The sequence below is a fragment of the Marmota monax genome, unplaced genomic scaffold, assembly GCF_021218885.2.
Source record: "Marmota monax isolate L192 unplaced genomic scaffold, Marmota_monax_Labrador192_F-V1.1 WCK01_AAM20220418_F8-fsc00273, whole genome shotgun sequence".
NCBI lineage: Eukaryota > Metazoa > Chordata > Mammalia > Rodentia > Sciuridae > Marmota > Marmota monax.
In genome coordinates, this window is record NW_026692357.1 from 874,211 (window position 1) to 946,299 (window position 72,089).

Genomic DNA, 72,089 nt, shown 5'->3' on the forward strand with positions numbered 1-72,089 from the left:
GTAATTTTTTAATTGTTTTTTTTTGTTTTGATTTCATTGATTTAAGCTCTAGTTTTAATTATTTCTTGCCTTCTACTCTTTTTGCTATTGATTTGTTCCTCTTTTTCTAGGGCTTTGAGATGTAAAGTGAGGTCATTTATTTGTTGACTTTTCTTCTTTTAAGGAATGAACTCCATGCAATGAACTTTCCTCTTTGAACTGCTTTTATAGTGTCCCAGAGATTTTGATATGTTTTGTTTATGTTCTCATTTAGCTCTAAGAATTTTTAATCTCCTCTTTGATGTCTTCTGCAACCCATTGTTCATTCAGTAGCATATGGTTTAATCTCCAGGTGTTGCAGTAATTTTTATTTTTTATTTTGGCATTAATTTCCAATTTCATTCCATTATGATCTGATAAAATACATGGTAGTATCTCTACATTTTTGTATTGCTAAGAGTTGCTTTGTGGCATGTTATATGGTCTATTTTAGAGAAGGATCCATGTGCTGCTGAGAAGAAAGTGTATCTGCTTGATGCAGGTTGAAATATTCTATATATGTCAGTTAAGTCTAAGTTATTGATTGTATATTGAGGTCTATGGATTCTTTATTCAACTTTTGTTTCAAAGATCTATCAAGTGGTCAGAGAGGTGTGTTAAAGTCACCCAAGATTAGTGTGTTGTGATCAATTTGACTCTTTGAACTTGAGAAGAATTTGTTTGATGAACATAGCTGCACCATTGTTTGGAGCATATATATTTATGATTGTTATGTCTTGTTAGTGTATGGTTCCCTTGAGCAGATTGTAATGTCCATCTTTATCCCTTTTGATTAACTTTGGCTTGAAATCTACTCCATTTGATATGAGGATGGAAACCCCTGATTGCTTCCGCAGTCAGTGTGACTGGTATGATTTGTCCCAACCTTTCACCTTCAGTCTGTGTATGTCTTCACCTATCAGATGAGTCTCCTGGAGGCAGCATATTGTTGGTTCTTTTTTAAATCCAATCTGCTAGCCTAAGCCTTTTGATTGGTGAGTTTAAGCCATTAACCTTCAGGGTTACTATTGAGACATGGTTTGTATTCCCACATACATTTGTTTATTTTTGTTATCTAACTTGACTTTATTTTCTTCCTTGATTAGTTTTCCTTTAGGGTACTACCTCCCTCTGCTAATTTTCATTGCTGTTTTTTGTTTCCCCCTCATGGAATATTTTTCCAAGGATGTTTTGTAGTGTCGGTTTTCTAGCTATAAATTGTTTTAACTTTTGATTATCGTGGAAGTTTTATATTTTATCTTCAAATCTAAAGCTTAATTTTGCTGGATACAAGATTCTTGGTTGGCACCCATTTTTTTCAGAGCTTAATGTATGTTGTTCCAGGATCTTCTAGCTTTCAGAGTCTATGTTGAAAAATCTGCCATTATCCTAATTGGTTTTCCCCTATATGTAATCTGATTTCTTACTCTTGTGGCTTTTAAAATTATCTCCTTATTGTGTATGTTGGGCATTTTCATTATAATGTGCATTTGTGTGGGTCTGTTGTGATTTTGTACACTTGGCATCCTGTAGGCTTCTTGAATTTAGTCCAATTCATTCTTCATGTTTGGAAAATTTTTTGATATTATGTTTTATGTTATTGAATAGATTGTCCATTCCTTTGGTTTGGACCTCTATGCCTTCCTCAATCCCAGTAACTCTTAAATTTGATCTTTTTATGCTATCCCATATTTCTTGAGTATTCTGCTTGTGGTTTCTTACCATTATCACTGGGAGGTCTATATTCTTTTCAAGATTATATATTTTGTCTTCATTGTCTAATGTCATATCTTGCATGTGGTCTATCTGATGGTGATGCTTTCATTTGAGCTTTTAATTTGGTTTATTATTTCTTTCATTTCAAGGATTTCTGTTTTTTTTTAAGCACCTCTTTCACCCTGTTCAGGTGATCTTTTGCTTCCTGTATTTGTTTATATAGCTCATTGTCAAGGTGATCTTTTACTGCCTGTATTTGTTCTCTTATGTCTTCCTTGAGTTCACAGAACATTTTAACCATGTATACCCTAAATTCCTTCTCTGTCATTCCTCCTGCTGTGGCTGCCAATGATTCTAATGATGTGGTGTCTTCATTTGTTTGGGGCACTTTCTTCCCTCGTCTTTTCATGTTGCTCCTGTGTCTTCCTTTCCAGCTCTGTGGGTCTAGATTGTTATTGTTTTTACCCTGTAGGTTTGTAGCACTATTGCAGGGTTCCAAAACCTGTCCTTTGTGGGGATGGACAATGTTAACAGATCCCAGTATTAACAATGTACCACCAATGAACAATTTGTTGTTATTAAGACGTTTACATTTTAGTCTTGACGTACAGAAATGTTGGATTCAATTATTTTCTAAAATACAATCAGTAGTTTTGTAAAAATGTTTACAGTTTCTGACAGTGGACAATAAACTGGGGGTGAAGCATAGAATGATATGCTGAGGAGGTAGGATGTGAGGATACAGAGTTAATATATGTTAGGAAGTATGAAGGAGAAATCTAGTAAAGAGGGTTAGTAGCAGGAGAATAGGCAGGAAGTAATTTAGGATAGGCAAGTATGTGGGATGACACTAGAGTACATAAAACAACCACACATATGTAATTAGAAAAATACAGATGTTAAAATTGTAAAATTTGGAGGGGGAAAGAAAAATGAAAGAATAAAAGGGAAAAGAAAAAAAAGAGCATATACAACACCTCTATATTATATTATTGAGATGACTCAGTCCTCAAAGTCCTATTTCATGCAAAGTTTTTGGTTTCATTTATGTTGGGGATGTGAGGGCCAGAGGATGGAGGGGTAGAAGAGAAAAAAACCAACCAACCAACCAACCAACCAACCAACAAAAAACTCCATGGAAGAAGCCAGGGTTGTAGCTAGCTTTGGAGATCCATATCTTTCCTGCTTCTCTTCTCATCCAGTAGGGGGCGTTGTCTGTTGTAAGCTGGTGTCTCTACCCTCCGGATGGTGGAGGTAACCAGGGTGGGAAGACTGGTCCTGGCGCAGGGCACCTGGATGCAGCGATTGGCACCCACCAGTCCTTGCAGAAAGATTGCACCTCATGGGTCTATTTTTGGTACCCCTCACTTGTATGATTTAAGTGCCCGGTACTATCTCCCTCTCTTGCCTGGAGATTTCCCAGTTCCTGGTCTCTCCCTCTCCCCTAGCAGTCAGTTCCCAATTGAGGAAACTCTAACCTGGGGCCTCCGGTAGGCAGGTCCCTGGTCGCACTGCACACCTGTGTTGGGCAACTACTGTGTTGAGTTATGCCACTGGGGAGGGGGGAAGGTTGGAAATCTGGTACCTGGTGGCTGGAGATCAGATCTGGGAACTGCCATCAGCTAAATGGTGAGAAAGTTGAGTCAAGATGGTGGCAGTCTGCTTTCAGTGCAGGACTGTCTGGTGAGGTGAAGGGAGCCTGGTGAGGTGGGGGGAGCCTGGTGAGGTGGGGGGAGCTGCTGAGGTGGGGGAAACCAGGTGATGGCAGTTGTACTGTTGGTAGGTAGCAGCTGAGTGACTTGCGTGGGAGCGGAGTGAAGTCTTGGTGATCTGCAGATGTGTTGATAGGTGATTCTGTTAAAGCATTCACCAAGTCTTGCGTGGACTGGAACTTGGGGCTTTGGGTCCTGCTCCAATGCCTGGCATCCTACTCAAACACTGAGGCCCAGAGCTCCGCATGGGGTCACAGCGCTGGTCATTTCTGTGGAGAGAAACTGGATAGGGGTCCTCTAACAATCTCGGAGATGTAGTATTCCAACTAGGCAAGTTCTGTGGGTCTGGTGGTATGGGGACAGGGGCGGCTCACTCCCTTCCCACCACCATGTTTCTGCCTGCAATTCATTTTAAAATGAGGAAATGATGATGCAATTAGCAACCAATTGAGTCAGGTATTATTTTGAACAAGAAACATGTGGTGCACTTTGGAGATTTGATATCCCTGGCAAGGGAGTCCGGACATTCTCCACCCTCCTGGAATATGAAATTGGGAATTGCGGTGCCAATGAGATTTGCCAGTTGTTGCACTGTCTTAGGTTCATTTCTTAATCATGTATTACAAGATTTCATTTTGTTCCTTCCATGGCTGTTATAAACATTGACATTAAAAGGCCTTATTGTAATATTAAAATGAGCTCTAATGTGAAAGGCTGACCATGAGCTCTAACGGGGTCATGACTTTATAGTATTTACCAGCCACTGTATACCTAAGTCGTTAATTTGCTAAGCACTTTGAAAAATATCAACTATGAAAAGTACTAGATGAGCCAAAATCCTATTCTCTTCTCTATTAATCATATTTGATTAATATGATGTGTAATATCATTAAATAATTTTATGCAGGTGTGTGGATTAAAGCGACTCTAGAGCTTTCATGACATAAACATTGACAAATGATGTGCAAGTGCAAGTTTGTACAAGTGATTAATCTGCTATTCTGAAGTTAACATTAATTATTACACTCATATTTACATGACTGGTTCAAAATATGTCCAACCATTAGCACAACTACATTCGCACAAAATGATTTTTAAGGTAATATTATACATTTAATGTATAACAAGTACAAATAGAAAGAAGCAGACCAGAATATTAATTGTAACTTCAAGTTTAGCTGCGTGTATATATATTTTTTTTAATAATTGAGGTTAAGCTGGGTGTGTTTTAGTGGTAGAGCACTTGGGTTGCACAGATGCCTAGTACACACAAGGCCCTGGGTTCAATCTCCAGCACAACAAAATTAATTAATTAAAATTTAAATAAATACCCGAAAGTATTAAAATATTTTATTTATTCAGTTTTCACAAGTATTTAGTAGGATATCTTCATTCTTACAGTTGAGTGGATTGGTATATATTTTTTTAAATTGTAGATGTTATTATTACCATGGTTTTTGTATGAACAACAGTCCAGGTATTTTATTCTCTCTCACAATCTCATGGAAGCAGTGAATGGGCACCACCCATTTACTAGGAAGATTCCAAAATCAGTGGATTGATAGCCACCCTGGAGATAATTTCTTCTGTCTGCTTGTTGGAAGTCTCCCCTGGAACTACTGCAGAGGGGGATATTTGTTCTTCTCTCCAAAAGCATTTTATGACTTGTATATGGTTTATGATCCTTACTCACCTTTGTTGTTTGAGAACATGAGTGTATAGTTTAAATAGCTTCAAAAATACAGCAAAATAACTTGACTAAGTACCGATTTGCTTCTAGACATTGTTTTCAGTTCTTTTTACATATTCTCTCTCTCTCTCTCTCTCTCTCTCTCTCTCTCTCTCTCTCTCTCTCCAAGGATTGAACCCAGGGGGCACTTAATCACTGAGTCACAACTCCAGGCTTTTTTTATTTATTACTTTTCACTGTAGTTTTTAACATATTAACCATTTTTATTGAAAAAGCTCTACCTCCCAGTCACAATATTTGGGTCATTTTCAAATGGTCTGGTTCTACTGATCATTTTATCTCTTGAAAATATATTTTTTCTTCTTTGCTTTTTTTTCCAAATTGCTTTTAATTGAATTTCAACTATGTGTACAAGAGTAAAACATTATTAATGCCTAGACATTGGTACTGGGAAGAAATATAATTTCTCCTCAAGCTTCAATAAGCACAGAGTTCTGTAAAATAAAAGTGAGATTAACAAGATAAAAACAAGTAAAAACAAGTAAGTTTATTAATATGCAATGCATATCACACAGGAGAACCTCAACAATGGGAACTTTAAAAGTAGTGACTTTGAACTCTGGCTTACACAGCACCTTCCAAAAGGAAAAATTCCTTTTTTTGAGAAATGACAGGGTAAAAGGAGTTAACTTTAGGCTTCCAAGGGCAAGAAAGTGTGAGCAGGGAAGGATATGGAAAGAAACAAATGGACTCATTTTTTTCTCTTCTCAGATTCACTTTTCCAGCCATCCTTGTTTAAATGAGCCACAGGTGAGCCCCTCTGCTGGCTCTGGCCTCCAGTGGCCCACCCTGAGCTCAGGGTTCAGCATTTGCTAGTCTAGAAGTGGGCATGTGACTGCTGAATGGGTGTAGCAAGTTCCCATTGCTGTAGCTTCCAGGAAGCTTTAACTTACATCATCAAAGCTAGATTATTGGTCAACCACCAAAAATAGGGAGTTAAACTTTCAGGGCCATCTATATTTTTCTTTCTTCATTGAGTATTTCTTCCAAATTCATGTTATTTTATCTTTTAATTCTAGTGGAAATTATTTTTACAGGAAGTGAAATAGTGTTCCAATTGTATCTTTTTCCAGATGTGTAGATATTTTATTCTAATTCCATTAATTAGTGTCTATCCTTTTCTTATTTAATAGAATGCTATTTTAATATATACTAGCCTCTATCTCCTATTGTATATATTTATGCTAAATGTGATATCAATTTTATTTTATGGCTTTATCCTTTTTTTTGTGATATCTGGTAAGTCAAATCACATCTTTCTTAGTCTTAATATTCAAAATTTTATTTGCTATTCTTTGACATTTATTTGCACATATAAATTATATGCTTATATAATTCAAATGGAATTTGCTATAATAATGCATTAACATTATGAATTAATTTCAAATATTTAGCATTTTATATATCAATATTATGTCTTCCCATTTGTCTATGTAGCATGTTATATTCCTCAAGAAAATATTATTTTTCTCTTAAGAATGATTGGTTTCCTTGCATGAATTTAATACTTAAAAATCTCATGCTCTTTTCATTATTACAATATCTTTTTCCTTTGTTCTGATTTTTAAACATACAAAAATCAACAATTTTTATATATTTACCTTATATCCATCTATCTTGGAGCTCTTTGTGTTTTCTACTTATAAAATTATGTTATGTGGAGGAATTTTTATCTTTTGCAAACCTTGCCTCGCTTATTAAATTCTACATCTAATTAAAATGACTGTATCCTTGAAGACAATATTAAATTATAATTGTAGAAATGGGTATCTAATTTCTGATTTTAATTAAAATAGAGTTTCTATTTTACCAGATAAAATAATTTTACATGTTTTATATAAATAGTCATTATTTCACCAAAGCAGTTCAGATCGACTTCTTTTTTGTATTAACTTAAAGTTTTAAAAAAGGAAGGCTAACAAATATTTCATTACACATTTTAAAATAGCATATTACATTGATTTTCTTTTTATGTGTGTATAATGGAACTTACCTGAGGAAGTAATGATTAATCTTTCTGCCTATTGGCCCATTTTCTTCCTTTCTTGTAGGAAAACTCCTCAGAATCATTTGCATTTGCTTTCTCCATTTCAGGTCTTCTTATCCTCTATTGAGCTCCCTCAAATTAGGTGTTTGATCTCGAGCACTCCATCAAAAAGCCTTTTAAATTTAGAATGTCTTCTTCTACTTCTTCCTTTTCTATTTAAACTCATTTGAAAACCTTGCTTAATTTTACACATTTAGGTATCAGCTATATACTTAAGACTCTCAGACTTTTATTTCTAGACAGGAACTCACCCTACCAATTCCAGTCTCATATATCCAACCCTCTATCTGATGCCCTTTGGATGTCTAATAGATATTCTAAACTTAATATCTTTTAAAAAGCTTGTGATCACTCTTTAACCTCACCCAGTCCCCCAATATCACTTCATGATTATATCTTTATGTATGCTTCTTGAGTCATAGATCTGGGAGTAGTTCCGATCACTTCTTCCCCCCGCCCTCTTACTTCACAAATTCAATCCACCAAAATATCCATTTGAGTCTCTCTCATCACTTTTCTTCACCGCTAGTACTCTCACCTAAAGCACTGTGAACCCTTGGAGTATTGCAAAATCCTGAAATTGGTTCCCCATTCATTCAATTTCAATACAGCTCCTTAAAGTGCCTGGCATAACCGGGACCCATTACTGTTCTGACTACATCTCTTGCACATTGTACTATGTTTTGATACAGGTACATTGTCCTCTGAGTGGCTCTTTAGGATTTTGCAGCTACTTTCCCTCTTCCTGAAATGGTCTCCCACTGAATACCCAGTCCTAGGTACCTGATGTTCTCTCATCTTGTAATCTGTACTAATCACTTGAGTGATGCCTTCTCTTACAAACATAACTGAATCATTCAAAATGGCAAATGTCCTCCCCCCCAAAGAATTATTTTATATGTTTTTTTTCTCGATTTCACTTATTATCATCTATCATATTAGTTATATATTAATACTTATTTTGTTCGTTATCATTTACTTCATGTTAGAGAGAAAGCCCCATGAGGGTGTGGTAGAATATATTATTTTATTTTATTTTACTTTGTACTCTATTTCTGAATTTTTGACTGAGAACTGTGTACGGAACATGTTAGGTGAGCAACAAAAACAAAAAGAAATCAAATAAATAAAGGAAAATGTGGTTATAATTCCTCAGATTCTAACAGTTTTTTAATCTTTATTCATAAACTAAATCTTTCTACAATCTTCTTTTATTGTTCTATCTTTATCATATTTTTAAAAAAGAGTTATATTGCCTTTGTAAAATGATTTGGGAAAGTCTTTTATCTTTTTTTCTAAGGCCTGAAATATTTTAACTTTGAAAAGCTCTGTTTCTTAAAGGTTACATAAAATCCATGTTACATAAACCTCAGCTGGGAATCCATCTGTTCTCAGTGCCTTTTTCAATGGTAGATCTTTAAGTGTCTTTTTCTAAACTCTCTTATGGTAACTGATGTATTTAAGTTTCCCTTTCTTTTTGGGTGAATTTTGGCAATACATATTTTGCTGGGAAATCATCCATTTCCTCTAAACTTTCAAATGTCTCGTCAGAAAGTTTTGTATGTATTTTTATGACTGCCTTAAACACTTCAAAATGCATGCTTATTCCTATCTTTTCTCTCTTCATTTGTTATATTTTTGTCTTTTTTGTTTTGAATACACTCATGAGGTATTAATATAATGAAATTGACATTCATTAGAATAAATACCATAAAAATAAAAAAAAATACAGTGTAAATGAGATGTGAACAAATTGGAGTACTTGTGCACTGTGGGTGGAAATCTCAAATGTTTTTGCTTCCATGGTAAACAGTACGATGATTCCTCAGAAATTTAAAATTAGAACTTCCATATGATCCAGCAATTCTACTTTTTAGCATATGCCCCAAATAGTTAAATCAGGGTCTTGGAAAGATATTTGTACATCCATGTTGATAGCAGCATTATTTACAATAGCTAAAACAGAAGCAACCCAAATTTCCATTTAACAATAAAAGAATAAGCAAACCATGGCATACACACTGAATTGAATATTACTTAATGTTAAGAAGAAGGGAATTCTGATATATGCTATAACATGGTTTAACATTATGCTATGTGAAATAAGCCCTCATAAAAGACTGTGTGATTCTAATTATATAAAGTACATCTGGCAGTGAAAATCATAGAGATAGAAGGTAGAATGGGGTTGCTGGAGTCTGGAGATGAAAGGAATGAGGAGTTGTTTAGCAGGATATAGGTTTTCAGTTTTACAAGATGCATGGAATATGGAAACATTATGGTGAGGATTGTTCAACAACGTGAATAATTAGTGTCACTGAACTGTACACCTTAAAATAGTTAAGATGGAAAGTTTTATGGTATTTGTGTTTTAAAACAAGCATTGGAAACTGATTTGATATAACATTGTTTGAATTTTTGTTACCTTTCATTTCTTATTAATTTTTATTATCAATTCATTTTCCCTATTTGCTTTTGGGGGATTATTTTATATTCTTAAAAAGAATACAAGCTATCTTTATTGTATTTTCTTTGTAAATAAAGATGATATTTCATACCCTTTTTTCTTTTTCATGGAATCTGCTTCCACATTGTTCAATAGTTTCAGCTATGAAGAATATTCTTATTTATGACATTTTATATAATTCTAAGTTTCCTTGTAATTTTCTTGTTGAATTTAGAGTTACTTATTCAGGAATATGCTTTTAAATTCCCAAGGAATTCTGCTTTTGGCCCTCTTATAATTATTTCTGATTTAATTAGTTCCAGTTCGCAGAATAAACTCAATAAATTTTTTATTCAAAATGTGTTTAGGTATTCTTTTTTATTGTACATACCTCAGGTATATAATATGGTACTTTGATAGAGATTTCTTGTGAATTGATTACTATAGTAAAGCAAATCATTCTCCTTATCACCTGGACTAGTTGCCCTTTGTGTGTATGTATGTGGTAAGAATAGTTAAGCCTACTCTTAGCAAAGAATCAGTGCACAAAATTAACTACAGTCTTCATGCTTCTGTGCAGGCAAGGTCTAGATTTATTCATTTTTGTTGGCCAAGAAATTATTGATTTTTCTAAATGTTCCATGAACACATGGATAAAATTATTTCCTGTTCAAGGAACATAAAATTCTGTGACTAGCACTGATAATTATTTATTCTACTATTCATTTTTTAATTTCAGTTATTTTCATGGAATACATTTTTTTGTCTTTAAATTGTTTCAGTTCTCAAGCATCAATTTAAAATACCCCACCAAGATCATAATACTAATAGTTATGATTTTGTTTTTTATAAACTTATGCTTAGATAGTGTGGTACATATAAGCATAAGTTTATAAAAATATAAACAAGGGAATGTTCTTCTTCATTATTATTTTGTGCTTTTAATTTTAAGTTAGCATTCTTTCAGGTTGCCTTTCTAGCTTTCATTTTGTTTGTAGAATAATGTTCGTCCATACTGAATTCTTTATTAAGGTCTATCTACTATTTGATTTTCAAGAGTCTATTCAGTTGGAGAATAAGGTTGATGTCATTTCCAAAAGATTACTTATCCATGTATCAAAATGTATTGTATATTTTCTTGAAATATTATTCTAGCATTTTATAAAGGACTTTCTACAATCTGTATACTTAGAAAGTTTTAATGTCTCATATTATTTCTATATCTGCTTCTTTATTTTTCAAAACTGTTGTTTCTTTACGTGAAGGTTATATGGAAAATTTCTCAGAAGTACATTTAGTTCTTCTCTTCCTTCTAGAATCCCTTTATTCTCTTATTTATGTCTTGGGCTTACTTTTCTAGTCTATTATATTTCACCCAACAATTCCAATTCTATAATTTTGCTCTGAACTTTGGGGTGTTTCTTAGACTTAGTTTTCTAGATTTTTAATTTAGTACTTAATGTTAACCACCTTCTTTTTAAACTCACATGTGAAATATTTTAGTTGTAAAATTATAGATTTGAGTGTGTGTGCAAGCTACACTTGGGACTTTCTCAAATGATCACTGATGGCTCCATTTAACTAAAAAGGCAGTATCTTTCCTGTGACTGCTATTCTTCTCTCAGGCTGAAGAGATGTGTAGGCTGCCATTGTCTCAGAATACTCCCCTCAGTGTCTGCCCTGCCTCCAGCAAATGCATTATGGATGCTATGCAATACTACTGCTCTCGTTTGTCCTCAATGGAAATGATTTTTCATTTTATTTTTGTAATTCTAAGATATTAAAATACTGAGGTGGGCTAACCTTCAGTACTGTAACAAAATCTGTTTTATATTTTAATCATATTCCACAAATATTATTAGATGAAACTAATCAGACAAAACAAAAAAATGTATTCTAGACTCAATTCCTCCTCTGAACCAATTTGCAACTAGCTTTAATCATTATCCCATTTAGTATTTACTTCATTAGGATGTTCTTGTGGACAGATAATTCAATACAAACCATTTACCTGCTTGCAGTGAAACAGCCTCCCTAGCCCAAAAGACAATTCCTGATGACCTTGAGAATACAACAAGTGCTTCGACTGAGCATCCCTTCATTTTCTAAGATGTTTCAATATGATCGTAAGGCAGAGAGCTTGCATGAGATGAGAAGAACCCTCAAGGACTCCCAGTTGCTGAAATAGTATGTGGAGGGCCATGTGGGGCTCCTGGTAGGTAATTAATCAGAACTGGTTTTCTTTATAAATGCTGAGAACACAAAGTTAGTTGATTTAGTCCCAGCTTGTACATGGGTTTCTGAGCTCTAGAGTCCAACAGGGAAATTCCTTTTGTACCAGATGAGCCCTGACCCCTGAGATTTCCCCTCTGGATGCCCTGAGCTGTCATCTGTAAACTTCAAGCAAGAGGATTAATTGTGCTGTTAGAGCTGACTCAGGATAGTCTGTTTGAAGTTGTAATCCTTATTGTTTCTTTTTCATCAGTTTAACTTTCTCCTCCTATGAAATATGTATGCTCATTGTTGAAAACGTGAATGCAAAAAAAAAAAACAATAAATCTACAATTTTAGGATAAAGTATTGTCATCATTAGATAAAAAAACTTGAGCATGCTATGTGATTTTCTCACATAGCTTTAATTTAATTTAAACTTTATATTTAAACTAAACATATTTAAGTGCCTATGTTTCTACTTTTTTTAAGTTTTATATTTATTATTTTAAGATTGCAAATGCGTCACTTACTTGTATAAATGAGACATACTTTTCCATTTCTAGATAAGAGGGAGCGTAATATACAATTGCTGCATATAGTAGCCCTGTTGTTCTCATGATTTGTTGATCTAATTGTTTTACTTTTTTAAGCTTTAGCAGGGTTCTAAAAAGTGAAAATCAAGACTCTCAAACATCATTCTCTGAGTATGTTATTTCTATATTGTAAACAGCTTCCTTAGGCCTTTATCTAAGAGCTCAGTAAGTTGAGAACCACATAGATGAGGGGACCATTAAAGGGAGCAAGCAAGGAAAACTAGGAAAACTAGAACTTTTTCTTATACCTTCCTTTGCTTCACTTTGCTTTCCTTTATCTTTATTTTGTCTATGTCTCTTTACCCCATGCTTTCCAGGTTTCAGGTAATTATAGGAAGAACACTGTATTGAGACAGTCCCTTTAGAATGATTAACTTTGAGCAACACTAAATAAGTGTTTTAATAGTCATAATTTAATAAAAATTAATTTATCTTGACAAAAGTCTATGTTGTTTCATGTTGACTAGTCCCTGAAACAGCAGGTGAAAGATCCTTGTTACATTAAAGACAGAGGAAGCTCCATCCATACTTCCTATGGAAACTGGCTTTAGCATAGAGAATTATAGTTGCCACAGTACTGAGATAGGATTCAGTAAACTAGGTTCAGTGAAGACTGATGCATTTAATGTCCCTTAGGGTCAGGAGCAAGTGGGGCTCACATTGAGCTCATTGTCATTTCCTTGTGCAGGTGAGTGGCATGGGGTGGGCTCATGCAGCATGGCTAGAGATGCACTTGCCAGTGCATTTCCTCCTGGGAGGAGCTCTCTGGCTTCCTGACACCTCAACTTCTTTCCTCCAAATTTTTACTATCAGTCCTGTTCCTTGTGGCTACTTGTCAATGTGAAGAAATGTCTTCTTGTCAGCACTAGTGGTACACCTGCTGTCTTTTGTCTCTCAGAAACATTTGTTATATAGGAAAACTCTGGGTGGGTATCAGCCTCACCTAGGAAGAGATTAAACCCCACCCCCTTACCCAACCACTGCAGTGTGTGGGACAAGAACCAATTCAGGAAAATATCTCTGTAGCAAAAAGAACGTTCTAATAAGCTTATTTTCTAATGAGGCTTGTTTCAGTTCTACTATATAAATGTTTTCATTGTCTGTAAATTTCATTTAATGGCAATAGCACATTTTATGGCCACACTGGTCAGCTCAGACTTCATTTGCTTGCGATTAGTTTCTATCCTCCTGACCAAAGCCAGCAGGAAGGACTGACTGAGAACAGGCAATCTGGGATGATGTTGGGGTTGCTGGGGTGGGGGCAGGCTCGATGCTGATAGAAAAAGAAAGAGTAAAAAAGAGGGGTGTATTATCTGGGAAAAAGAACACTCATCTTTTAATGAAATATATCAGAGGACAAATCCTATGGAAAAACTCTGAAATATGGGTTTAAAATTATCTGCTGGGAAAGCCATGAGCTTATGAGGAGCCAGGAAGATAAAAGGTAGAGAGATGATTTGTTTCTAAAGCCTTCCTATGGATCATGTGCATACTTTGATGTGGGTAGGACTGAAGTGAAATAGTGGTGATAAACCTTATATGAGTTCACCATTGCCAGGAAAAAGATTATGTTCCAAGGATGAGAAGCTGCACTATGAACAGCAGGTCAGAAGATGAAAAGGGGCACCGGGGAGGCCCAGGGAGAGCAAAAACTGCAAGTTCAGCATCCAAGTGTGAAATAAGGAACAGGAAACAGATGCTAGCCCAAAGCTCTGATGTTTTGCTTTATTTTTATTTTGCATATCATTCTTCTACAAAATATCAATGCAATTCATTTTCATGTTGATGTAAACATTTTTAAAGCAAAATAATTTATTTGGAATAGACACCCATGTAGAAATACTAACCAATAAGGACAATTAAGGTGAAATATAGCCATTCCCAACTCTATGATGATGTCCATCATGACCAAGTTTTACTACAACTTATCAGATACCTTGCTATACGTTACGCACTTGCACTTGCAGAAGATGAAAGCAAATTACTAGCGAACAGCTTTTATTTTGTATACCATAAGTATTCCACATTACATTCATGCTGTACAGTGGTTTCATGTTATCTGAGTAGAAAAATATTTACAAGAAAGTTTTTTTTTGTATGTAATCAAAACTAACTCAAACCCAAATGCCCTGGATCAAATTGTGGACCCACCACTCCTCTCAGATTTGTGAGGTCTCAGGCACTCCTGTGGATGCTATAATATGGCACCAATCTCATTGGAATTGTATAATATTGAGGAAAAGATAAGAGCTGAACAACTCTTTCATGTAAGTTCTGGCACTGCACCAGTTCACTGGGGCTGTTATAAAAAAAGTACCACAGACTGGGGACCTAATGGAGATTCACCTTCTGCAGTTCAGGAGGATGCAAGTCCAGGATCAAGGTGTGGGCTGCCATAGTTTCTCCTAAGTCCTCTCCCTTGGCTTATAAAGAGCTGTCTTCTTTGTGTCCTCATCTGGACTTTTCTTTGTGTACATCCTTGGTCTTTCCTCCTCTTCTTATAAAGATGTTGTTCAGATTCTATGAGGGCCCACACTTAGGACCTCACTTAACCTTAATTACACCTTACCTGGAGGTGTTTTATGTAAGGCTGAGGAGCTCCCAATCTATTCCTCCTTGACTGAGGTTGTTTTGTTTTTAAATCACGAAAGAGTGTGGTATTTCTGCATAGAATTTCTGTTCTTCCCTCCGCTGCTGATGTGCTGGAATACATGGCTCACAGTTGGCTGTTGAACCAGACTTGCATACCCAATATGAATCTTACTTGCTCATTTGAAGTAATGGTGACTGAGAATCTCCCAAAATTAATGACAAATGCTAAACCACATGTCTTAGCAGTGCTGACTTCAGTGGGTGGGCAGCCTTTCCTGGGCTTCTGTCTACACTAAGGATTGATTCCTACAGATCACCCTTCTCCTCACTTTCTGAGGTTGATTTTCAGATTATTAAAATTTTGTTGTTGTTGTTGTTCTGAGGATGATTGTAATGACTTCCAGGTTCTTCATATGTCAAACCATAAACCACGTGATTTTATGTTTCTAAAGAAAAATGGAAATATTTTTTAGGAGTCAAACATGTATCACATATAAAGTGAAGTATCATCATTTTTACCTATTTGCTTTTTCTGTTAAAATCATCTGCAATCAAACCCTACAAGCAAGATTTTTTCAGAATTTGGTTAAGTCAGAATTTGGTTAAGTCAGACTATACCATTATGTGTGAAAAGACCAAAATAAAATAAATGGCTTATTAAGTATATTCTTTAACTTTAGATTTTTTGAAAAGCTTTCCTAGAAGTAATGTCTTTATTTTGAAGTTTTTGAGCAGTTGCTGAGCAAAGAACTATAAGAAAATGATGCTTTTTACTTTACCTTTTATATTTCACAGATTTCATAAACTTGAGAAGAGCTTTAGCTTATGAATAATGAAAATACAGCTGAATTCTTTATTATGACATCAATTGTCACCTCCTCAACTTCTATGCATCATAGATCAATAGTATGCCAAGAGCTTATTCCTTGATCCATACAATTATAAATTTTGAATTATAACTGTATAGAAATTCTTTTACACTAAATTCTCAGTTATTGGCTATATTTTTTTCTTTTCTTCGGGGTATTTTTTCCTATGATTAGGAAAAAATAGTTCCTTTTACTTAATTCTTGAAAAAAATATGTAAATCACATCATTTGATCTAGATACTTTTGCAATTAAACTCATTTTATTTTTCTGGGAAAAGAGTGGCATTCATACTTGTAGTGGGCAGTCAGATTGTTTGTTTGTAACTGATGTTGTAGTTTGTGAGAACTTAGAAAATTTGCATATTAATTGTTCAAAGATTTAACAACTTAGATATTCCAAATGACAAACTATGCCTATACATGCAGCTTTACCCATGTTGACAATGAAATAAGGTCAGCTACCATTTAGTAACCCTCTACCACATATGAGGACTGTGCATACCCAATGATATTCTTGCAGCAAGAGTTTATTCTTGCAACTTGTTGAGTAAATAAGAAAAAGTATTCAGAGCGAAGTAAGTAAGTTATTAAGTAAACAAAATTAAATTAAACCTGGCCTATATTATTTTTTTAATTTTTTTTAAATTTGAGGTGAGATTCACATATCATAAAATTAAGCATTTCAAAGTATACTAGTGATTGTATTTAGTCAATCCACAGTGTATCACATTCTATCAACTTCTAAAACATTTGCATAAATTAAGCAGTCATTTCCTGTTTCCCTTTCCCATCAGTCCCTGGTAACTACCAACCTGCTTTTCATCTATGTGGATTTATCTGTTCTAGTATTTGATATAATGGAATCATACATATGACCTTCATGAATGACCCTTTTCTGGTTAATCTCAGATTCCATGCTATTTCTTCAACAACAAATTTCCCAGGACATTTCCTTGCTCACAAATCTTTTAGAAAAAAATATTGTTTTTTAATGTAATGGGTAACTTCCAAGATATATATGTTGAGAAGTAATAAGAGTGGTACAAGAAATACCTAAGTACTTTAATCTAAGAACATTCCTGCATACTTGCACATGTACACATACATTACTGTTGGCAAATCTGCAAACCTCTCCTCTAACCTGCCCTGCCTCAGTGCAGTCATTGCATGCAAATCACAATTCCCTTGATTTTATCCAAATTTGAACACATATTTTTAGTATATTATTTAGTTCTGAATATTTTGAAATTTTAGAAAATAGAATTCTCAGTGAGAGTCCTCCTTATTATTGTATGTCTTTTCACTTTACTTCTTTGGACTGCTGACCAATACCCTATTAAAGATAGTGCTAAAATATCTGTGGTGATGGGTATGTGGGTTATCTCCACCTCTATTGTTATTATGAATGTTGCTTATGGATATGCATATGTCTAAACATATATTTCCTGACCAATGAGGTAAAAAGTTAGATCTGTTAGATCACAGAAAATGCACAATTTTATTATTGCTAAATAGTACTGATTCTTGAAAATTTACATTTTTACTGGTTTCAGAAAAATGTTTCAATTACTACGTATCTTCACCAGTACTACATATATTCAATTTTTTTTATGTTGATAAATCCATTGGGTTAGAACTTGAATCTCAATTCTATTTTAATTTTCCTTTCTCTAGTTGCTACTGATGGTAAGAATTTTTTCATAAATTATTTGGTGATTTGCATTTCCTCTTCTATGAAATTCCTCTTTATTGCTTTTGACCAATATTTTACTGGATTACTTGAATTTCTCTTGCTCACTTGTAGGTACTCCAGGGGTAACACAGATGATATTTTGTGAATTGAAAATAACCATCTCTTTCTTTGTACTTATAGTTCCAATGTCTTTATGACATCTTAATCAACCTTGTTTTAAAATGTATTGTGACCTAAATTATTTTAGCATAATGGATTTTAGTTTCATTTGTCCTCTTTCTGATTCATGATTTTTATGTGCTATTAAAGAAATCCTTTCCTATTCTGAAAGCATAAAGCTATTTGTATATTATTTTATAAAAATTTTAAATTCATCTTTAATATTTGTCTTTGGGAGTATGATATAGTATTCTAATTTCAGTTACTGAAAACCTAGTCCTTTTTTTATCAACCTACAAAACAAGCTCTATTGTAATTTCATATTTTCCTCATATTTCATATTTTCCTCATATTTCATATTTTCCTCAGTTCTCCACTTACATATTTATATTTATATATAAGTGCAATTATTTCTCAGCTCTCTACTTTTCCTCAGTTATTAATTTATCTCTCTATATCTTTTAACATCTTTCTTTATTCATTTTTTCTTTCTTTTATCTTTTCTCTTCATTGCTTCCATTTTTTAAAACTTCTCCTTTGATTTTTTTCTTTTTCTTCTGGAGAAGATATTCTAATGTATTTAATGCACGCAATGTTGCTAGTATTTGCTTTCACGTAATATATATCTTTATGCAAATGCATTTTTTATTTAAGTGAATGGTATTATATATTATACCTCTGTTCTGTTTTTTATTATTTTTCTTCACTAGGTACTATGTTTTTTAAGACTTGTCTATACAGTTCTGTGTACAGATGATCTTTTGGTTTTGGTTGGAATAATACTCTACAAGGTGTTGCCCCTCATCTCACCTACCTACTCTCTTAGAAATGGGTGAGCACCTTCAACTCCTTACATATAGATTATGTTGCAAATGACATTCATGTATATGTTTTCCTTATGGACTCTGGTCCAGTACCCTATAGGATAAATATTCAGGAGGGGAACTGCACATACTTAGGCAGAGTTGGCACATACTTAGGGTGACCTGAGAGTGCCAGCTGGTTATCTGATCTAACTGCCACCATTTACAATGCCATCAATAGTGAATGGGACTTCCACCTCCCCCACATCCCTGACGTGTGACATTGCTCAGGTCTTTAAGTTTAGCCAGTCTGTTGGAAGAATAGACATCATATTATTTTAATTAGCATAGCCCTGTACACTGAAGCTGTGAATATCTCTTCCTTTTCTATCAGTTTTCATTTCCAGAAAGAGCCTCTTTACACCTTTTACTCATTTGTTTATTTATAAAATTAGGTATAATCTTCCTATCTTGCTATTTTGTGTGTGTGTGTGTGTTCATTTAAAGAAATACCTTTCAAGCATTAGACTCTTTATATTAATTGGTTTGGTCAATAGAAATATATTCTTTTCTTGGTGCCCACTAAGTTTCTTCACAGTGCTCTTCACTTTGAGGAACAAATATATTAACATTTTGCCTTTTCAAGTGATTTTGTTTGATACTGTTTTGTTTTGAAAGCAATCTTTTCTCGAATGTAAGGTACATGATGTTCTCCTATGTTTCTCTATTTTTATGACATTGTGGGTAATTTCTTCTGATCCATCTTCTAGTTTACTAGTCTCTCCTCAATTCAGTTCAAATATGATGATAAACCTCTTCGTTGCATTTTTAATTTCAATTAGCATTGGTTTATATCTAGAAGTTCAATTTAGGCTTTAAAAAATCGGCTTGGCTATTTTTAAGACCTTATGTGTCTCTATTAATTAAACATAGTAAATATGCCTATTTTCATTCTGTACCTATTTGCATATCAAAAAAATCTTTGCTGATCAGTTTCTGTGGTTTCTTGTTTTTTTTCCTTGCCTGCACCTGTTTGTATTTCTAGAGCTTATTTCCTTGTATGATTAAGAGACCTTTCTAACTTTACATATAGGCATCCCTTGAGTGCCTGGAGAAGTGACATTTCTGCCAAGTGCCTGAGTTCTCTCCTAGCCCAGCACAGCTTCTACCAAATGACCAACCTTGTGCTTTCTGGAGCTACCAAGAAGCACACTCAGTCAGTCTGCAGGTCCTAAAGAGGAACATTCTGTAGCTTGAAGTTCTCAGGAAACATATTTTTTTTTCCTGGCTCAGAACCAAAGTCCCTTAGACACCTTTGGTTTTGGGGGAACAAAATCCACAGTTGGTCTTTATTCTGAGAGTTCTGATTTCAGTGTGAAGCTTGTCTTAACAGGCTCTTCTTCTTGGGGTGGGGAAATGAGTATTGTTGCTAGTCTAGTGGAGGCCTGAGGTCAGGATCACAGTGTTCAAGTGTCTCAGGGTGGTGTCCTAATGTGCTTGCCTCTCCATTTTAGGTCTTGCTCACACTCACTGTTTGACTTCAAGTGTGTCTTTCTAACTTATAATTTATGAATTTTAGAAGATATCTCATACATATTATTGAAATATCTATTCTAATCTGTCTTCATTTATATAATCTACTAACCTATGAAAAAGGTAAAAGAAAGCTTTGCTTTTTAATCTGAACTCTGAGTTTCAGTGGCATGGCAGTACCTAACTGCTCTCAATTTGAATTCTTGTGAGTATTCCACACCCACCATGATGTGGAGCCACTTGACCTCACCTTTGTCTCTTCCTTCCTCTCTAGGTCTCCCTCTTCCCATGTTGCTTGCTTCCTCGTATTGTCATTCTGATTGTGATTTCACTCAGTTGATCAAATATGGATGTATGTCGGGAAGCTGACCTCCTTTTCTTTGTGTGCTTCCTTTTCTTGACTCCCTGGGTGCCAAATCAAGCCATCCTTATTATCCCACAACGCCTTCCCTGAATACTGTGAGTCTCAGTGGACCCAGGCTCTAACATCCACGTGTCTGGATGGAGTTGATGATATCGGATTCATGTAATTAAATTACTTCTCCAGTTTTCTCACTAGACTGCAACCTGTCTGAGGGCATAGATAATAATCTGTTTAGTGTGTCAACTCTCTGCAGCTTCCTGTATTCTGTTGATTCAATAAGTAACTGGTGTATTCTACATTGTTTGACTGAACACGTACCTAAATGTTAAATGATCTTGTCTTTGACATGAGTTATCATCTTTTTATTTTTATTTTTTTTTCATTTTACTTCATGACAAGATCACATATTTCCTTAAGGGTTCCAAGTGGAGGATATCTCATTCATCTTTGATTATACCTCCCTTTCAGAAATTTCCACCCGTTTCCTTGGCTTATGGATTCATTCAGTGAGTAGAAAAGATTAAGTCTCTTAACTCTCAGGAGGGTTCACTAGGAAATTAACCCACAACTTGAAGTTTCATTATATCCACAAAGCCAATGTACCCTCCAAATTAGGCACTTTAGTCAGCTAAAGCTAGCCTTCAATTTAATGATTTTATTAACATTCTAAAATTTTGCAAGAAAGAGTGTGTTAATAATTAGAAAATTGAGTATTACATTTTATTTTTTCCCCAAAAAAGTCCCCTTCATACTATTAAGTCTATTTCACTTCAGTTTAGCAAAAGTGTGTGTGCAAACTGAAAATACTTCATTTAGTTGTGGTCTAACCTGTGAATTTTCAAAAACAAATCCACACTGACATCATTGTTTTATTATTCAACTTCAAAATAATACTAGAGTGACAGAAAACTGAAGCATTTTCTGTAAGAGCCACCAATCCCCAACTTTTCTTTCAGCCAATATAAAACAGATAAAGTCACCAAAATTGAAGAAAAGCAATTGCAGGTACAGGGACAATGTCTTTCCACTGAGAGTTCCTCTGCCCACTGTCTATGTCCTATAAATGTTTCTATGTTGCCTTTTTCTACCTTTCCCTATTTTTCCCCACCTTACCAGCCCCAGCAGCTGAGTAGCCATTTTTTTTTTCTGAGTTGGTTCATAGATAGATTTTATGGTAGGAGCTCCATCTTCCCTCCAGAGACCTTGACCATAGCATGACTCCTTCCTCATGGTGTTTTCAGAATTTATTTGCTGATTTTCTTTGCTTGAATAAGCAATGAGGAGGAGGTCATCTAAATGCTGAAATATCTTGAAGGTTGGATTCAGTGTGCAATTCCTTAGTGGATTTGATCTTACCCAGTTTATGTGGTCAATATGAGTCAACACTTCAGTTGAAGGGAACCTGAACTCTAGGTTAAGTTGTATATTGCCTATGCATTATCATGTAGGACTTTTTCATAAGGTGACTCACCCAGAGAGGCAGGGTAAGCAAAGAACAAGGAACAAGTCCCAAGGTCAGTTTAAATGTCAACAAACAGGACCCATGAGTAGAATGGAAATAGAGCTGTTGTCAGATGGTATCAGGAATCCTGTGTCTATGATTGAATCCGTCACTCTGCAGGAAAGAGGTAAAACTAGCGTCTGAGAGGACACAGGAGTAAAGAAAAAGCAGGGTACTGAGTGGATAATGTAAAGAAAGTTGTGAGGATTCTCCTGCTGAGTGAGCAAGTGGAAGTTCTCTGCTGTCACTGCTAAGCACTCTGCTGCAAAAGCACTTCCCTCCTGAATTCTAAAACCATTTCCATGGAAGTGTCTATATTTGGGATCCTGAAAAGCCAGAATCCAAGTTGAATTTTTGTATGTTTTATTGGAAATATGGCAATATTACATTCACACTTAATTAGCCCATTTGGAAAATATTGATCAGAACAGCCCATTTTCTAAAGAGTACTTTTCAATTACTTAGTCCTCCAATCACTGTATTATTAGCATCATCTCCATAAAATTAGTCAGTCCCCTTTAGGCTTTACATTATGAGAGATGTCAGTTTGATTACTTAAAAAAAAACAATTAAAATGAGTTGCAATTTTATATCAGACTCGAAGCCATATATGGATTGATGAATGTTCTCAAGTCATCATACTTTAAAATGCAAACAAACAGGTAATTATCATATACCATCAAATATAATTATACATGCTAATCTCCATAAAAATCCTACAAGTTAATACCATATATTAGCAGTTAATCATATAGTTTAAATGGGTCTGTGATGCATTTTTATGAACTCGCTAATCTGCATCAGTCCAGGATATGTAGAGCTTGGGGAGGGAGGGATGGAAATGAGAGCTCACGTGCAGGAGATGTATTTAAAACATTTACCACGCCTAAAAGGAAGACTGGATTCAGAGTCTAGCCTTTTTCTTTCTCTCTTATTATTATTCTTGGGAGGTTTCCAAGTAGCCAAGCCAAGAAACTATCTTACCTGCAAGTTCTTATCCTCCTCCACTTCCTCCCCACCAAGGAACAACACAATTAACATTAAATACACTTGAAAGATTTATTGAGTTAGTTTCCTTCGTCTTGACCCTGCCGATGCACTAATACAAGCTACACAACAATTTAGAAATCACTTCATCTGCAAATTCTCTGTAAAAATCTTTACTTACCTACTGTAGCAGTGATTGTTGTGTGTCACCTCTGTGGAACTGTGACAGCTTTTGAAGTGAATACAGTTCTCTACCTATTCTTAAATTCAGCGTGGAGGCGACTACGGCTTTAAAGTTTTTAATTGTTCAAAAGAAGCGTTGCTACTTGAAAACAAGAAAAAAGGTAGGGTAAGTTTTGACAGATACGGAACGGAGGCTGAAGCTCTACGTTACAAATGATGCAGCTTCTATTCTCAAAATAGGAGGAAGGTCAGAGCTAGTAGTAAAAACAGCTGTTCCTTGAAGGAAATTAAAAAAAAAAGAAAGAAATGCCTGTACTCACTGTACGACAACAGCCAGGAGGGTGGGGAGGCATCTGCAGCAGAGCAGAGAGCAGCCGGGGGCCCTCCTCTGTTTCTGTTTACGTGATGGGAAACATACCGCAAATTACTGGGAGACAGTAGCATGTGGAGCTTGGGTCTAACTGTGGAATAAGCAGCTTATGAAAGCACATTTGCAGAAGAAGCAGACCAGGATGTCTACTGAGTTTTCCAGGAATCAGAATCAAAAGGCTTCAAGGTCATCTCCTGCAAGGTCATCTGCACAGCTGCAGGTGGCTGAAGAGCAATGAATCCTGGAGAAGGACGTCACCCAAGTTCAGCTTTGGGTGTGGGACAGCTTCCCATTCCATGGGTTTCTGTTCCAGAAGAATTGGAAATCTGGTACAAGGACAGTTGGGGTCTAGCTAGAAAATGACTGTGTTGGTATTGCCAGCAAAGGCTTTTTTGGGGGTGTGGGGTGGTATCTCTTTGGGTGAAATATCCAATTCTGGTATCTATTAAAATTAGTTGTGCTTACCCATGGTTATTATATAATCACATTTTTAAAATAAAGGACTTCATTTGCTTTTCCTTCTTGGAGTTGCAGATCTTGCTTAGTTCTCCAAATGACAAATGGTGGTTGCTATGCTGTTTCTAATAGTCAGCCTGCCATCTAGAAGCAACTCAAAGAAGCCTGTGCAGCTCAAATGACTATATTGTTAGCTTTACAATAATGATTAACAAATGGAAATTACAGAAGAGAGGGAACAGGGAAGGAGGGGAAGAAGCCAGGCAGCTTGCAAGTGATCTAACACCTAGGAAACTCCCAGCATATCCAGAAAGAATGCTGAGGATTTACCCAAATGATGCTTCACTGGATTTTCACCAGGAAGGAGAGCAGGAGATCTTCTGATGATTTACAGATGAGACTCTCATCTGAATATGCTAATCAGCTCTCCTAAATTTAATGGTTTCAATTATGAGAAGTTATAATTTAGAATCATGGCTGTAAGATTTCAAAGTCCACTTTTATTTCTTAAAATAGAAAAGAGGTAGAGTCTGATTGCTCAGTGTGTTTGAGTGCTTCAATTTCATTGTGCTGATTAAATTTTCTAAGTTTAAGTTTCAATAGGTATGTAAGACCTCCTGCTTTGGCCTTGAAGAAAGAATGGAATTTTAATAGATGGTGATGGGAAGCCTTGTTATTCCAGAAGGGAAGAAGCCTGTGTGAATAGCTAGGCACTTAGGGCTCCATGGGAAGGCAAGGGTTATTGTTTCCTAGGATCATGATTGAATTTGCAAAATATAGAAGTCAATCATCAAATACATTTGGATGGTTCTGCAAGCCCCATTTTTGGAGTTGCAACATTTGAGATCACAAAAGAGATCCAGAGAAGCACAGCAAAGAACCTGTTGAGGTTGCCTGCTTACTCAGACTCTGTGTTTCTGTGTGGCAGCTCTGAGAATTCTACCCACTCTGCTCCCCCCAGAACATCTGTGGTCTTTGTAACAATAATAAACCCCTTCAGGAGCACTGGCCTCACTCAGTCCTTTTCTCAGAGAAGAGCCTCCTTATTCCTTTGAGGATGGAGCTCCTAGCTTTCATCTGTGTAGCTGCAGGCTCATAGCCTCGGCCATGACTCATTTGATCAGGGACAGACACTTCCCTGCAAGTCAAGCCAAGGCAGCACATGCTAATTCCTTGGAATTCCACATTGAAGCCATGAGAATTCAGTCTGTCTCACTAAAAGGTTAGAGATGTAACAGGCAAACGTTTTGGAAATGACAGATCCTATTATATGTAGCAGAAAGACAGGATAATGGATGTGTGTATGGGGTGAGAATCGATTGATGATAGATAATGAAAGATGGACAAATGGAGAGATAGGTGAGAGATGAAAGTAAGTCTGTGTGTATGTGTGTGTGCGTGTGTGTGTATATGTGTGTGTGTGTGTATTTATCTGAGAGAGAAGAAGAGAACACATGTGCGTGTGAGAGGCAGGTCACAGCATGGAGGAGTATGAATGATAACAAACACTTTGTTTCAGCCTTTGAGCTTATTTGCATTTAGTCATTGGCACCATAAGACATTTCTGTACTTTCATTAAAAAAAAAAAAATCCTATCTTAAGTTAAAGATTTGTTTCTGTTACTTGCAACTAAAGACTCCTAACTAAAAAATAACAAGTGAGCTCTGTGTGGCATGACAATCTCATGACAGTTTTTTAGGATGGTTCAGAATTGTACAAAACTAAAGCAATATACTGTGTACAGAAAAGCTTTATCATTAATTTTCTTCCGACTTAGATCCATGATAATTAGGAAGTGGTCTTCAGCAGTTTGCCATCCCTCTATCAAGCATGCATGCAAATGAGGGGTGCAGAAGAGGGGCATAGACCTGGAGCTTGCTCTGGACCCTAAAAAAACCTTGTTTATACACTACCAATAGATTGTTGTTAACTCTCCGATGATCCTCACTGCTGCATATAGCAACATGCTTGTTTTGCTCTTCAAGGATTATATTGTTCTATAACTTCAACTTTTAATGAATTAAGTTGACCTTGCCTTTTGTGTGCCTCTCTCCATTCCAATTATGTGCAATGAATTCCATCTTTGTCACAGATGCATTTAAGGATGTTTCCAAAGAACCACCTAGAGGTTGAAATGAGAAATAAATGTACTAGAATTTGAAATATCATTGAATGCCTTTCCCAAAGAAAGCAAATCAGTAAATGTTGATTAACTGGCTGCAGAATATCTGCGTGGTTCCCTATGTTTTCCAGCTCTCTTATCTTTAGGTAGAGACCTGTGACAATTCCTTGCCATTGTGCTGGGTCCATTAATGGCACGTGAGACTTGTATACTGAAGCCAAGAGGATGAGGGTTGGATTTGCTATGCAGATTCTTCTCCTGATTGTTCCTAGCATTTTGGACCACAGGGTATGAGAGAGTAAAGCAAACTGGGTCCTTTCAGGACAGGATCTACTGTCTTATGTCCTGCATTGTACAGGTGATGTGAGCAAATAAACCTTCATCCTGTTGAACTTCAAGGTTTAGGCATCATTAGGTAGACTAGAATCAACTCTCTCATCAGTCATCAAGAAATAAACATGACTCTTGCAGATTATCTACCAAAGTGAAATAGGGCAAACATTTTATTAAGAAATGAACTTGGGGAGTATCATCCTAAACCCTGCAGCTTTGCACAAATGTTCCTCACCTGGAATTCTCTGCTTTGCTCCCTTCTTGAAGCTTCAGCCCAAAGTAAGCCCAACAGGAAGGAGAGGACTGTCCTGCAAAATGCATGATTGATGACAGCTCAAGGCTTCAAACATACTGTTTCACCAGGAGAGTCTATTTTAAGGATCTAAGCTTCAGGATCTTTACTGTGCAGAGAGAGACCAAAAGCACCTACCTTTCAGAGTTGTGATTAAGTGAAAGAACACAGGCGACACCCAGGTGTCTGAGAAATGTTCAATAGATCCAAACTACTATGATAAGATGATTAGTAGGCAGAATGAATAATTGAACCTGTAGAATAGGCAGGTGTGAACCCCAATATCATAGTCCAAGGGTTTTGGCTGTGTAACACTTCAGGTGTTTGCAGGAATGCATATCCATGAGTCCTACTAGAGGGAAGAGTGGGGAAACAAGGAATAGTAGATCTCCTTGGTAATTCACTGCAGAGATTAGCAGAGTCTATAAGAGGTTTAAAATTTTCTTTGGGTAGTAAAAGCAAAGCTCATTCATAAACAAAGAATTTGTTACAAAGCTAGGGTTGTGATTTTCCTTCATCTAAGCCTGATCTAAACCAAAATAAAATTAAAAAAATAAAATCACAAGATGAAAAGAACTAGGAATGTACATAGTCTGCAAAGCCCAGGTTCCATCCTTAGTACCAAAAAAAAAAGTGACATTCCCAAAGGATGTACAATGAAAAAGCTGAAATCAGGATGAGAAGATTGCTTTTAAGGTGGAGGTGGACTCCCTAGTTGGTTGGTTCAATTTGGAACATCAGGGCCTTAGGAACCAGCCAATTCTGGGTAAAGCTCTTCTCTCTGTCACTTACTAGTGATCTTAGAAAATCACCTTAAGTCTCTAAATTCAGTTTTGTCATCAGTAAAATTGGTATGTGCATACACACACACACACACACACACACTCAAGGATTTGTTATTTCAATTCTGGGTTTGTGATTTTCCTTAATCTAGGCTTGATCTAAACCACCACTGCTCCTTAATGAGGGCAAGGTGGAAGGGCAGGCAGGTAGAGCTTGCTTTGCCTCCTATTAATACATATCTTTTCTGATTATGCACAGGGAGCAATTTCAAGTTTTATGGGTGTGCTGAGAAAAAATGGCAGGAATTTGCCTACAGTGAAGCAAGACCTCAGCCAAATGACTAATGGTCTATGGAGGCAGTTAAGTGAAAGGTCCTGGACAAGGGACAGCGTTGGCCCTGCCCTGAACCAGCTTTTAGCATTTCAATGGGTGGGGTTTGCACAGTTGCAAGGGAGGGTGACTGGACTTGTTTCTAATGTCAAAGCTTTAGCTGTTTAATGAAACCTTTTTTTTTCCCTACTGAAAGTGGAAGAATGATAGGGTGTGATGCTAGTCCAACTAGTCACAGGGTTAAGTGGGTGAGTTATAACGTCAAAGTGCAAATCCAACCAGTGTCAACATGGAGTGAGACAGAAATTAAAACCTCACTTAAAATAGCTGATATTTGAAGAACAATTTAAGTTAAACTAAATTCCAAAAGCCAAAGAAATTAGTGGAAGAAGTGGGTTCCATCTCTAAGACAGTGTAAGAGAAATTGACACAAAAGCGAACCTGGGTGGAAACTGTCCTTTCACCCTCTTCTGCTGTGCCCGGACAGGGAACTGTAGATTATATGGACTTGGCTTAATCTATGGAGGAAGCTACTTGTCTATTTCTAGAACTTTGGAAAGGATTTTTATTTTTTTTAATTTTACTTCATTATTATTATTACTAAGAAATAACACACTTCTCATTTCTACTTTGCACTTTAACTCAAAACTTGAATTTTAGAAAAAATACTCTGCTCTTATCTTACTCCAGAGATTTGAAAATGCCTTCCTGTGGGCATCTGCCTCTTGAGACTCCCCCACCTCAAGGTCCCTTCTTTCACCACCATCCTGTGGAAGGCCAGCTCTGAGTTCTTATTTAAGAAGGTCTGAGAAACTCCCAAGCTCACTGCTTCTCCAAGTAACAGCTTTACAGTTGCCAAAAGTTCTATCAGAAGGTGAATCCTTTGTGATATATTTTCCATACACTTCATCAGTAAAATCAGTCAAAAATCTGAATATCCATGCCATGGTTTCCAGCAAGATGCTCACCATGCCGGAAATGTTGTGCAGAATGTCAAGTACAGCCTCATAGAAGTTCTGGGCTTCATCATGTCCTGCTGCCAATTTTTGATCAGAGAATCAGGATGGAGTTGGTGCTGACTGACATAATGAATCATTCAGATAAGAAACAGGACTTTCAAAGGACCTCAACAATCTAGACCTCGGTTAGACATCTCACCTTACAAAAATACCCCTCCTGGCTTCCTTTCCTGCCTGTCCTGGCTTGAAAAGTGGAGAGGAAAGTAAGATATCCTGCTGCCCATATGCAACATGTCTTGCATGTATTGCCCACCTTGTGACATTTCATGTCATATGAGTCAGCCGAGCATATGCTGTCTGTGGGCTCTGGACTGCTTCAGGATTAACTCCGAGTTTCCATGAGAGCCATTAGGGTGGTAACATTAAGATCAATAGTTCAGGAATCAGACCAGCCTTGGTTTTCATTGCCTGCTCTTTCTCTTAATAATTCTGTGACTTGAGGAAAATTACATAATTTCTATGAGCCCCTTATCCTCTTTTACAAAACAGAGATTGTGCTTTTCTTATTTCTTGGGTTACTATGAAAATTACATGACATAAGAACTAATGGCATCACCTCATTGTTCAATTATAGATAGATAGATAGATAGATAGATAATCTCTTCTCCAGGAAACCATTACATAGATTTGCACCTCCATGGATTCTTATCTGCTCTCCTGCTATTAAACAGAAGCAGAGTACCTCCCCCATGATGTTCCCTCCCTCTTCTTTCACCAGGTCGTATCCCTTTCAGATTGTCCCTGTTCCTGTGCCTCATAGCTCCACCAAAGCCAATCCCAACTGTGAAGAGTGGTAATTTAAATCATGGCTTCTGACTATTTCATCTCTGCATTGTGCTGGGAACTTTCTGTGCGTAGTACAGGTTAAAATGGCCCAGTTGCCATGGTGACACTGGCCTGAGAAGACTACCTACAAAGATGCAGAGCAATATCAGTCGGGACCTTGAGCTCAGGCACCAACTTCCAGGGATAGAGAATGCTGCGCATAACAAGATGGCCTTGCTGTCTCACAAGTTTTACTGTGAACTTCAAGTTTTTCTGCATTTCTGAAACTTTCTCACAAATAAACTTATGATGCAAAAAGCCTATATAATAAATGTGCTGAGCTAGCTCTAGGGCAGTCAAACTCCATCAGAGGTTGACTACCCACCTGGCCCCAGCTTTTTCTCTCTCTGAGTCTGTTTGTCTTTTCTTCATCCCCCTTCATCCCTCACTGTTTTCCAGATTAATGGCCATGCTGGTCTCAGGACTCAACCACTCATGAATCATTCCCATACACAGAAACCATTTCTTCATAGATTTTAGGATCAAAATAAAAAAGTCAACAAATTCCAAACTCTCCCTGACCTAGGCTCCCCGAGTCCTGTCCTCTTCTCAGAAACTTGCCTACTCAATCCCACCTCATCCCCCACCACTTTCTCACTCCATTTTATTTTCCCCTAGTAGTTAGTTAGTGATAGTGTGTGATCTGAGGAGTCCTCATTTGGCTTAGTTTTCTAAGTTCTCTTTACTAATTCATTCCAAAATACTTCAAGAATCTACCTCCCCCCTCAGTATATTCAGGTAGATACATCAGGAACCACATCTCTCCTGGAGCTGGTGAATCATCTCGCCAGCCAGCATTTATCACCTCCACACCAGGGTTCAGAGGCCACCCCAACCTCCCCCTCTGGCATCACAACAGTGAGTCCCTGCATCTTTCTGCTACATTGGGTCTTATTTACTCATTTCCATAGCTGCTTCCTTCTTAGATGACCCTTCTTATGCATAGACTAGATCCTCAAAGCACTATCTAAAGACAAATGCCTGGAAAATGAGGTTCTTGAGACATTTTAGCCTTCATGATACCACACTGACCTTTTATCTACTGTATCTCATCCACTTCTGCTCTCTAGAATTGGTTTGGGAAGCTGAGCCAGGAGGTCACAAGTTCAAAGCCCTCCTTCCTTTGGGTGTAGTGTGCTGGCACCTCAACCCCAAATTCTTTGGTGTGGGTTCGTTTTCATCTCTTGCTGTGGGCTCTAATTGGGTTCTTTTTTTAATCTACAAATCCTTTTACTCCAAGAAACATTACTGAAGGATTCCTTTGATATTTTCTTACCCAACATTTTCTCTTTTATCCTTTGTCCCTTCTTCTTATTGGACATTCTAGAATCCTCCTTCAGCTTTATAAAAATTGTCTCATCTTTTTTTTTTTCCTCTTCTTGTCCCTTTCCTCTGTTAAGCTGTTCTTTTTGTAGGGTTTTCTCAGTATAACTTCCAAACAGCCTCTTAATTATCTACTTATATCCTGCTCCTAATCTGTAAGCATTATTTTTTGGTCTCTGAATTTTTTATATGCTCATATATATCACATGTTTTTGCTCCACAGATGCAAGCATTCTCTTTATTCTCTGAGGATATCAATAATTTGTTTCTGTTTGTTTATATTTGGGAATGTTCTTCTCCCTGTGTAGTGTGTTTCTTTCAAGTGGGTTTCCTTTTTTGGTAGAAGTAATTTATATTTTTGTTTCTGTCGGGGTCTCATCTATTTACATATTAGAGATGTTCTTAGATGTCTGGTGGTTCCCTGTTTTCTGATCTTAATTACGAAAATAATTAGATAAATTTCTTTTCCCACAGCAAGGCATAGATTCTATTTTCCTGGGTTAGTAATTACCCTTGTACATTTGCTCTGCAGATTTTAAAAGTGGGCCAATATTTCTGCTTTTCACATTATCCCTTTAATTATGGGTTTGTGTATTTAACAACACCCATTTAGAATTGTTTATTTTTGTTTATATGGGAGAAAAAGTAGAAGTCCATGTCTCTGCTTTATTGCTATCCCTTGTGGAACAGTACCTCACTGCTGAACCCTCCTGAAAGGACTCATCTGATTTATGAGTCATCTTCCTACTGTCAAATCCAATTACCTTTTCCCTTTACCAGCTTCCTTAGGTATAGCCACCTTCTCCTCTTTGAGACACTTTCCTCAAGAGACAGTCCTACTGTGCTGGTCAGGTTATCACCATCCCAGGCACTTTACCTAAAACTGTAGCCTCTTGTCACAAGGCAGCATCCCTGATAGGGGCCAGCCTCAAATTGTGCAGACTTGTGCCACTGTAAGAGAAGCCCTTCCTCCCTTTCCCAACAGCCTCTGCAGATGGAGGACACCAGGTACCAAACAAAAAGATGCTTATGAGAATGCTCTTGTGTATCTGGATTACTATTTGAAAAGAATGATAGCTTGGCATGCATTTTTTAGCAAAAGCTGCTTATTTTTGTTCAAACTCCGGTACATTGTATGTACCCTACAAACTGCTGTAGGATTTGTCAAGAATGGACATCATGATTTTCCCTTGAAAATCAGAAAAGCAGCCCATTGGTGGTCTATGTTCCACTTATGAGGATGAAATCCTGGGTGGCTTTGAGTTTCATGTGGAGGATCTGTTCCATATGAACTTTGCCCAATGTGATTTTGCCACAAGCTAAGGGAAAACAAAAACAAAGCTTGCTTTTTTGTTTTATGTATTTAACTTTAAAAATAGACCTCAATTTGGTGTGAACATACTTTATATACAGAGTTACAAAAAATGGTGCTGTGAATGGATAATTATGAATGTAATGAACTCCACTATTTTTGTGTATATAAGAAATAAATTAAAAAAAGAAAAATAAAGGCCTCAAGTATCCTATATTTCAAACTTTCAAATAATTTACCTATAGTTCCATACTACCCTTATTTTTGTCCATAGTGAGATCAAATTTAGCAAAAAAGTTTGATATATATATATATATATATATATATATATATATATATATATATATTTTTTTTTTTTTTTTTCTTTTTGTACCAAAATTGAACCCAGGGTTTCTTAGCCACTGAGCCATATTCCCAGCCCCTTTAAAAAATTTTTATTTAGAGACAGGATCTCATTGAGTAGGGTCTCCCTTAGTTTCTGAGGTTGGGTTTGAACAGGTGATCCTCCTACCTTAGACTACCAAGCCACTGGGATTATAGGCATATACCACTGTGCCAGGCCATATCCTGATTTTATAACTATATCTTTTCATCTATCCTCCCTCTTTTGGTTTACACTTTGTATTTTATCCATTTTGGATTTTTAAAAGCTCATTTTATTTATGCATATCATTCCTGTGAGAATGATAATAACATGACAAGATCACCTCTGGATCAGAAGCAGCAGAGCAAGAATTGAAAACCAGGTCCATTTGACTGCAGAACTGAAGATGACACACAGTTCACTCATCCTGTCCTTATGCTGGGTGTGGCTTTGGACAGAAGGGTTGTAAAGCATCGTCCAGTGGGAGAACCACTGCCCTAGCCATCTAAAAGCCAAAGGTGAGGTGAAGATAATTGTGCCTCATCCACAAACCTCAGTGTGGGCTTTAGTTAGAGTGTGTCACCCTGGAGGGAGAAGCAGGGGAGAGGAGGAGCCAGACCTGGAGGGGACTGAGACCTAAGGCACCCGCTCACCTTCCTCTGTTGATGTAAATGTGACTTGGGTGCCAAAAATATGTGTCCACTCAGACCAGCTTAGCAGGATGGAGGGAGGGAGATACGTAAAGGTGGAACAAGAAAACATATGGACAGGTTCCAGAGCAGCAAGTGCTGCTGGGTCTCATAACACAAAGTGCTTGTTGTTATTCTGAGGATTCAGAAGCAGACATTTCAAAGTAGAGAGACAATTAAACCAATATGCAGCCAGTTGGGCGGCTGTGACCCCACAGTGAGGAACAGTTGTGGAACAGTGGCATCATGAACATTTTTTTAATCCTCCTCTTCACTATTTCTAAAAGCTGCAAGACCACACAAACACTGGGTGGGCCAAAGAATTCTTATTCTAAGAGGGAGAGAAGACCTTCTTGGCTTTGTTGATTGTTAAGTGCACAGATCAAAGATTCCAAGAAACTGGAAGTGGAAAGACTTTAATGGACCTAATTCCTTTGTTTCTAAAGAACTACAAGATTAAAGTGAACAGGGAACAGAAATTAAAAAAAAAAAAAAACAGTTAAAAAAAAGACATGAAAAAATTTCTGTTAAAAAGTGTTTTTATGAAGAAGTCAAAGTGGGTGGAAAAAACAAAAATAACAACAAAAACTGTATCCTTAGTGACCCATAAAGAGGTGACAGGAAATGTCTGCCTGCCTTTCCATGTGTGCATAGGTGTATACAGGCACCAGCATCAATGTGTGTGCACATGTGTATGTGCACCCCTGTGTATTGAATGCATGTCTACATGTGTGATTGGGTGTGTATATTTGGATGTGTGCACCATATGCATGTGTGTGTGCATCTGTCTCTGTGTGTATCCTTGAGTGTCACTGGAATCAGCTGAGCCTGTGGTGAGACATCACCTCCCTAGAGATATAGAGTCAATCATCCTTAGTGTCTGGGTAGAGGAGAACAGTCCTACTGTGTGTCTCTAAAGAAAGTGTTGATGCAGGTTAGAAAGAGAGCATGCAGGGAGTCAATCACATGTAGTGATTGGTGTTGGTAGCCAAGTACAATTAATCACTTAAAAAAATCTATTTATACATATTAACTGTATGGTTATGCTTGTTTCTGTATTTTCTTGGGGGCTGGGGTGCAGGAAGAGCTATGGCAAATCATTCTACACTTTGACATTTTAAACCAAGTATCTCCTGGACTTACTGTGAAAACAGCTGCCCTCAGAAGCAAAACCAAGCTAAGCTTAGAATAAAGAGATTCTTTTTTTTTTAAAAAAAAGCATTACAGTGACCAGTCCATTTTCTTTTGAAGACACATCTCTGAAGCCACTCTTTTTTATACTGTCTGATCTCATTCATCCGTTTAATGTTATAGAATGAATACAATATTTTATACATGACAAGTCCACAAGAGGAATTCTATTCTCATTCTCTCCAGTAACATAGTATAACATGCGCTAATTTAAGTGGGGAAATATTCATCCATTTCATGTGGACTGCTAAAACATCTGCTGCCAAAATTCCATGACTGCCATTTATTACTGACATAGAGAACATTTCTTATGCAATAGTAAAAGCACTTTCCAAGAAAAGCCACTGGGGTTTATGAATTGCTTTTAAATATGTGCCTTTGTGCACACACACACACACACACAAAAATGAAAATCTCTACGCATTGCCAGTTTCAAAACATGCATTTTCTTAGATTTTTAAAACATATCTAAGTAATAATTATTAAATGATTCTACTTAATTACAATTAGGTTTCTTAGGAGATGAGCACAACTTTACTGACACAAATACATGATTTGTTTTGAAAACAGTGTTCTATGTTATTTAAGTTTAGGAGGAAAAGAAAGAATATGATATTCAGAAGTATCTTACACATATAAAATAAATGTCAGAAAACCAAATGAATTGCCAGTTTTAGGATTCCTAGTCTAAATATGCTATTTGAAATGGCATTGCTTGTGCTATAAAACTAATTTTGTGTTACATGGAAAATAAAACTGGTGTTTATTCATGCTGTATGTTAAATGTACAGAGTTGTTCTACATTACAAAATTGAAGTGGAAATGGGACCAATCTGGACTCAGTGTCAAGATTGCCTTCTGAAAATTTAAAAATAATTTAGAAGAAAGAGAAAAACATGAATTTAATTTTAAGCAAATTAAGAGCAGGACAACTTAAGTTGACATTGTCATTTGATGACAGAAATGAGTATTTGAAACATTGAGAAGTTTTTGTATTTTTTCAATGGATCGGTAATGTGTTTCAATGATATTTTATAAATTCAAAAGTGGCAATGACTTGATAACGTTAAGTGAAAAGGAAAAAGAAAATCATTGTATGGAGAACCTGTATCTAGCTCATCTTGAATGTGTGTGCAGTGGACCTCTAATCCCAGGTACATTTCTGAAACACCATCACTAGCATTCCATGTATCATCACAAAGGGTTCCCAAACAGAGCCGCTGGCCACTGGGTCAACACTGCCCAGATGGGCAACAAATGGGACTCAACAACTCAAGACCAGGGACAGAGCGAAATCATGCAATGAATCATTTCTTCCCTTAGTTTCTAATTCTCAAGTAGGGTTCAGCTGTTTTTCATACATTATCCATCATTTACAATCATGCCTTCACTATATATGTATATGTAATGCAAATTATGTTAAACTCACTAGGCTTTTCCCCCTAACTAATTTCTACTGACTTCCTTTTTGGAATTTACCACAGATATATCTATACCTTTCCCTATATTTATTAATATATCTAAAAGGATATTCATTACAGTACAATTTATATTGAAAAAAAAATAATTGCTTTAAAGCCTCTAAAATGCATATTTGTTAAGGAGTTTAGAGTATAATAATAAACAGTAGTGAAAATTATAGACAGTTTTTAAAGAAGATAACATAGAAAATTGATCATATGCTCAAATAAAAATAAAGTAGAAAACAAATTGTGATTTAGTTTGAATATAGAGAGAATTATCTTAAAAAATACATTTATGTATATACCCACATGTATTTAAAATAGATATAAAGGTATAAGTATATTACTGCTAAATATTAAAAGTAGTTATGATAGAAAATTATGTTGACCTATTTTCATCTATATGTCATTTTCTTTTTTACCAATTCTTTCTTAAATAAATCTATTATTTTTATAATCAGAAAAAATGGTAGGATATTATTTTAAATTATAGTAAAACTCAGAATGCCAGCACTGGTACAGTCTTATTTGCTTTACTCTTGCCCCTGCTATGTCACGGTTTTAATGGATGCACTTGTGTTTTGGATACTCTGACCTGAACAGAGGCAGTTGGGATTTTATTCAACAATGTCCTGTGTTAAACACTGTATGTGAAATGACACCAAGTGGACCTGAGCTCCCTGGAAGGCAGAATGTATTATATTTTATTCATGGTTGACTTGGCTTCTCCATATGCACTTATGCTCTTCAAGGAGATAGTCTAAATATTTATTTTTCAATTATAAGTAGAAATTTACTCTTCAATCCAGTGAAGAACCCAAGGTCCATTAAACTACTCAAATCCTTTTATGCATTGCCCATTTAGATAACTGCAATCTAGAGAAATTAAGTAGATTTTGTTTAAGTATTCTTATTCTTTCTTGCTTGCTTATAAAAATCTTGACTCTTGGATTCTGTTTCAACAGAAATCAATTAGAGTTCACTGGAAACTCTATGTATAAAAATCTATATTAGGAATGGATGGATGGGTGTAATTGAAAGGAGAGATGATGCTTACACAGAAGCATGTATGTCATGCTGGGGACCTCACCTCCATGAAAATGCACAGTGTTATGGTTTGGATGTGAGGTGTCCCCCAAAAGCTCTTGTGTGAGACAATGCAAGAAAGTTCAAAGGAGTGATGATTGGATTGTGAGACTCTTAATCCAATCAGTGAATTAATCCCCTAACAGGGATTAACCTGAGTGGTAACTGAAGTGGTAGGGTATGACTGGAGGAGGTGGGAATTTGGGCAAGGCTTTGGATATATATTTGTATCTGGCAAGTGGAGTCTCTCTTGGCTTCCTGATGATGTGAGCTGCTTTCCTCAGCCACATTTTTCTGCCATGATATTCAGCCTCAGCTGGAGGCCGGAGGTAAGGTGCTGAACTTCTATGGACTGAGAACTCTGAAACCGTGAGCCCTCAAATAAACTCTTCCTCCTTATAGTTGTTATACACAGATCCTTTAGTCACAGCAATGAAAAAGCTGACTAAAACATACGATATTTTAAAATCACATGTAATTTATATAATGAACTTAAGTATTACATTAGGTTTGAAAAGCTATAAGTCGTCAGGCGTGGGAGCACACACCTGTGATCCCAGTGACTCCGGAGGCTGAGGTAGGAGGATCCCAAATTCAAAGCCAACCTCAGGAACTTAGTGGGGTGCTAAGCAGCTTAGTGACACTCTATCTCAACTAACTAACTAAATAAATAAATAAACAAATGGCGCTGGAGTTGTGGCTTAGTAATAAAGTCCCTGTGGGTTCAATTCCAGGTACCAAAAAAAAAAAAATTACCAGTTTTTTTTTTAAATTTTTCCCCTCATTCTGTGTACTATAGAATGTTGCATACAATCAAATGATCATGAGAAAACACAGGTATAGAAGAAACCTTGATTACCTGTTAAATTTCAGAGTTCATCTTGTTTCTACTTCCATTCCCCCATTCCCCAGCAAAATTTGAGAATATCTCTGGTGTGAGGGTAGCTCAGAGCCTGGGCATAGAAGCATCCTGTAATGGAGAACCATGGTCATGGTGAAGGCAGAGGTACAACTGAAACACCCAATGGGCACTTCTCAAAAACAGGTGATTGGTAGATTAAAACCCCTCATGGTATCAAGCAAAAACAAAAACAAGACAAACCCTCCAAAAAGAGAGCCTCATAAAAAGGTCTTTTATCCCGGGCTAGGTAAACTTTTGTCAAGATATTAGGAGTGATGCACTTCTCAGATCACAGAAATGTTCAATTTCAAAGTATCCCTCTCCAAATCATCCCAAGAGGCAGGGACCTGGCACCATGATCCCCAATAACAATGAAAAAGTGTTGTTGTGAAAGAAAAGAAACTTTACTGTTGGAATGTCTTTCCGTTTGCTCCCAATATGGCTTTTTTTTTTTTGGAGCTGATGCACAAAAGGTTACTGGGAATGCCAAATTAGAAGCAGATGGGTTTCCTGCTCATTTTTCCTCCCTTGCCCGTTATTCTGAAAATAAATGAAGGTCCTGGCTGTGCCTAAGAGACCATTCCAGTGCTCATCTAGAATTCAATTATTTTAATACCAAAGAAGTCAATAACCAGAAGATATTTATTCTGATTAAAATACAAAATTAATTTTAACTAATGACACCTAATGAAATTAGTTTACTTCTATTTTTTTCTCTTAATTCTTATTCTGAATTTGACTTTGCAAAAAGTTATCTTCTAGACATGTGAGTAAATTATTTCTTAAGTTAGAGATAGAGAATTTTATCAGATGAAAAAATCTGTAGGATGTCATTGGTTAATGAAAATATTGTGGAATCACAATGGGTATTTCTATGGTTATTTTACTTACCAAAAGTTTTATAGATCAAGTCTATTTGGATTTTGTTTCTGAGATTGTTGTTGGTCATTCCAATTCAACAATCTGTTCCTATTCCCCTTCAATAACATTTTAATAATTCAAATATTTTACTATACACAGTTTATTTACAAGAGACCAATGTATAGTATTGAAATTTTCATGATAGCCTTCATTGGTATGCATAAATAATTTTATTTTTCAAGTAATTAATACATTTGCTTGCCCTCCCTTTTTCCATTAGTTGTTATAATATAAATAAATTCCATAGTGTCATCTCTGTATGCATAAATGTGTATAGAAAAAAATTCTCTCCTGGCTAAGTTAACTGGAGGCTGCAGAGAAATGATCAGCTTCCAAGAAAGCTGTTCCTGCCACCCCGCACAATCACAGCAGATAACTGCCCAAATCACACAGTTAGGAAACTACAGAGTGGCTGTAAAGTCACGATTGTACTGTAAGACTTTCTAAATTAAATTCTACTGAAAGACTATGGCAATATTAACTGTGGTCACAGAACTAAACCTGTATTTGGAACTTGGAGCTTTGCAAATAAAATCATTGCGCTCACATATTATCTGAGTGTATACTATATGCAGTCCAGTAAACATCGATTGACTAGGCAAAGTTATGCACTGTCGTTACTCAGCCCAGAAAGTACTTTTTTTCAATTATTTTATTTATTTATTTATTTATTTTTGTTTAAAAAAATAGACCTCTAACAATAGTTATGCTGTATTTCATGGGTAAGAAGGCAGTCATCCAATGGCAGTGGAGTTTAGTGGATAGTTCACCGTTGGTAGTATTGATTCTCCTGCACAGGTGACCCTGAAACAGAGCAAACAGTCTCTAACTCTAAATTTCAGATTCCTTCCATGGTGACACTTTGCCTTGAAGTCCACAACATCAAATCTCTTTGCAAACACCCATGTTCCTGTTCTAAACTAAATCTCAGCAACAGTTTCTTTGGATACACAAAATGATTCTCTTGATAAAATAGGGATGTGGGCATTTTTCTTTGTTTTGTTTTTCAGTGAAACTATTTCGGGAGCAAACTAGAACCTTCTATCCCATGTCTTAAGCTACAGTCAACAGATGGTACTCAGAGTGAACTCTTGAAAAAAATGAAGCAAGGTATTTGGCTCCAGCCTTGCAAAGAAGAGGTGCATGTTACTACACTTGGACGACATTCTCCGGCATAAAAACAAACAAACAAACAAAAAAAAAAAAAAACATCATATTTATACCACTTATAAAGAGGCTAAAATGTTGGTAAAGCCAAAAACCACATTAATTAAGTCTTACTAAGGCATATTTATCTATTTTAATAGTTATTTATTCCTCAATCCAATACTTTTGGAGAGCAGTCATAATTCTAGCACCAAAGCTCTCTGTTGAGCAAGTTCTCTTTCTTCTCCATTGCTGTCTAAGTGCTCTAAAATATGTGCGCATAGGTACAATTCTGTCCCATTAAGGAGATGTGCTGGGAGAAAGTGTGGTTTTTAAGCCCAAATTGATGGAATCTATGATTCTTCAGAAAAATAGAATTTCTAGTAGAACTTTGAGCAAAGGGAAAGGAAAAAATAAATATAAAAAAACCCTGAAATTGAAACTGCTTTAGCTCCCAGTATCTGAATAACTCACTAAACAAAAGGACATTTGTTTATGACAGATCTTTTTTACACATTTCTCCCTAGTGATCATTTCCATTTGCAGTGCACCCCAAAGCTGACCTGCCCATCTATTTTTTTTTCCATTTAAAATAGACCTTGGATTTTAGTTCTTTTAGAATTGTTTTATTATTATTTTAATGGAGAGAATAGCATATCCTTTTTCACAGTGATACCATAGCATTTCTAACTCTAGAAAGCTGCAAAAATAAACTTTGAAGATCTTTCTGTGGTGGCCACATGCTGCTCTGGTCTCTGCCATACACTCACTCCCTGGCCCTCCCGCGCCATATGCATCTTTCCGTTTTAAAGACACAGCTTGGGACTAGGGAGATGAAAACTGCACTCTGCTAAGTAGGAGGAAATGAAAAGGTCTGGTTACAAAGGCATGTTTTCAGCATTTGCCTTTTGGAAGATTATGATTCCATTTAACCAAACACCCATTAGCAGATGTTATCTGGCCATGCCCTCAAGAGCCACTATGATGGTGAAAGAACCAAATAAAGGATCAAAATGAAATCGTCTGTGAGACATTCTCATGGATTTCAGAAGCAAAGCAAAGGGGCCTAGTGGGCTGCCGGATCTTCAACTACTAGCTATTTCAAACCGTATAAATATCACCAACCACATGTGAGTTTGTTTAAAGAAATTATTGGTGCAATTTCAAGTTTAAAACAAGATTATAATTTATTTTTCATGTATAATGCTTCCAAGATGCAAAAGAGAACATCATGTTGAATCTGCAATATTCCTCACTTTTTATATTATTTCAGTTTCATGAAAATTTAGTAGAGGATAGGAAAGGTAGCAGAACATGACAGTCACAAGTATGGCAATATGTAAATCAATGAATGTGTAATTGATGTGATTCTGCAATCTGTATATGGGCTAAAAATGGGAGTTCATAACTCACTTGAAGCAAAGTGTGAAAGATGATATATCAAGAACTATGTAATGTTTTGAACAACCAACAATAAAAAAAAAATAAAAAAAATAAAAAAATAAAAAAAATAAAAAAAAAAAAAAGACTTGAAAATGGTGTTTTGACTCAGCGACAATCCAGGAAGGTTTCCTTATTTCATTCATTTTAACAGTCTAGAAAGTGTTCTTCCAATCAGGATTTTTGTCTTTCTTTGTCAGACTTCTCTGAAATTGTGCATTCATTAATACACCATGTGGGCACAATGCTTTCTGTTAAATGGTGGCATCCTTAATGATCAGTTATCTTGTATTCTGTATTTACACTGTATCCCTTCAACATCATTCTGAATTATTTGATCAAATAAACCCTGCTTCTAATTCCAAGATTGTGCAAAACTGTCAATTTAGATTGTTGGATTGTATTACTTAAAAATAACCCCCACTCCCCACAAAGTATTTGGGTACCAAAAAAACAAAACAAAACAGAAAACCTGGATAGAGGAGGGGTGGGTACTGGGAGAGGAAGACAGAAAGGAGTTCCGTATAGAGTATATTTATATTGGAGTTTTGATTGTATCTTCAAGTACATTTATATTGCAACAATACTTAAAGTCTTTATGTGTCCTGCTCACATAAAGTTAATGGTTTTCTTTATATGCATGGTGTGAAGACCTCTGAGTTGCTGAGGTCTCAGGGTTTTAGCACAGCATGGTCCATGCCAAGCTTGCTCCATGAAGCCAATCTACTGCATCTAATTTGGAAACTATTTTGAGGAATAAGTACAAACAAAACACTGTCGTAAGTACAGGGAAGTTATAGAGTTGACTCGAACTCTTCTGGAAGGTCATCATTTGGTCCCAATAATTATAAGTCAGGCGCACTCTGGTTAAGTGCAAGCTTCATGAAGTAAAGTGATCTGGGGGATCACCTTTCCTTCCCCTGGAAGGAAACCTTTTATTCCTCTGAATACTCAGGGAAGGATTCAGAAAGATGACAAGTACTTTGAAGAAAGGGTAGGACTGGGTAGTGTGTGAACCAAGACTTAGCTGAGAGGAAGAAAGCACCACACAGAGGCACAAGGCCTAGAGACACAGGGCCCAGGTGCAAAAAGGCAACTGGGTCCACACATCCAAAACATGCTGTGGGTGTGGCCTGGGTGCAGTGGGTGTGGCCTGGGACCAGTGGGAGCAGGTGGCTGGAAGGGTAGTCTGCACTCCTGTTGGAAGCTGTTACACAGAGGTAAGAAGCGCCCTTTTGACTTTTAAGCAATAGGAAACTACCTAAAGTGTTTCTGGCATGGGAACTTCCAACTCCCAGGCATTTTCTGGGCCTCCCGCTGTCCCGCAGCAGGTCCTGTCGTTTCCTGCTCATCTTTGATGGATTTTGCTTTGGCTCCTTCTCTCTGCTGTTTGTGCTGCCATGATCACCCCATCTGGGATCCACAGCTCCAGAAACAGAGGACAGAATTCTTCTCCCAAACTTTTTCATTCATTCACTCATCCATTCATTCAAGAGGATGCTCACTGAGCACTCGGGCAAGCCCTGGGATAAAGAAAACATGAGCGAATTAAGATTCTGTCCTTCATTGAGCTTTTTCTCTAGAAGGAAGCGAGGTGTATCAGTGCCTTAATGTAACCATGAAATTCCTGAGGCAGAATGTTTACGAAGAAAGAGGGTGATTTAGTGCACAGTTTGGATGCTGAAAGTACAATCGTGGTGCAGTCTCCTGTGAGGCCCCTTGGCAGAGTGCGGAGCACATATGGAAGGGCAGATTCCATCTTGATACAGGAAGCCAGAGAGAGGCTCAGGTAAGGCTTAACCTTGTATAACTTACTGTCAAATAGAACTTACTCCAAGGCAGCAGTATTCGCTTCTGAGGGTACACTCCTAGGGACTTAAGGAGCTCCCAGGAGGCCTTATCTCTTAACACTTCCACACCTCTCCCAACACCACCACCCTGTGGAACCTCACCTTCAAGGAACAATTGGGGGACACATGCAATCCATGTGCACACCACAGCATCTGGTAATACCTGTTCACAGCACATGCACTAGTGACACAGTCAGGAATTACTCCCATGGTTTCCATGATACATGTTGAGAATAAAGGGTGCAGGTATTCTAAGACTTGAATATATAAATCGGTCACCCTGGGTCTCTTGTTATAATGCACATTCTAACAAGTGGATCTGGGTTTGGGCCTGAGATGGGGCATTTCTCACATGCTCCTGGAGAGTGCTGATGGGCCACACTTGGAGCTACAAAGCTCTAGAACATGGACTCCAGCACCCCAAAGGAAGGAGCAGGAGTTAGGGTCCACGGAATAAGTTTCCCAGACTTGGATCCAAAACACTGCTGTTCTGAAACACTTTGAACCTCGACATGGAGCACTGAGATGAAGCTTGTTCTCTTTGATTCTCTCTAATATGATTTCCTTCTTCCTTTGGAATTCTCTTTTCTTTTGCAACTCAGCTTGGGCAAAAAAGAATCTTTTATGCATCCAGCATCAAGAAACCTAGTTGAAGTTGTACTTGGAACAGCACATTTGGTACTCAGGATCTTATTGTTCCAGTCATGTGTGAGGCACCCTGTTGCGGAATGTGGTGCAGAGAACAGAGTGGATGGATGTTATGACATTTGGCTGCTTAGCATTCAGGGCACAGCCGCAAGCTCCAGCTCCCGTCTTCCCTTTCAACCGCACACATCCATCCTAACAGTGCCAGCCAGTGACGACCCGACTTCCTCTAGCTCGTGTTATCTTTAATGCATCACCCTTTAAATTTTATTCAATGCGTTTCTAGTTTACAGTATCTGGACCAAACAATTACCACTTCATTCTTTTTGGATATTTGATTGGCTAGTATACATATTGCTGCCCACTGATTTTCATTTTCTGAAGTATTTTGTAGAGCTCTTTGTAAACAAAGAACATCTTTGATTAAAAAATATTTTTTAGTTGTGGACACAATACCTTTATTTATTTACTTTTATGTGCTACTGAGAATCGAACCCAGTGCTTCACACGTGCCAGGTGATCGCTCTACCAACTGAGAAACAACCCCAGCTCCATTGAACATCTTTTAAATCTCTTTATTTTATACATTGAAAGAAAAAAATCCTTGAGAAATCAATTGGACAATAATGTCAATGTGTTCATTTCACTTAGCAAAATCCAAATATAAAGTAAAATTTACTTTAGAGAGTGATACTATAACTTCATAGCTATAATGCCAGCATGATGAAAGGTAGAGATAAAATATAATGGAAGTGTTTTAGTTCTTCAAAAATGTTTTTAGTTCCTACTAACATGGACAAAATGTTAGGGGAATGAAATAGCTGATTGTAATTTTCATTTCTTATAGACACTGTATACTTAGCCTGAGCTCATCACTAGATACCATTATTACCTTGTGTCCGACTCTGCAGCACTTTTAGTTTTAGCAATGTTGACAGGTTTTACAGTGACTGCCCAGTTTCCAGATTAAACATTGAAATACATTTGTTGGAATGAGTTCATCCAAATGAGGTCTACTTTTGAACATGTGTGAACAAGTTATTTGCCATCATTTCTTCTCTTGTTAGTCATATTTGGACTATTTAAAATATAGTTTAACTATCAAATTTAAAAATGGTTCAAAATGGTGCACGCCATCAACTAGGTGGACACACAACTTTTCTAGACTGGAATCAGACTGCTTGATAGGAGAGAGAGTAAAAGTTCTGAGTGAAGAAGACACTGAATTGAAGCAAAACATTTATTTATTTGCCCAGATACTGTATTATGAGCCATATCTAAATTTGATTTAATCATCAACTTGCCATCATGTAATGTATATGCTTTTTAAATGTTCCTTATCACATTAGATGGTTCAGCATCTTAAAGTACTTTTCATCAGTGCATTATAGTTATGCATATTCCAGGGGTTCATTTTGACATATTCATAAAAGCATGTAAAACAGTTTTCTCTATGTCAGTCCCCAGTACTTCCCCTTCCCTCTCCTTCCTCCCCCTAGTGATTGGGGGTATAATTCAGTGGCAGAGCACTTGCCTAGAATGCTTGAGGCCTTGGGTTCAATTTCTAGTATCCCCCTCCCCCCAAAAAAATAGAGAGAGAAAAAAAATTTACTTTCTGTGTCTACTTACTAATATATAGTTTTAAATTTAAGGGCATTCCATTCTCATTTTAAAGTCAGAAAATATAGCATTTCTTTACTCAACTTATGAAGATATAGGTGAAGAGACAGTTCACAAAATGTACTAAAATTGATATAGCAGGTGTTTGGGTAAAGCTAGTTTCCAATTTGATACTTTCTAGAAACTTGTATACCTTGCCAGCAGTTCTGTTTCATTTCAATGCTCAGAGTACAGAGAAATTATGCTGTCATGTGTCTTTTGAGACACTCAGTGGCATTCATGAAATGATGGGCTGTCCATTGATCTGGACTTCAAGAGGGAAGGTAAAGAAAGAGCCATAAGTCCCTAAACTCTTTGCTGTCTCACACCGACCTCATCCCAGTACAGAAAGATGGTCCACAACCATTGATCTCTCCTTCCTTAAACCGTACCATCAGTTAGCAGCAGGTTTGACAGTTATCCCTGTGGAAACAGGTCTATTTCTTCACAACTGATATTGTGCTGAAGTAAAATGATGAGAGTCATACAATTCTATCACTGATTCAGTGTTTCTTAGAACAAACCATTAGAAGAATATAATTCAAACCTGTCTGTGCATGGCAGATTTCTCACCCTCTAACATCAGAGGACAAAGAAATGCAGCAGATTCCACTAAGGCAAATGCTGGCACATCTTCATGTCAATTGGTATCGCCAATCTGAAAAGTTACTCTTCAAAATTGGAAAATGCTATAGAAACATTCTCATTGAGGGGGTAATTTTAACCTATTAATATAAAAAAGCAATCAGTGAAAATCAATAAAAAAAGACCTAAACTCATAAAAGTGCTGAAATGATGGTCACACAGAGCTCTTTCAAATCTTCAAAGAACATTAGAATTAATGCCCAATTAATTATCATCACAGTCATGTGAGGCAGGTTTTATAAAGATGCAATGCAGAGAAATTGAGCAACATGCCCAAGGCTACTGTGGGAATGATTATTCAAGCCTTGGTGTATCTAAATCCTAGGCATAGGTGTACATGATCCTTTTGAGCACGGGAGAAAACCAAAGCTCGTAAAAGGTGATTACGACATGAATACCTGATGTTTCAGATATTTGTCATAAACTCACAAATAAAATCTATCACCCATAAAGAGGTTTTATTGGAGTAAGACTTCTGACAATGACATATTTGTCTGGGGTGATGCTATAAAGCATGACTTTGACACTTTGGGTTTTTAACAGCATGTGAAATACAATAACCTTCCTTAAGTGAATGGATGGGAGTGTGATTATTTACATGCACTGAAATTTACGTACCAAAGTAGAAAGGCAGCCAGCCGCCCCACTGGCTAAGGATTTGGGCACAAATGTGTCTGCTTCACAGCTAGCTATAAAATGCTCACTTGGCCAGGTCTGTTAAGGGTACTCAGTGAGCAATGCTGAGCAGTCTTAAATAGATTATGAGACAGAAAAAGGTAGCATTTATTTACCAGCATTAGTCAATTTCATGACTTAAGAGAGTAGTATGTTTTCTGAGGGTGCAAAGAGAAACTACATGAAACCATTGCCATATTCATAGGAAAACAGAGAGAAATCTTTAAGGATTATAAGAACGGTCTCTATCCACATGCCTCCCCCACTTCTCCTGCCTCCAGTTTCCTATGGGTTCATGAATACCATGGGTAGTGTTCCAGACATGGGTGTCCTATGACCTGAGAGGGACATGAGCAGAGACACACCTGCAGGCTGGAGGAGTGGAGACAAAATCTGAAGAACCTCACAGATTAGGCACTACCAGAGCTTCCAAAATGGAACTAAAACTGGAGAGAAGAGGGGGTGGGGAGAAAAAGAGAAGGCGAAGCTGCATTTGAATATATTTTAAGACTAAATGGGCTGGGGATGTGGCTCAAGCAGTAGCGTGCTCCCCTGGCATGCGTGCGGCCCGGGTTCGATCCTCAGCACCACATACAAACAAAGATGTTGTGTCCGCCGAAAACTGAAAAATAAATATTGAAGAATTCTCTCTCTCTCTCTCTCTCTCTCTCTCTCACTCTCTCTCTCACTCTTTCTTTAAAAAAAAAAAGAGTAAATGGAGCTTGATACATGCATAGAATTCAACTGAGAATTGGTCAAACTTGCAACAAACACCATTTTATTCATCATGATAAAGATTTTGAAGAATGGGATCGATTGTTCTGGGAACAACTAAGAGAAAATCACCAGACAGCTCTGGAAAGCCAGCATCTGTGATAGATGTCAAGATGTTAAGATGATTAGAAATAACAGTCTACAATCCTACAGAAAGAGTCATGCCACATGAATCAAGTTCTAGATCACCTACATCTCGATGCCCTAATTCCTTTCTCCAGCTCTGTCTTTACCTTTGAACCGCAGACACTCAATTCTACTATGAAACAACATGTTTCTATAAATCATTGCACCTTGTACAATCAGGGAGTCAAAACCACATGGCTCATAGGGAAACCGGGGTTGGGCCCTTTAGTGACATATGACAAAAAAGAGTTAGGAAGTTAATAAAGACCCCATCTCAGTTTTGTAAGGCCAAATGATTGTGAAGACGTAATTGCTGCCAGAAATCTGGCACTTTATTTTAGAAAAGATTGACCATTGACTTTTGGAAGGGGGTGTCTTGAGGGTTGCAGCTCATGAGTTACTGTGAAGTGGTGGTGGGGGATGGGGGTAGATTTGATAAAAGATGAAACATTCTACCACCAGAGACAGGGGGCAAGCTTTGGCTCAGGGGTGGGGTGGAGTTACATGTGTGGATGTATCTGTGCATTCTAATCTAGCCTGGATTATCTGGATGAGGTTTCTTGCATTCACCTGGTATTTCTCATGAACAAAAATCACACATAGCAAACATAAAATTTGAGAATTCCTGTTATGCTCAAATTATTCCTTATTATATTAATTGCACTGGAGTAAATCTGCATTTTCCAAACAAGCATTATTACTCCTTTCTGGCAACTGCCTTGATTGTTTCATAGCTCTTTTGTCTCTAGAAAGATCCTGATTGTACTGTTGGTCCTACCCCCACCTCTTCCCTCTGACCTTCCTCACATCCTCATCTCGCATGCCAGCAGATCTTGATGCTTCTTGTTGACAATTCATTTCCATTTATTGCCATGACCCATCCCCTACCAGTCAGGGCCTTGGCAGCCTCCTCTATTTTCACCTCCCTGCTCCCCTCTGGTCACAGTCTCCATCCAGAAGTATCTATTAAAACATTGATCCAATTATTCTATCCTGATTACAGTTATCTCATGATTATATCCACTGAGAAAAAAAAATCCAAACTCCGTTCTATGACCCACAGTGCCCCCTGGGACCTGGCTCACCTCTGTCTCTGACCTCATCTGTTCTTACTCTCTTATTTGCCACTTCTACATTTTTCTTTAGCATATCAAGGTCACTTCCACCTCTGGGTCTTTGAAGATCATCTTATCCTCTGCACTGACTGACACTTTCCCATATTTTGGTGCAGCTGGCTTTTATCTTATTATTTGGGATTTATGTGATGGCACTTCTTCAAAGAAGACCTCCAATCCTCCCTGTATAAGAAGTAGAGTCACTAAATTCCTAGCACATGTGAAAGACACTAGAGACAAAGGATAAGATATTCTGGGAACATGAACATAAAGGAATCCAAAGAAAGACAATTTGAGCAAGGCTACTATCACTTTCTCATCATTTATACTTCCAGTGCTGTGACACCCAGCAGCCTAAGCCTCTACAAGGACTCCATGACCTCAACATCTCCATCTCATGCCCAATCCTTATTTACCAAGTCCATCTGTGCACCATCCCCAAAGGGCTGTGCTTTGTATTCTATTGTGACAGCCAACTAACTTAATAACTCTTACTAATTCTAATTCATATGTTAGTATCTTACTACTGAAGCATAGCAATGTTTCATATAATGGCAATTTCATGGAGAGACATGCTGGGTCAACTGTGGGTCCAGGCTTCCCTCAGGCAGCACTAGACAGCTGACCACAGGCCCCATGTGCCCAGAAGAGCTGACCCTGCTGACATGGAGCAACCAGTAAATGAGCAGTGTGCTCTGAGCTGGGAGTGAAGATCCAAAGAGTAGGACACTGGAGTAGCTAGTAGGAAAACTGTCCCCAAAGGGCATTTTTATAACAATTGAAAACAAATTCTGAGGGACATTTTTAGCTACTCATAAAGGACTTCTGTGTACCATTGCTGCTAAGCCTGGCTTTTCACAATCATTGCTGGAACAGGGTTCTGACCAGAGCTGTCTGTACAGATGTGCTTCATGCACATAAACAGGAGGGGCCCAGAAAGATCTGAGCACCTGTGCTTGGCTAGATGTGCTTTGGAAGCTGGCAGTTTGTCTGGATGTCATCCTGAGTCATGTAAGAAGCTGCTGATGGTGCAGGTACTTCATCAAATCTCCACGTCACAGTGTCGAATCAGAGCAGCATAAAATGGAGTTAGAAGCAAATGCACTCCTTGGATTTCCTAGAAATAACAGCGGATTGTTAATTGAATGAATTAGCAGTAGCCAAAAATTTTCAAAAGCTAATATTTGCATGATAGTTTTCTTCTACTGTAGTCTGTGGATATATTTTAAGCTGCTTTATGTGAAGAGGGTTGGATTATGTAGTTTCTGATGCTTGTCTGGACCTTACACCAGCCTTCAAGTGGACTCCGTGCTTCCCAATGGCGAGACATCTCTGCATCACCTCCCTACATCCCCGTATTGCAGAGAACAAATTCAACCAACATGGGTAGAGCAAATGAGCACAAAACAAAGCCAGATGGCGATTTCCTGAAAAGTTTTCCCCTCTGGAAATTTGTCAAAGCAGCTGTGCATAATGACATATTAGTCACAATTACTGACTTTTCCTTTGAACTCATTATTAAATTCCTTGCTAGTAAAAGCTATTTGGTAAATAGCTATTATTTTGATTCTTCAGTTCTCCTGTCTGTTTCCACATTTATTAATATCTGTAGATGGGTCCTTGCTGAGAGCCATAGCCAAGTAGGAATGACGCATGGCATTTTTGGTTGAAAGGTGACGCCAGCAAGCCTTTGAGATGATAATGATTATGTTAAGATCTGCATTATGTAAATCAATGGATGTGTAACTGATGTGATTCTGCAATCTGTGTATGGGGTGAAGGTGGGAGTTCATAACCCACTTGAATCAAAGTGTGGAATATGATATGTCAAGAAATTTGTAATGTTTTGAACAACCCACAATAAAAAATTAAAAATAAAAAAAAAGATCTGCATTCAATTGGATATTAGACCCCTGCTGTCCACCTCGGCCTGCTACTTTGGAGCTCTCACGGGACTCCCGGAGAGTTTCCATTGGTTGGGGAAGTGCGGTAGGAGGGAATTCCGGAGGAGGGATTTCCTGTTGGAGGAGTGTGTCCTGGGAGGAGCCGCGAGGCGTGGCGTTCAGAATTTTTCCCGGGAGTGTGTGTGGAGTGTGCTGGTGGAGTTCAGAAATAAAGTTTGTTCCTACATCAGTGGCTTGTGATTTGTGCCCAGCCAGACTTCGGCAGGTCCTTCCCAATATGTGAATAGCATCGTGCAGGCAGGAAGAGAGGTTACATCATCATTCCACTGTTGGTGACGACCAGCTGTGTGACAGTGAATGAGCAACTTGACCGTCCTGGTTGTCAGTTCTTCGACTGTAAAATAAAGGGAGAAAGTATGATCAACATAGTTTCAATTTCACTTACACTTTTGCTTTTTATGGTATTTACGAATGCCTGCATACCTAGAACTTAACTGCCTATTTTCTAATTTTAACCATGTCCACCATTAGCATATACTTTCCCCAATTTTTCTTGCTCAAGTTCAGAGAAATCAGAAAAGGGATACGGACCTCTTGTAGTCATTTGAAAAGGATTACTTGAATTAAAAAAAGAAAAGAGACAGGAAGAAAGAAAAAGTATTGCTGTGTGCTTCTGGAGGCTTCCCCTCCTTTTAGATATTCTATATTAGGTTTGTTTGTTGAGCTACATTGTTGTAATAGACCTGTCATCCCAGAATTTATTTACGCCTAACAGAACCTATTTTATATTTACAGCCTATTATCTTTTTGTTGAGCTAAGTGCATGCTAATCATGATACATTTCCCCAGACCTCTACTTTTCTCAGAACACACTTAGTCAGTTTACAGCCATTTCCATTATCATCGGGGAAATCATTTCTACTCTCAGGATGCTCAGAGGCATGTTTTCAAAATATTTGTTTACCACTGGTATATTCGAGCTCAAATAATTATTTGTTTAAATAAAATCACAGAATAAGCTTGTCTGAGAGGCCCTGTGAAGGTGGTACAACTGATAGAACATTTAATACAGAGTGGGTACACAGCTTTGATTCCATGATTATGAAAGTGAGGCTTTACCTGTTATGCATTACCTGTGATTTATGAATCACGATAGAAACAGGCTTGTGGAAATATAAAAGTGCTCCTCATTCACAAGGTGTCAGTGTTTTAATCCTTAAAGGAAAACGTTCAATACACATCACATTAGGCAGTGTGCATCCCATCAATCAAATCCAGTGGGTGATAGATGACATTCAATAGACTAAGTGCCATGCCATTATTAACAACTAATATCCATGTTACTTTATTTCATTAATCTGCCTAGCAGTCTTCCTTCAATAAAAAAAAATGAGAAAAAATTGACTTATTTCTTCAGTCTCTCTTGAGTTTCCTTGAAAAACTTCCATTTAAAATTCTGAATTCCAGCTGGAGAACACTCAAGGAAATGAGCCTTCAGCATGAACACAATTGGAACATGAAGAGGCTGAATTATACTATAAATTGTTGAATATTACTAGGCTTCCTGACTATGCAAAAAAAATTATGGCACAAAGAAGTATAGCAGATAACCAAAACATGGAATAAGCACTTTTTCCTAGATTTGCATTGTTCCTTATCTTTAAAGTGCTCACACTTATTATACATTGAAAACTTTAGACCTTGATATAAAGTGAGGAGGTGTTGGTCCTAATTTGAGACTGGTCTGTATTGCATTGAGAAATTATGATTTGATTTAGATGTGGTTAAAACTGCAGCAATATAGTCTGGCATAATCATAATCAGAGAGGCCCTTGTCTTGAATGGGTGCCCTCCCCGCCACTAGAAACTTATGAATTCACTTCCTAGAATATTAAGGAGGCTGTAATTTATTTTTTTATATTTTTGCTTAGAGAACAGAATCAATACTGCTTCATAGAGTTAAGAGAGGATGCCAAGGATATTTTCAGAAAAGGAAGTGTCTAAACACAATTTAATGGACAAATGGTGAATTTATCAGCCAAACAAGGAAAGTAAGTTTATTCCAGACAGAGGGAATAGCTTGTGTGGCATCATGGGTTCATGAAGGACTTGTTGAGTTCTGGATTAAACTTAAAATAATTTGATGCTATGAAAGAAAGAACAAAATATAAGATAATTTGGTGATGAAAGTGTTGTTATGGAAAGGTACTAACCCTAACCATATTTTTAAGGGTTATGACAGGAACATTATAGATTGAATTACTGACTGAAATCTTCTTCAGCATTTATGTCTTGAAGGACCCACTATTGTATAACTGCATATTGGTCAGAGATTGAAGATCAAGAGATGGTCATTCACACATCTGGTATGGTTTTCATAGTGTTAGACCTAGGAAATTTGTCTTCCTTTTCTTTACTTAATTTTTCCTAATATTAATGTGTACACAGGCAACTTACTGATATTTTCTGTTAAGAGAATTCTTATATGTTCTTTCTCTTGCATCTACCAGAAAAGAGGTCAAGACATCTGCAGACAGCTCTACTGACAACAGACCAGGAGGGGAATTCCTGCACTATTGGCTCTGAAATCCTAATCATTATCACAATTAAAGGTCAGAGATAAATTATTCTAACTATTATACCTAAGTTTGGCCTATGGTCCCCAACATTAACTGAGTGAGCAACATTAAGAATTTGCAATACTTGGTTATCTTGGCATATATTTTGCAACCAACTGATTCTAAAAATCGGAGCTTTAAAAATTAAATCTTGATGGTGCATTCCTGTAGACTTTATTGTTGCTTTCTGTGTGTTTTATAACACTGAGGCTAATTCTCTGTCAAACTCACTTAAAAACTCATCTTACTCTTCTCAACTTTGGCGTAAAAATTTTCACCTTTAAAGGTCCATTCATCAGTAAGCAAGGAGAGTTCTGTGTTACTCAGCTTTCTGTCACTTTTAACACAATACTTGAGAAAAACAATGTTTCAAAAGTAAGATTTATTTTGGCTCATAGTTTCAGAGGTTTTTTAGCCCATGGTTGCTTGGCCCCATCACCCTGGGCAGGAAACACAAGAGAATTCTTTACTTCACAGCAGTCAGGAAATAGAGGACAGGGGAAAGAAAAATGGAAGAGGGTCTGAGGATAAGACATACCTTTCAAAGACACTCCCAATGACCTACTTTCTCCAGTAGGCATCACCTCCTATTGTCGACCACCTCCCACCAGTGCCATCAGCTGGGTTCCAAACCTTTATTACATAAGCCTTTGGGGGCACATTCTAGATCCCAACTATAAAAAGTTACTGCTACAGGACAACTCAGCTTCTGCCTCCCTTTATCTTCTTTCTGTGAAATAGGCATCTAGCTATGTAGAGGGCTCTATGTTCTCACCAGGTTCCTCAGCTTTCCTAGGAGACTGTAAATCTTGTTGAAGCACATACTTCTATATCAAGCCAGGAGCATAGAATAGTTGTGTTCTGGATATTTTCAGGGAGTCTAACTTATAACTAACTCATGCTCATTATTTATTAAAGGGCTTATTATAAGAAAGATTCATTGAATGAGATATGTGGAAAATTGCCTGAGGAGCATGGTTTCCCCTCTGCAATCTCGGATGCTGAATGTTCAACTGGAAGACAGCTGCATTGCTGGACAGCACCCTTCAGCCTGCCAGCAACTTGGTGCCTCTCCTAAGCCTGCCCCTACCAACGAACTTCCCTTTAAAATTCAACTTTGGCATCATTCCATTGTCTTGCCTTGAGAGGCCCCATGGAAATCACCTCTGGGTTCTGGGGGACAATGTAGTTGCAAATGACGTTTACTATACTGCACACTATCCTCTGTAGGGAAACCCATAGGGAAAATGTTCCAATGAGCTGGAAATAGCTATGTCTCTCCTAAGTGAGCAATTTTCTTTTCCATGGTGGAATCTCTCAGTCATTTAATCATGTTTCTTATTGGCTTTTACTAGAAAGTTTGAGTCAAATTTTTGTCTTCTAGTATATGTCTGTGAATTATAGCATGCATTATTGTACTTACTGCAGTACTATCTCTCCAAACCTTATTTTTCATTGCCCAAATATCACTATCCACAAAAAAATAAATGGCATCTTCCATGATGCCCATACTTTTAACAGTTGATTTATAAATGAATACAATGAAATATCAGTGGTTAAATACTATATAATGAGTAAAATATGGAATCAATATTTTATTGCAAGCCATATATCTATTAATATTACTTTTTATTTCTTATATTTATTTTGTTTTATCAGAATTCCATATTGTTTTAAAATATAAATTAATTAAAATAAAAATATATATGATACCTGATATTATAAACACAACACTGCCATATTGGCTACGTAGAATAACTTTTACCATTGAAATGAAATTGAAATAAATTATGAGCCCATTTTTCTTTAGACACATAAATAATTGAGTGAAAAAATTAATCATACTGACCATATGATTATCTCTTTGTAGTTATTATTCATCCACTATATAACACCCTCAAAATCCCAAAATAATCACAGATAAAATAAAATGACTTAACATTTGAAAATGGCAAAGGTATGTGTCTAGGAGTGCTCTGTGGTTCTTTCCAAGGACAAGGGTCACGCCCCCTTCCTTGGACAGGCTTTGCTCTGAGGTAGAGGCTGGTTTCTCAGCATTACCTCTTCTTTCCTCATTTTAACTTTTCTTTCCACTTTCTACATTATAGCATGCAATGACCTTTGGTCAGTCATACAAGAAGGTGAATCATAATTTGTGGGAGAAAATATTTAGTTTTCTTGGGTCTACATCCTCACATTTCATACCCCACACTGTTATTGAAGGGAAGGTTTAGAGATCTGCGTGCTGCTCTTATCCATGCATGCAAGGTCATAGGTAAGCATTATAACCAACTTCCACTTGCCTTACCTTCCATTTGCAAAGACAGACAGAAAGAAAGAAGACATTGACAGAGGAAAAGAATAGATGACAGTTGGATGGGTGGCTGGATATAGATGATCAGATAGATATAATATCATAGGCAGGTTATACACTATTATCATATTATATATTGTTATACTTTCATGTCTATTCCACGTGTCAGAATATAGCAAACGCTCCCAATTTCAAAATCCTACACATATGTGCACACCCGTGTTCTCAGGTATACTGTAATTGGAGGAAAACAAAATATTTGAGGCTTAATTCAAAATGAAAAAAACGAGAAGACCTTATATGTGGCCAACTGTGCTTTACATGTCTTCCAAAGCACACTGCATAGATATTAGTATATGTTTTTATTTGAAAACATATTTTAGATAATCAACAAATAATAAAATATGATGTTTTAAGGTTCCAGGCTGTATCACTTTGATGGATTCCCCATCGTAAAGTGGAAACTACATTAAGAATAGTGAGGATGGCCAGGCACCATGGTGCATGCCTGTAATTCCAGCAACTTGGGAAGCTGAGGCAGGAGAATCAAAGTTGTAGATCAGTCTCATCAACCTAGCAAGACCCTGTATCAAAATAATAAACAATAATGGTTAGGGACGCAGGTCAGTTATAGAGAGCACCTGGGTTCAATCCCCAGTATCCTCCCTGCCCCCAAAAGTGTAAAGTGAAGGTGACAAAGACTCTAGAATTTTCTCTGGAATGGTGGCTATTCATTTCAATTTAGATAGATTGTCTCATCCTTCTTCTCAGTTGAAGGAAAGACTCAGAGGACTCTGTCTATGCCTCTTGAAGCCATTCCTCATGGGGAGATTATGTCACAGTCCTTGGTTGGTACCAAAAGAGTTACATGTGTGCTTCTTGAACTACACTCTCTGGATCATGTATTCAAATGGATTATGTCAACTTACAGGGGGGCTCATATCATATTCATTGAGGTTATCCACAAGTACACATTGCAGGAAAAGCTAGTGAGTCATGGATAACACTTGTAATCTATCTGAACAGCCAAACACAAAACACTTATTAAAAGACAATGGAAACAGTGCAGGAGAGTAGCAACTCAGTAACCAAATACTGGGTAAGCTCAAGAGAGTTCAGAGAGAGAATATTGAACTTGGAGCAGTGAAAAATAATAACCACAATTATATCTCTTCCTTAGTGACCACCAAGAATGCCACTGGCTACAAGTCTACTCCAAACCAAGAAACATGTGAACATGGACCACTGAGCCCTAAAGCCATAACCAGACTACCATGATCAACAGAGGAAACACAATAACAGAGCAAATACATTTAGGGTAGATTTCTTCACCTTTGTGTCTAAATCACTTGTTTCATATTATGACATGAAATTAGAGTTGGATCCCAGTTTTGGAAAATGTGTTCAGTAGACTATCCATTCAAAATAATTAACAAATTATCTTAAAAATTCTATTACTAACTGCTTAGGAATTGCTGGATAAAACAAATTGAGGCATTTTAAAAAATTATTGTCCATTTTATTATTCTTTTATTTTTTTATTTGTTCTAATTAGTAAACCATTTTTTAGCAACATTTTTCAGAGTTCATCATATGCTAATTCCATCCTGATTCCCTGAAAGGATTAAAAAAGTGCCCATTGTTTCTCTAGATTATTTAACCAAGAAATCCTGTTTTTCATATGGCATTACATTCTCTTGGGAATAATAATTCCTTAGACTTTTAGTAAACATGGCCAAAATTATCATCAGAGCTCATACAACCTTCTATGCTTTGAGCTGAAGGAAACTACAAAGATGATTTAATCCCAGTTCTGTATTTTGAAGATGAAAGGCAATCAATGTAGTAACCAATCCAGTGCTATCAGACAGATGGGTTACTTGGTTGTTCCATGTAAATGTGATCTTTGATTTTGGTTTAACTGGTGTTCCTCACCATTGCCTCCACAATGGCAAGGCCAAAGAGAGAGCCAAACCTTCTGACTTGCATTCTTCTCGCTGATGGGTTTAATTCACCTTGGAATATGCTTACAGTTCATATTTGAAAATTTGGTCTTTGAGGGTTTTGTTTGATTGATTTTCATTTGATGGCATTGGGTCTTCTCACACAGATGGTGGAAAAATGGGTTCTTTTCCCATGTTCTCTGAAATCTAGGTTTCCTAAGACCCAGGGCAGTCTTACGAAGAGGCCCCCCGTTGTACCAGTGCATGATCATCCTCTTGACATAAATGTCTCTGTTAGACTAACTGACTGCAGTCTTTTGAAATGCCTCGGGTATGATGGCTCATTTTACCCTGAGTTGAAACATTATAGGACATGGGGAAGGTTACAAATGTCATTAATTATTAACAACCTCAGCACTGGGAGTTGAAAGCAGATGATCAGGGAGGTTTGGCCTATTTTGGAAGAAGGAAGTACCATCCAGGGATGCAGTGGTAGAGTTCTCAAAGCAGTTTAACTGCTCCTGGAGAGAGTGGAATGATAGTTGGAAAGTTTAGGAAGCAATATCTTTAATCTAAACAGATTATGCAATGATACAATGGAATACAATCTGGATGCGTTTTACAAACTGTGGCATGTTATACTCTTTTAAATAGCATAGATATAGATTTTCCTTGAGTTGGTGGGAGAATGATTGAATGATGAATGTCATGACAGGTAAAGGGAAAGTCTTAAAAAGCATTCCCCAAAGTTACATTTGTTTTTATTTTATTTACTTTTTAGTCAAAATTCAATGTAACAATGTCTTGAACAGCCACAGATATTTGTACAATGTAACTAAAGTCAGATGAGCTCATGGTTTCTGATGAAGGTTTGGGCCCAAGTCAGTGTAATAAATTTTATAGTCTATCATGAAGCCTAGCATTGGTTACATTATAATAAATGCAAATGAATCAGCAGCAACAACAAAAGTTGCAGAAGGTAGGAAAAGACAATCAGGAGTCAAGGGTATGGGATAGGGAATTTGACCAGATATTTAGGGGGATTAAATAGCAAGGGTGGGGATTTTTGCTAATTTTGCAAGATTCTTTCTGCCAACCAAGCTCTATAGGCCCAGTAAGGACCCGGATAAGGTCAAGGCCTCATCAGGAAGAGAGGTCAGGGGAGCCTAACAATGGTTGATCAAGGAGACCCTTTGTCACAATTAATGGAAGTTTCCGAGGATTCCAAAAACATAATCCTGGGATCCTGAGCTGTCCTTCCGAGAAGAGAGGAGCTCAAGATACCCAGGACCCGCATCCTTAATTATGCTGCTGGCCTAAGGGCTCACCATCCAGGACTCTCTTGATGCCCCCTAAATGCTGTGCTGATGTCTTTACGATTTTTAACCCTTCCTAAGCTAGAATTATTGAACAGCTCCCAGAGGGCTACATCTCTGGGGCACTGACCTGCTATTCCCTTACGCTTCCTGCCACTTCCTCTCTCTTCATGCCTGAATTAAGACCTCCAGGTCTAGGGCCTGTCATCTGACCGAAACGCCTTCACAATTTAAAAGCTATAACCTTTTACAAGCTATTACTGCTGTTTCTTGCACCTTTTATAATCTCTCATCTACTTTCCTGAGAATTCCGATGCCTGATTCGGACACAATTCAATCCTCTCTCCTCGTGGATGGAGCAGCTTAATGAATGCTGCAAATTTAAATTCGTCCCATGGCTTAGAACTCTCTGTCTTCTTAGGAAAGTATTTCTAGAAAGTGTATACAATATATGCTGCTGGGGGGCTCACCATGTTTTTTCTTTTTTCTTTAATCCTTTTACTGTGTAGAAAACTTTCCAAGTAAGAACTTTTCAAAATCATTACATTTAAAACAGTACCTTTTAATACATTTATTGCAGAAAGATACTGAAACAGGGAAAATCCTAAGGAGAAAAACTCCATCAGGTTTCAACCTACCGATGATTAAAGGAACTGGCCTAGAAGAATTTTGTATGTGACATAATATCCCTTCAAAAACCAGGTTGGAAACCTCAGTGAGTTCTCTGCTTGCTTTGCGTTCCCCCCAGAATGTGCACTGAATGTTTTCCACACTAGACTTTATCAAATTCCCCCAACTACCCTGCAATATTCCCATTTTATGGATGAGAAAATGGGGGTTCCAAAATGTGAGCCAATGTAATCCTGGTCATTCAGCACTTTAGAGAAGATCTATTCTCTAGGGGAAACAGACTGCTGTTAGGACAACCACAGGCACTGTGCCCTTTATTGCTGGGAAATGCCAATGTACCCATGGGATTCTGGAAATGGGGAGAAAGTGTCGATCTCAGAAATCGCCTAGTCCTATGGTTTTTAAGCTGCACCTTACAGAATGACAGAATGGCATTCACACAGAGATGATAAGAAAAGTGTCTACAGAACAAATTCATGTGACAACTATTGCCTTTTCTCCAAAGCTACACTTTTTAGATAAGGAAACTGAGGTTCAGAAAGACTGCTTGAATTCTTTCAGGTCACACAGCCAGCTCTTTGTGAAGTAGGATTTTTCAATTAAATGCTCTCAGTCCCATACTAGGATAGAGAGTCAGTCACAGGTATATAAACTCAGTCTGGTTTCCATGAGTCACTTTTCCAGCTTTCTTGAGCTTCTTGTAAAAGAAAAAAAGTTTAATGTGCTAATCATTTATCTGCTAGCAAAATCATCTGGTGATTACTATTGATGCTCTGAGAGAGACCAGCTACTATCATTCTCATCTGTTCAACTGAAAGGTGAATCAGGGCCCTCTTTGCCAGGGCAACTAGTAGACCTACTACAGGAATGGTTAATACTATCATTTACTACTTTACAGTAGCTGTCGGGTAAAAATCAAAATTCAAAGTTCAATAAAAAATTGGAATGAAATATGATGTAAAATTCTACTCTGACCTATTTAAAGAAAAATAAAACTACTCGAAAGAGTTCCAGTGAGAAGCAAAGGAATCATGGAGAGGAACTGGAGAGGTGAACTCCAAGATAATCAGAAACTACATTTTGCATGAGGATTTTAGAATAAAATCAACAGCTTTAATTGGCCCCAGATGTTAATAGGTAGCCAGGGGCATATTATGAAGCACAGAGAGAGAGAGAGAGAGCTCTATGTTCCTAACAGAAATGTTTTGCTTCAAGTGTTGAACTCCTATAGGCACAGCTGCCGATGTGGAAGGGCTGACATTTTTCTTTGCCTTTCTGAGCATTTCTCCTTTCAATTCTCTGTGTTATAAGGTACTTTTATCCCTTGTGGTGTAATTTAAAATCTAAGAGAGAATAAATTCAATTTTTAAGATGTTTCCTCGGTTCGATTTTGAGAGACAAGTAACAACAGCACAGGGCTAGAGAGAGCTAGGCCTTCTTCCCACCTCCCACTAAGAACAAGCAGTGTTGCCAAGATAAAGTCCTTCTATCACATTTGTGGGCCCTTACTGCCAGCCCCATCAGCCACCCATTTTCTCTGTTCCTGATAGTCCTGCCCCAAGCAGGTACAAACCCTTTGTCCGATTCTAAATAGACTTCACAGATGTGTTGTTAATCAATTCCAACTGAGCAGCTAGTTGAGCAATGGTTAATGAGTTCCTCTTCTCAAAATAATTTTTGTTATTATAAGAAATTTCCCTCAATGGTAAATCCTTTCAGACTCAAAAGAATTTTGCTCACTGAGACTATCTTTTAGGAAAGGGAAAACAGATTTGAAGATAAGCAGCCAGCTTCCACAAGTCTTTTCCCAAAGGCACTCCATTGTCCCAAGTGGTGGGTAAGAGAGATGTGTGCTCAAACCCTCAAGAACTTTGTAGAGTAAATCTATGTAACTGACTTCCCACCCCTCCGCCCTTCTCTGCACAGCATTCCAGGTCACAGTGACTCATGGTTCCTAGCAATACCCATGGAAGGGCCCAGTTCTTCACCAGCTGTGGTCAAAGTAGCCAGGGTTGAGCCCTTTCCCCCAATTCCTCGGCAAAGAAAGGTTTGGCTTCCAACTCACAGTAGCTTATTTTCTTGATATTGCATTGCCTATAACTGAATAAGTATAAAACTTTTTGTGATTCTGTTGGCAGCAACTATTATAGTGCGAATCCCTGGGAGAATTAAATTCCAACAGGGGGGTCTCACTCTCATTTCCCTTCACCTCCTTTCCAACCTGGTCTTCATCAAATGGTTATTCCTTGTTAGATCCTTTAGTTGCTCAGACAGCATCCTGAGAATCATTTTGACTTCTGTTTCTCTCTCTCTCTCTCTCTCTCTCTCTCTCTCTCTCTCTCTCTCTCTCTCTCTCTCTCTCTCCCTCCCTCCCTCTCTCCCTCCCTCCCTCCCTCTCTCCACATCTAACTCATAGGCAAATTCTGTCTCATAATCTGACCCCATCTGAGCATCTCTACCATGACTACCCTCGTCTCAGCCCCCATTGTTTCTGGCCACGTTATTGCAGAAACCTCCTAACTGGTCTCCAGATGAGTCATTGTCCCCATGGTGAAAGCTCTGTATTCAGATGTTGTCATTTCTCTGCCCCTAATGTTCCAGAACTCCCATGTCCAGTTTGTATAGTGCCTGCAGAAAGCAAATGTCTTCTGAGACTAAATCTTTATACTTCCTCTTGGTCTGAAATGTTTACCTTTTGGATTTACTTTGTTTTCTCCAATATTATTTCCTTTATGGAGCCTTGTGCCTTGTTTTGCTTACTTAAAGTGGATCCCTTTGCCCAGCAACAACTCTATCCTGCCTCTTTTCCCCTATCATGCTTCCTTCCCATCCCAGAAACTATTCGTTGTAGTCATGTATATATGTTCTGACCTGACCTATTGAAATGCAATCTCTTAGACGGCAAGGGTTTCTAGGTGCATAGTGTGGCTTATCCTAATGGGCTAGGGAAGTATACAACACACAGTAGGCATTCACTAGATATTTATCACTTGGCTGGCTGAATGCATCAAGAAAAGCCCAGAGTCTCTGCCCTTTTCCCTGCATGCCAGCCCTTCAATTCCCGCCGCTCACCCTCAGTTCTCAGGTGAGAAGCCACAGAGGAGCACAGCCTTTACCCTGGGCAGTGGTTTGCCTGCTTACTTCACTAGGAGAACTATCATGCACTCCTGCTACCCTTCCAGTGATTGAAAGCAGCCATCAGGAGCACTTCATCTTCCATGGAAGCAATTTTATCAATATAAATCTCCATCATTATCAGGGGAAAAAAAAGCATTAAGAGGGAGACACTGTTTCCTGAATTACCCAGGATTAGATTAACAAAGTTCATCTATTATTAAACCAAGGTACTATTAGAGTACACTATTATACCACAGGGCCTGGCTACAGAATACTTAATGATTCAGCATGATGATCAATCCAAGTATTCTTTAGAAAACTCTGGATTAAAAATATCATGAAGCCTATTACAGAAAAGCAAAAAAGAAGTCCATATGCCATATTCCTAATAAGTTAAAACTGATTCTATGACTTTTTAAATGAAATTCCAGGCATCAATGTGCACACTGGGGACACTTCAGAAAGCTTCTGCCCACACACCGCTGAGATGCAGGGGTGTTTCTCTGCTTCCACCGAACCCGCCTGCTGCAGGCTTGCCCATGAGCAGAGGGGACGACCAAGTACACATTCCTCTCCCCCTCCAGGATTGTAGACTGCTCCTCAGGGAATGGGTGCATTTTACAAGCTGCAGCCACACTGTCTTTAATACATAAAAAGTAGACGTTTAATAAAACCTGCCCTGTCACAAAAGGACAACTATGGCATCTTACACGACTCGAGAAGATTAGTTCTTCTACAGGGATAGAAAGAGATTGAATACTGCCTGGCTATAAACCAGGAATGTCCTTTCAGCTGTGACCCTTGATGTCACAGCAGCCCACTAAAGAGATAGTTATGGGGATACCACAGAGCAGAATCACAGGGTGTTGCATATTAAGTCAAAGGAATAGAACAGCACTGCAGAGAAGGACACATCTTCCACATCCCTTGAGTCTTGTGGCTTTGGTGCAGACAGATGTGTCTACTCCTCTGTCCTCCATTCACCTGACTTCCCATAACCAGAGGCCACATCACCATCCCAAGCTGCACCAGCACAAATCAAATCTAATAACCCTATCAGGTTCCAATCCATCTTCACTTGACATATTATAGCTCAAAGGACAGAATTTAAGTTCTCAGCTTAATTCAACTTTACAAGATGCCATAGTACTTAATTTGGTAATGAATTGGTGTGTCTAGCCACAATTTGAACAAAAAAAGACATAATGTCAGAATCATACTATTGGCTACCTTCAATGCTGTGACCTTAATGCAGCTGTACAAAATAAGATTTTCTGTACTAGATAATTTGAATGCAAAAGAAGGTGAACTAATTCAGAAATTACCGACTTTTTTTTTATATATCAAGAATTGAACTCATGGGCACTTGACCACTAAGCCATATTCCCAGCCCTATATTGTATTTTATTTAGAGACAGGGTCTCACTGAGTTGCTTAGCACCTCTCTTTTGCTGAGGCTGAATTTGAACTCAAGATTCTCCCACCTCAGCCTCCCGAGCTGCCGGGATCAGAGGTGTGCAACACCATGCCTAGCAAAATTATGGATCGTTAGAAAGTTTTTAAGCTATATCCCTCATATCAGTTCTGATTTAGTATTCCAACATAGCTATGAATTTACCAATAAACTGTATCCTTAAAATATTACACAAATTTGGAGAGGCTTTCAGGAATTATGAACTAATAAAAATCCTTTGTCTACCCTTTATCCACAAGCATCCCAGGGATTTCAGGAAAGGAAGAGTTGGAGTGGGTTGCATTTTGTACCTCTAGGCCTTAGCAGGCAGTTTTCTTTTGTTCTGCTAAATTATATGGAAAGAAGAACACCATATTAGGATATGGTACAGTAACAAGATCAATACTCCCAATCAAAAGCTGGGACAACCTCAAAATAAATGAATGAATCAATCCATCAATGATCTACTTGAAGGCATTGAAAACTTCCAAAGCAGTCAGGACTTAAGAGACAGAGACCCCAGAAAGAGAGGGCAGAAAGAAGGATAAAAGAGAGGGAGGGAGGAAGCTGTTTTAGGGAGATAAGCTTCTCATTCTATCCACTCTGTTTCCCTAAAGGGATTGGCCGATTAAGTGGCTCAGAACTAGAGCCTAAGAACTCGAATGACACAAAGCAGGAACTCAAAAGCAGAGATTCTGAACATCTCACAGGACTTGGGAGAAAATAAACAAACAAAAATAAACAAACAAAAAATAAAACCAGGATTTGGACCAGCTGAGATTGTCAAGAGTTTTGGAAGACCGTGCTTTCTGAACCAGTGCTTTTCTCAAGGCCTTTGCCAATTTTTGCACACGTTAGATGCTGAGTATCTCCACAGGAAGCAGCTGTAAACTCAGACAGATTGTTTTACTTTCTCAAAATGTGAATTTAAGAATTCAGGCCCCATGAAGGCTGAGCAGCCTTGACCATGCCTGGGATTTCTGTGGGAAGCCAGAGGATGCTACCCTAGAGGGATGTAGTTGTCTTTTAAACACTGAAACTGGCCCCAAGCCAGAGAAGTCTGATATTGGATTTATATGTTTAAAATATTTTTATTCCTTATGTCCAAGACACTGTGGTTTTAATTTACCTTTGTTTTAATAGGTCACTGGGAAAAGAAGGGACAGACATCTACTAAGGATATACCTTTCCTTCTTTTTCACTTTCTTAGAATAAAGTCTGTGTGCCTCAGTATATCCAAGTTCTCTTCCTCTCTGATGGCCATTAGTCACCCCTGCTTAAGGGCAGGTCTAATGTCTGGTTCATCTCTGTATCCACAGGCCCGACGCAGAGTAGTGCTCCCCCAAAATACTTAGTGAATGTCTGTGAATGTATCATTGTCATAGCCAGCACCACCAGCCTTCATGTTTGTTAGATCCTCTTCATTAGGTAACAAATAAATAGAGAATAAAACCACATTCACCTGCCAGAGGGAGGAAACATTTTGAAGCTCACCTGTACTAAAACCAGCTACATGACAACCCTCGCTTTTCCTTCAGTATGTCATGTACACCTACATTTCCAGGTCTGAGCATTATCCTTCCTTTTCCCAGAAGATCCTTCTAAACTGGAAATACGTAGGCAGCAAAATGAAATTAAACCCCTATCTCTCACCCTGCACAAAACTCAACTCAAAGTGGGTCAGGAACTTAGGCATTATTCTAGAAACCTTTTGCCTATGAAAAGAAAAAGTAGTCCCAATTTTCCACCATGTAGGCTTAGGAACCGAATTTATGAATAAGACTCCTAAAGCCCAAGAAATTGAATCAGTAATCAATAAATGGCATGGTATCAAACTAAAAAATAAAATAAAATAAAATAAAAACTTCTTTACAGAAAAGGAAACAATCAAGAACATGAAGAGAGAGCCTATAAATGGGACAAAACCTTTGTCACCTGCACCACAGATACAGCATTAATCTTCAGGATATAATGTAGAACTCAAAAAACTTAACACAAACAAAACAAAACAAATAACCTTATCGATAAATGGGCAAAGAACAGACACGTCACAGAAGATATGTATGAAAAAATGTTCAATAGCTCTAGCAATTAGAGAAATCAAATTAAAACTACATTGAGATTTCATCTCATTCTAATCAGAATGGCAATTATCAAGAATACAAAGAACAATAAATGTTGGCAAGGATGTTAGGGAAAAGGCACATTCATATATTGATGGTGAGACTACAAACTGGTACAACCTCTGTGGAAAGCAGTATAGAGATTCCTCAGAAAACTTGGAGTGCAACCACCATTTGACCCGGCTATCTTACTCCTCAATTATACCCAAAGGACTTAAAATCAGCATATTATAGTGAAACGGGCACATTAATATTTATAGCAGTTCAATTCACAATAGCTGAGCTATGGAACCAAGCTAGGTGCCCTTCAACAGGTGACTGGATAAAGAAAATGTGGTACATATACACAATGGAATATTACTCAACAATAAAGAAAAATGAAATTATGGTATTCACAGGTAAATGGATAGAACTGGAGACTATCATACTAAGTGAAATAAGTCAATCCCCAAAACCCAAAGGCCAAAAGTTCTCTCTGATATGCAGATGCTAACACACAATAAGTGAGGACAGAGAGTAGAACTTAATTGGATCAGACAAAACAGAATGAAGGTAAGGGAAAGGGTATTAAGATAGGAAAGAGGGTAGAATGAATCAGACATAACTTTCCTAAGTTCCTACAAGAATACATGACCAGTGAAACTCCACATCATATACAACCACAAGAATGGGATCCTAATTAGAATAAATTGTACTCCCATGAATGCCTAATATGTCAAAATACACTCTACTGTGTATCTAAAATGAACAAAAGAGAGAAAGAAAGAAAAATGAACACCCTTCTACAGAGTTCCTGAACTTTCCATACTACCATCTCCTTATTATTTGAGATTCAACTGAAAAGTCAGCTAATCTGAAAAGTCTGCTACTCTAACTGAAAGAATTTTTTTTCTCCTTCTTTAATATTTTGCAAGTATTTCTGTCATAGTAATGATTATATATGAACTATTGACTTATGGCTATAGACTAAATTTTATTTCTCTAGGAGACCTAACATGAATAGAACATACTATTAATTTAACTACATACTAGGTGAAATTCATGAAGTAATTGATCAATTTGTACATGTGTATTTGTTATAGTACCCACTCTTACTCCATAAGTTCCTTTATATATTATATAAATGGTCCTGAAAAATATCTAGTGGCATGTGTTTTTAAATCATTTAATGAATATTTATTAAATAATTATAATTTGATGCTATCCTTTCTACATTTTCCAAACTGTAGAAAGACAAAGCCTGCTTCACTTACTTTATACCTTCACAAGGCATGGCGTACAATGAGAGCCCAATATGTGACTGACATGTATAACCAAAACCTGAGGAACCTTTGAACAACAGAGAATTCACTTTGACCTGGTATCATTGGGTTGTCATTGAGATGAAATCCATTAAACACTATTTATACATTTGATTCAAACTAATGTAAAAAAAACTATTTATAGTGTCCTAAAAGTATTATACAGTATAGACACATAGTATATATCTCTATCTGTCTATACAACTTATTTAATATTGGTATCAATAATGAAAAGATTACATGGTGGCTTCCTCTTTAAAACATACAAATGTAACAGCCTTCCGTGACAATGAGCTTTCCTAGTAAGAGTTGAGTAACACTAGTGTCTATGAGGGGACTCTATATACTCATCACAATAACTGCAAATTTCAAATTTCTAGTAACACATGTAAACAGAGTCTAACACAATGTTGCTATGTTGAGTTGAAAAGGCCCAAAAGCTATCAGATTATTACATTAGCTAAAGGAAACCACCTAAAGAATGATCAGACTGCATTTTACCTAAAGAAGGATTTTTAAAGGAAAGATACTATGGGAAACTTTAAATAAGGTATTGCAGAATTGGGGTAATAAACACTTTCCCCAAGCACCATAGAGGACCATGCAGGAAAAATGATGTCCCACTCTGCTGAGCGCCTGTTCCAGCCCTTTTAAGAAATGTCATTCTTGGGGCTAGGGCTGGGACTCAGTGGTAGCACACTTGCCTGGCATGTGTGAGGCACTGGGTTTGATTCTCAGCACCACACATAAATAAATAAAATAAATGTTTATCGACAACTAAAAAAAATTGTCATTCTCACATTTGTTTGGGGGTAGGAGGGATAAGGGAAGTTCTTGCCGGGCAGAATTCCCCTTTGCTCTAGCTAGCACTTAGCTTCTGCTCACTCATAAGGAAGACATTTGCCATGTGTCAGCTGTGTGTGGCAGAATTATCTTATCTGCATGTTTACATAGAGGAGAGGTGAAAAAAGAAAATCCCAAAGACAAAACAATAAGTCCCAGGACTTGGAAACGAGTGTTTGGCATGTAAGAGATGTACAGTGGAGTACTAAGAAGTGGCTCAGAGATAATGGCCTGTACCCATTAATGATAGCTCTGTACTGTTAATGGAGACAGGAAGCCATAGAATATTCAATGACTGAGCAGGGATGGGCCGCTGGGACTCAGTGCACTGAGCAGCCTTTCTAAAGCACTCTCTGTTCTTGGGTAGTTTAGAAATGAGCTTCAACACTCAAGCAATGTAGTTGATGTTAGGGGTAGTTAATGTTAAAAAAAAAATTGGGCTGTATTATCTGTTGTAACTCTAAAACTTCATGACCCTTGTGTAATGAGGGCAGAGAATTTTCTGTTGTCTTTTTTTTTTACCCCATTTGACAGTATTTTCTTACTAAGGAAGAGCATACATCATGCCAGCTTTGTATACAGTAGTGTGCATACTCATTGTATGCAAGCATTCGCATTTGTGTGTCAGAGAATGGTCTTCTTGATGCCTTCTTGAGTACCACATGATGGGGAAAGCCCCAGGATTAAGGATCAGAAAAGTAGGATCCAGGCCAACTAGGATGAAGAGATACTTCTGTAACTATCCCTTCTAAGTCTCCTTGCCAGTTATGTCAAATCAGCTCTCGAACACATTGATAAAGAGCCACTGAAATTCCCTTGACCTAAGGTAAGTACGTTATTTGGAAGAAATAGACACAGAACGTACATCATTAAAAATTAAAATAATCTGAGACATTGTACTATCCTGGCATGCCTCAGTTTTTGTTATTGTTTTGTTTTTACATTTATCAGTGCATAAATCCCACAATCACCTTGTATTAGTTTGCCAGGACTGCTGTAACAAAATACCACAAACTGTTCGACAAAACACAGAAATTCATCACGTCATTATCCTGGAGTCTGGAAGTCCAGGATCAAGAGGTCAGCAGCTTGGTTCCTTTAAGGCTTTCAGAAAGACTGTTCCAGACCTCACCCCTGCTTCTGGTGGCTTGCTGGCAAAATCCCTGGTGTTCCTTGATTTGCTGAAGCATCACTTAGATTTTGGTCTTCGTTTTCATATGTGGTTCTCTCTGCATGTATCCAAATTCCCTCTCTGTAAGTTCACTAATCACATTGGATAGGGCTCACTCAAATGATCTTGGTTTAACTCGTTCACCTCTGAAAAGACCCCATCTCCAAATTCAGTCACAGCCTGAGGAATCCAGCATATGAATGTTTGCAGGATAAGTCAACCCACAATGAACCTTATGAAGTAGGTTAAAAGGTTGTTCCAAGTTTGCAGACTTTGAAACTGAGGCACAGAGCAGTAATGCAGCTTACTCAGGCTCACACAGATCATCAAGTGGCAAAGGCTGAAGCCAATCCTCATAAGTGGGTGGAACACACACACTTGATCCTACTGTCTGTGCTGTGATTGCAATGGTAGGGTACTGGCCCAGAGAGGGAAGGTTTACTCTAGGTGAATTTCTAGCCTTTTGAGATCAAAGTTACAGGAAATAAGTTGAGACTACTTGAAGACTTTTAGAGGTTAATGAAAAATTGGTTTCATTTAATAGAATTTAAATGTTCCCATACTCCACGGTAACGCCCTTAAAAATCATTAAATCTGAGTATAGATTTTTATTCTGGGTTTGTGTAGGACATGGGTTTTCTTACATAATTGAACATTGTCTCAATATTAATTTCATGACTTCCTCTATCCCTCCCTTCCTTCTCTCTTTGTTCTTTCCAGGAGTCTTAAATTACAAGGGTCAAGGCCAATTTCATATCCTAGTGCTGGGACTCAGACATAATTAACAGCTAAACAAATTTACAGAATGTTTTATTAATTCATCTGTGCCAACTTAGGGTAATCACACACACACACACACACACACACACAAATAAAATAAAATAAAATAAAACAATAAGAAACCTAGAATTTGTTTTTTTAAAGTCAATGTGAAAAGCTTTTTCCTGTGTTTAACAATTTATGTTAGTAACGCTTAGCAAAATTCCCCTGATATGTCTATGATTCAAAGAAGAACAAAAAACTCTAAGTTATTTTTTGTTTTGTAAAATATTGTTCTAAATATGTAGTATCCACTGTTGGTCCTCAAGTTGAAGAAGCTGAAGCTCCAGGTCTTGGGCATGATTTCCATTTTACCTCTCTTTGAGCTTTTCATATCTTTTAGCTTATTTCAATGACATCTTATTCTGAACTATTCTTTGGAAATGACATGAAGCTTTGTGGAGGAAGAAAGCTTTGTTTTGTAAATAAACCAGGAAAACCTGTTGCTTGCATAAATTTATATTCTTTCTGCAATGGAGAGTCTATTTTTTACACCCGGCTTTAAAAGCTACTCAACTCAGTCTCTATTAGATGCCAGGGTCAAATGATAAGAGTTGTTTTGAAGGATGCAAGACAGTCCCAGAGGTCAGCCTAAGAGGAAGTCAGAGCTCTGTGCATGAAAGAAAGTATGGACATCAAATCTGAGTGTGAGCGTGTGCTACACAGGGTAGAGCTTCCTCATGAGCTACAAGGAGACATGAGATCTTTCTCCTGTGTGAACTGTTTCTCTCATTTGCAATTCTTACATCAAGAGGCAGACACCTACATGGTAGACTCATGCAAATCTGCTGTTTTTGTTTGGGCTGTGAGGCTAGTTTTCTAAGTTAGATCCTGTGCTTTAAGAATCTATGAAGTGGTCTCATGGAAATGATCCTGAACTAAAAAGATAGCCTAGTCTCCCACCATCCTTTAGTTCATTGCCATTTTGGCTTTTATCCTGCCCACCCCATGCAGCCACATCACATATTCACCCTGGTCATTTCCTATTTTCCCTGCCATTTTTTTTCATAATCATTTCTTATCTGATTATGTGCAATTGAATTACTCAACAGAATTCACCATGAATGTGTTCATTGCTCATACTGAGTAGAGCTCAAAGAGCAAAGTCTATCATATACTTCTTGCAGCACATGAGAGGAAATTGATGCATTCTAATATATATTCTCTTTACAATGAGCAACCATCTTATTCAAATTAGGAAATCTAATTGCAGTGACTCACCAAAATGGGAACTTCATATACATGTGAATAAATATATTTTAAGGCATTATCATAATAGTGTATTTAATATTAAAATATATAATATTACTCCACTGGGTACAAAATAGATCTAATTTCACATCCCTAAGTAATGATTTTGTTAGACCTGGTTATTCTAATGCTGCCCTCTAAAGTAACAGGCAGGATGGTTACATATTAATAATCTAATGTTCTTTACTCTCAAATAAGATATAAACTGTGTCTGTGTCCTCTGCTGACTGGGAGGCCCCTGAATAGCATCA

The 72,089-nt window shown here is 37.4% G+C and overlaps 1 long non-coding RNA gene across 2 annotated transcripts; it reads right to left on the minus strand.

The window, feature by feature from the left end:
• Positions 1–14,207: 14,207 nt before the first annotated feature.
• On the minus strand, positions 14,208–23,837 carry LOC124091415 (uncharacterized). 2 transcript variants are annotated; one of them, XR_009226636.1, is made up of 3 exons: positions 23,501–23,837; positions 23,179–23,319; positions 14,208–15,534 (listed from the first exon to the last, which is right to left on the minus strand). It is a non-coding gene; the product is annotated as an uncharacterized LOC124091415 (long non-coding RNA). The 2 variants fall into 2 exon arrangements; XR_006851357.2 differs by lacking the exon at positions 23,501–23,837 and having other exon boundaries at positions 23,179–23,494.
• Positions 23,838–72,089: the final 48,252 nt, after the last annotated feature.